The sequence below is a fragment of the Thunnus thynnus genome, chromosome 4 (genome assembly GCF_963924715.1).
Source record: "Thunnus thynnus chromosome 4, fThuThy2.1, whole genome shotgun sequence".
In the NCBI taxonomy this organism is placed as follows: Eukaryota; Metazoa; Chordata; class Actinopteri; order Scombriformes; family Scombridae; genus Thunnus; species Thunnus thynnus.
Genome location: NC_089520.1, coordinates 27,553,326 through 27,625,414, shown reverse-complemented (window position 1 = coordinate 27,625,414; position 72,089 = coordinate 27,553,326). Strand labels below are relative to the sequence as shown.

Below are 72,089 nucleotides of genomic sequence, written 5' to 3'. Positions count from 1 at the left end.
TTCCACATTCGACTGCAATTAAGACGGATTGTGTAGCATATCTGGGGTCCCATTCAGAATGGCTTCCCTCAGCATCCTTATGGCCGCGGAAAGCAGTGAGCCAACGCCTCACTTCACAGCCTAGTTTGAAGCCCCTGCATCAGCTATTTGGATGAATGCTCGCCTTGGAACACACACAGGTGGTGTATTGCCTCCTCAATTAGCACCTTGTCCAAATCCCCCCATGTCCCATTCCCTCCCACAGTACGGGTGTGAAATTTAAAATCCTCTACCAGCGTGATTGCTCTTCTCTGCTGAGGTAGCATAATGACAATCACCCCAATGGCCCAGGATAGCAGAACTACAATATAGGGATGTTTACAGGGGGAAGAACCACGAGCCAAAACTCAGCAAGGAGCGCAGACAGGACAGAGATTTTAACAATGGAATTAGAAGTGTCTTACTGCGACTCTCAGATGAGTCATCAGGTTTGCTCCGCCACGCTTCTCTGAGCCAGTCCTGACCGTCTGTTTGTTCCATGAAAGGATCCCTCATTCCCTTCCACTCTTTTCAGACTTCTCCTACCTCTCTGTGTCCCACAGCAGCTTGCCAGGCTGAGCAAAGTTGCGCCTGGCAATTACTGCCCACCCACCTGGGAGCGGGGTTAAACGTCTGGTTGGTTTGAGGAGGTGTGATTGGCTGCAGCTGTCCCTGCTGATGGATGGCTTTTTGGGCACCTGTCTCAGTGGAAGGAGTAGCAGATGATGGAAGGTGGGGTGAGATTTCTATTTTGGATGTTTTCTTTTAGAAAGGTACTTTTGTGTTTTTATTCAAACCTGGAGACGCTGTTACTGACTTGTTTCCTTCTTTCAGTCTTCAGATCTGTTTGGCTTTGTCTCTGGAGGATAAAAACAGCACATTTGATTGCTCAATTCATAATAGAGAAGTTACAGTATAATAACTCTTCTTACATATAATCACTAAGCCCCAATGTTTTCCTAATTAAGTTTCTGTGAACGACTGTGGATGTACAGAACGCAGGAATGTGACACCAGAGACAAGCGTTCACATCTGCGTCCCATGTGTGATTAGATTTAGACAACAAAAGCATCAGTGCTTCAGATCAGTGTGGATGTTTTTTTTCTGTATTAAACCAGGACTTTCTTAACCTTAAACAAAGAGAAGCCAGTGCCTAACATAACCTTTTGAAAGGAAGAAGGAAAAAAAGGAAGAAATATGTTGTCATTAAACATTTTACTGACACATTCGGTATAAACATTTTTGTGACTTGCTAAATATGTAAATTAACTCTTTTTTGAGAGAGAGAGAGAGAGAGAGAGAGAGAGATTAGCACTTTACAGCTACTCTTGTAATGACAACCAGACATTTTCATTTACTTACAACTTTGTAAATGGAAATGAAGCAGGTGAATCTTTTTCTGTGTTGGCAAACATCATATAACATTACAACAACAGAGCATGTACTATTTGTGTGTGTGTGTGTGTGTGTGTGTGTGTGTGTGTGTGTGTGTGTGTGTGTGTCCCGAACCATATGGATTATCTCATCTCTTCTGTGAACCCGATTTGGCCAGTACCTTCCCTCGCCCAGGTGAAGCCATTAATTCCTCCGCTGACACCTCCACTTATTCACCTTCAGATTCTTACGCAGCCCAGCCAAACATTTGTCACGTTGTTAGCATTTTTCTGACAGCCCACAGGAAGCGCAAGGCTCCTGTTTCCGGGCCCCTGGACCCCTGGGCTGCCGTGCAGAGTAGCAAATATTATTAAATCACAACCTGCAGCCAGACGAAGATGAGAAATAGGAGAAGGAGGAGAGGGGGAGGGAGGGAGGGAAGAAATGCTCTATTCCAGCCAAGCCCAGACACATTACTATGGCAGTCTTCCCAGTGTCCTGCCCATCAGAGCCCAATCAAATATTCTACTACATTATTCTCCAATTTCTGCCCCCTATCAGCCTCGGGGGCCCAGGGGCCTCGCTAGCACCGTCAGCTGAGAAAATGTTTCCTCTGCAGCCATCTGTGGTGATGGGAGGACATATTGGAAATCAAAGCAGGAACAGGAGGAGGGTGCAGAGGGCAGGTCCCCCGGCTCTGGACAGGCTCCTCTCTGGCCAGGAATTACCGCTCTATGGAAGGAAGGAGTACGGAGAGGCGAGCTTGTACACTGCATACACACACATCGCATACTGTACATACAGTACATGTGTCGATGCATATGGGTAAACCTTATGCATACAAGAGTAGAAATACAAGCCAGCACATTTTTCTTGCTTATTTATTTTTGCAATTTGAATTATGTGGTGTCATTACATTCCCAGAATCCCAATTTCCATAATTTGAAAATGGAGATAGAGATAGAAACACTGGGACTACAGTAGCTACACACTGACACACACATTCACACCACACACAATATAAACTTTCAGAAATCCAGACCAGGATCAGCAGAGACAAGTATCTTCAAGCTGAGGAATCAGACAGCGGTGGAGAGACAGAGGAATAAGAACGAGAACAAAACTGTGAGCAAAAGGCAAGGTCAGAAAAATAAACACTGCAAAACTGAAAAGTAAGAAAAACACTGACGGAGGGTGCCAAGACGTGAGAAAAGATACTCTTGAAAAGGCTGTAAAGACTGGCGAGGACACCCAGTGAGGACTCTCGCCAGCTAATCCGTCCTCTGGTCCTCTGCACAGGCTGCCCACTGCTTCCCTCTGAGCGGGGTTTACCAAGCACTCTGTAATCTTCCCCCAAAAAATCCCCCTTCAGGAGACACTTCCTAAGGCCTCGACTCCTATCTCTGCAATACAGTTGGTCGGCGTCGTGGTCCCGGCTTAGAGGCACAGCTGCCGAGATTCTGGCTGCACGCTGGATAAAATTAGAGGTGTCATTCACAGCAGAAAGAGACAGAATTTGTAAATCCGGCATCAGCAGGCAGCCCACTTCTAATAAGTTAATTCAATAAAGGTCTATATACGTATTTGTCGATCTGAGAATAGGTTGGTGTGAAAACTTGAGCTGCTTGTTGCAAATGGTCACATGTCAACATTTCCCTGAAGACAGCCTGTGGTAAAAACAAGAGAAGAGACAGCAGGAATTTGGCTCAGTGATTGGATGAGGAAGAAGAAAACATGTCAGGCACTTTGAGCAGAGGGAGTGTGAGGTGTGGTAGCCTTTCTCACCTCTGGAGCAAACACCGCCACTTCAGTCCTCCCCCTCCTGCCCCTCACTGCGCTGTCTCTCTTGCTCTAGTTGCTGCCAGTGGATAGTAGGCAATCACATGACCTGCCCAGCAGCTTTATGAATTATGCAGCCTGAACAAACATACAAGCCACCGGGTCACTCGAGGAGAAGGCTGTTGTCCTTTTTTTTTTCATAATCCTGCAGGTTTCATTTTGAGCTTTGGAAGGAGATAGATTGAACGGATGAAAGAGTGAAAGGAGGAGAAGTTGAAAAACAGGCAGACAGGGGGCAAGAGATCAGCTTACGGTCCACTGTGTCCTCTCTTCATCCAAAATTTTTGTGCACACACATACACAAACACACCATGCCCCCCCAACACTCAGCACCACCTCCCAGCTGCCCAGCAGGAGACCAGTGGTGATCTCAGAGAACTGTGACAGGACAGCAGGGGCCCCGAGGTGGGGGGTCAGAGGGACAACAAAGGTTAGTGTATGGCGTGGCATGATGAGAGAGAGTGTGTGTGTGTGTGTGTGTGTGGAGAGAGTGTGCTGTGTAGCCACTGTGTCCATTAACAGTGGCCAGGCCTGAAGATCAAGCCAAGGGCACTCCAGCCAGCCACTCCTCTAGCCAGCCTTGTCTCTGGTGGCTCAGTGTGTGTGTGTGTGTGTGTGTATTGTAGCACATAGATCTATGTCTGTATCTATCTATCTATTTATGTGTGTGTGTGTGTGCGTGTGACTCACCTATGACCGGTTCTGCTTGCTCGGAGGCAGCTCTTTGTCTTTGTGCTGACAGGGTGAAGATGATCGAACGCTCCTCCTCCAGTTTTACGCCACAGAGACCGAGAGCTTTTACACAAAGAACAAGTTTTACACTACAGTGTGTCCTGGAGCCTAACTCTGTTCCTACATATCATCACTTGTAACATATTAATTTCCAAATGTAATGGAAAAAAGCAAAATGTAAATATAGCCTGCTACTGTCAAACAATAGAAATCTACTGTAGCTGTTTCTTATCTGGGTGAGAGATTCTCCCAGCTCAGAGGGATTATATTAGACTATGGTTACTTTTATTCATCAGAAATCCAAACCATATCTATGTCTGTGAGACTTCATGCTTCAACACTTTATCACCCTTTTCTTTTGCTGAGATAAGTCTAAATGGGACATTTTAAATGAAAGAAAGTATGACTGGTGTGTGTGCTTGAGCAGGAGTGAAAGAACGCATTTAATGACTGTGTTACTGGCTGTCTGTAGTCATGTAGAATTATATATATATATATATATTTCTACATAATCTTTATTTGGTTTGTTTTATATTTGATAAGAAGTAATTTTCTGTGTGCTCCTTGCTGTCCGAGCAAATCGGCTGTTCACTGTGTGATTTGTCTTAATGAAGTAAATTAGTGTTCATGTTTAGAGTGGTGTCTTTTCAGTGTGATGTGGAAACCGGCCTCTAGTGCACATACACTGATAACAGACTTCTCTGTAACATAGGAGGAATGAAAAATATTTGTATATTCATGGATTCTATTTTTTTCAAGGAGGAGGAGGATGAAATATCATTTTAAGAATTTTTAACTTGGTAATTGACCATATTTGTGGAAAAAAACATATCGGACACAAATTATTATTCAAAGCATGTTTTTATATATTGCTAAACATGTCTGGAGGGGGTCTGTAACAATGTGGCCAAAGCAGTCTTATGGATTTATTTATAATAAAGGCTGATACAAGTCTATAGCTGAAAAAATTAATAGATTGGTCGATTGAGGGAAAATTAATCAACCACACTTTTGATTATCACTTAATCATTTAAGTCATTTTCCCCAAACATTCCATTGTCTTTTATTCCAGCTTCTAAATTTTGAGTATTTCCTGCTTTTCTTTCTTCTTATCTACAAAAAATATCTTGTTTGGAGGTTCTGGTTTTGGAATTTGTAATATGAAGATGAAACCTTGGATTGTAGTAAATTCTAATGGGTATTTTCTTCTATTTTCTGAAATTTTACAGATCAAAAAATGAATTGATTAATCAAGAAAATAATCTGCAGATTAATCGATAATGAAAATAATAGTTGCAGCCTTACATAAGTCAATAAAATTTCACAAAGACTGACTGAAGCACTAGACTAGCTTTGTTCTTAGCAGAAGCAGGAGATGACGGCAGGCAGCAGACTGCAGTGTTTGTCCCCCTCTCTCATAATATCATACTTCTAAGGCTGTTGATACCATTATGTTGACAAGTGTGTGCTGAAATATGGAGTTTGGCTTGGGTCCCTGGAGAACATGTGCTGTTGGAATGATTAGTAAAGCATGTAACCAGCCTGCATCTTGTTGAGCCAGAAAGACAGGGAACATATGCATGTGTGCTGGGCCTTGTAATCAACACATGGGATGCAATGCTGCCGTTACTGCCAAGGAATGAAGGCACTACTTCTCTCTGTGGTTTGAAGGAAATAAGGTAAACCACAACACAAGTATAGCCATATTACACACACGCACACACACAAACATACTCAGATATAGAAGCCAAGAAGCAATAAAAAACAAAGTTCATGGCTCCTTCTCCACTGAAAGAGATCAACAAAATCACATTAACAGTGTGTGAACAGCTGGGATTCAGTTTTTACAACCACACACACACAGCCACACACACACACACACACACACACACACACACCAATACACAGAGACACTCACATAAAAAACAAATCCAAACAGTTGTCATTTGAATACCACTGACCTAAACAGCATTATGAAGCTGACAGAGGCTAATTAATTTCATTGGCAACTCCATTTTCCCTCTCTCTCTCTCTCTCTCTCTGTCTGTCTGTCTCTCTCTCTCTCTCTCTCTCTCTCTCTCTCTCTCTCTCTCTCTCTGCCCCTCTGTTAAGCCTTCGGTGTGTAAGATGTCATCAGTATTCGTCTGTGGTCGTCAGTAAACTGAGAGAGCGGTGTGACAGTGACCCTCTGGGTGCACACAGAACCCACCCCCTCCTCACTCTGCCTGCCGTCACTCCCGTCCCGCCAAAGGCTGCCTGTAATTAAGGAGGAGGGTGTATGTGTGTGTGCATCTATCAGTGGAGCAATACAATGAGTGAGAATTATGGAAAAAAATAAAATAGAAAATCCATGTCTTTTTTTACAGCCTATATGGAAATATTAAGGCCACAGTATTCAATATTTTTCTTATTGTCAAATAATATGAAAAGACCAAAACCAATATTATATAACTTATTCTGCATGTACTCTGTCAGCAACGTGAAGTTTTTCCTGGTTGTTCTGATTTACATTACAGTACAGGATAGCCTGCCCTTTATTTAGTGAAGTGGAAACTAAGGGTGTGGAAGACAGGTTGTTGGATGGGTGTGCAGTGCATCTGACTTTTATTGCTTTTTTTCTTTACTGTAACCACAATTTTTCCCTAACCGTGAAGACAAAACATGTAACCTCCCCGCATTAAAATGTCTTAAAATGACTAGACCTATGTTATATATTTTGTTGAGTCATGTATTTACATTATCCCTGTGTGCTGATATCTTGCTCAATTCCTATCTTGATAGGTAATAGAAAAAGAATGGTGAGCCTGTTAAAAAAAGAGGAAGCACTCAACAGGTTCTGCAAATTTATCAAATTTAGCATCACTTCCTTGTCAGCCACAGCCTGTCACAAAAAATTGCTCAGATAATGCTTGTAAAACAATAAATCTAGCTTTATTAAACGTCAAGTCCTTGGCTGGAAAAACATTTTTAATCAATGATTTTATTGTCAAGCACATTCTCGATTTTATGTTTTTAACTGAAACTTAGTTAGACCAAGATAACAGTGCAGTTGTTCTCATCGAGTCAACCCCTCCCAACTTCTGTTTTATGAGTGAAGCTAGAGTGCATAAGAAAGCAGGTGGAGTTGCCATTTTATTTAATGATTCCCTCCAATGCAAGCAGATATCTTATGGAAATTTTGCCTCTTTTGAATATGTGACTCTTCAACTGAACTCCTCTTCTTGAGCTATGTTACTAAATAACTACAGGCCACCAAAATACTGTGCAACCTTTTTTGATGACTTTACTGAACTGCTGTCTGTAATTTGTAGTTATTGTTGGTGATTTTAACATTCATGTTGACAACCCCCAGGACAAAGAGGCTAAAGAACTGTGTTCTTGATAACTATGGACTGACTCATGTGACAGAGCCCACGCACAACAAGGGGCACAATCTAGACACAATCATCTCCAAGAGTCTGATCATTTCTAAGGTTGTGGTGACTGATGTTGCTCTCTCTGATCATTCCTGTGTTTTCTTTGAGAGTGCTATCTCTGTGCACACAAATGTTCAAGCAGAGGTAATCACAAAATGGTATATCACTGAAAACACCAGTTGTTATAATACTTGAAGGTCATCTCAGGTAAGAAAAGATCTCCATGGAGAAATGCCATGTTGGTCAAAACAGAAAAAAGTGTGTTGAAAAGCTGAATGCAGGTGGCCAAAAACAAATCTCCAGGTTCATTATGACATCTATAAAGAGAGACTTTGCATTTATAATTTGGAACTGAGAAATGCAAGGCGGTCCTTCTTCTCTGAAAGTATTGCCAAAAACAATAATAATGTACGTGCCCTGTTTGCTACTGTTGAAAGGCTAACAAACCCTCCTGTGTCAGTAGCCCTTAAACTTCTATCCAACAGAGCCTGCAATGAATTTGCCTCCTTCTTCACTGACAAAATTCAGTAAATTAGACAAGCAGTCAGTGCCTCCATACCAGGTACAGGATGTGTGTTGTCCCAGTGTCCACTTAAAATCAGTTCAAATACTATGACACAATTTTATCCAATCAACCATAAAAACCTGGAGGATATTATACAACATTTGAAATCCTCCTCCTGCTGCCTTGATATTCTGCCTACAGGCTTTTTCAAAAATGTTTCTGATTGGAGGGCCTCAAATCTTCTGCAAATTGTCAACATGTCTCCTCTCTCAGGTGTCTTCCCACAGGCCCTAAAAACTGCCCTCATCAAGCCACTCTTAAAAAAGAACAATCTATACACCTCACTAATCAACAATTGTAGGCCCATATAAAACCTCCCATTTTTAAGTAAAATCACTGAAAAAGCTGTTTTCAACAGCTGAACAACTTCTAGGCTCTAAACAACCATTTTGATGTCTTCTGGTCAGGATTTTGACCACACCACATTACTTACTGCTGTTGTTAAGGTCTTCAATGTCATCCACTTAAACACAGACAATGGCAGAATTTCAGTATTAGTATTACTGGATCTCAGTGCTGCATTCAACATGGTCGACCACAACATATTACTAGACTGACTGGAAAACTGGGTGGGACTTTCTGGTACATTACTAAATTGGTTTGAATCTTACTTAAAGGACAGGGACTACTTTGTGTCTATAGGTAATTACACGTCTGAGCAGACAGCAATGACCTGTGGAGTTCCCCAAGGCTCCATTCTGGCGCCTCTTCTGATCAACATCTACATGCTTCTACTGGCTCAGATTATGGAAAACAACAAAATATGTTACTATAATTATGCAGATACCCAAATTTACGTAACTATACCACCAGAGGACTATGGTCCAATACAAACACTGAATAAGTGCATTGAACAAATCAACAATTGAATGTGCCAGATTTTTCTTCAGTTAAACAAAGACAAAACTGAAGTAATTGTTTTGAACTCGAGGAGGAAAGATTAAAAGTCAGCGCTCAGTTTCAATCGGATGTTAAAAACCACAAACCAAGGCAAAGATCTTGGTGTAGTCACACTCAGACCTGAATTTCAACAGCCACATTAACAAAATTACAAAATCAGTCTTCTATCACCTTAAGAATATATCAATATTTTAAGGACTTATGTGTCAGCAGGATTTGGAAGAACCTGTCCATGCATTTATGACTACTGTAACAGTGTCTTTACAGGTGTCCCTAAAAAATTGATCAGAACGCTGCAGCTCAAGTCCTCACTAAGACCAAAACAGTCGATCACATCACTCCAGTTCTCAGATCTTTACACTGGCTTCCTGTCTGACAAAGAATTGATTTTAAAATACTGCTGTTGGTTTATAAAGCACTGAATGGTTTAGGACCAAAATACATTTCTGATCTGCTGCTACATTATGAACTATCCAGACCTCTCAGGTTGTCTGGAACAGGTCTGCTCTCTGTTCTCAGAGTCAAAACTAAACATGGAGAAGCAGTGCTTAGTTTTTGTGCACTACATACCTGAACAAACCCCCAGCAAACTGCAGGTCTGCTGCAACTCTCACTCTTTTTAAATCAAGGCTGAAGACTTCTCTCTTTGCCACTGCCTTTTAATAAATTAAACAATTATTCATTTCTTACACTACACTGTAACTTCTATTCTTGTATTTCATCAGTCTTGTATTTAAATATCCTTTATGGTGTGTTTCTTCTGCACTTTATCTCGATGCTTTTAATGTTTTATGTAAAGCACCTTGAATTGCCTTGTTGCAGAAATGTGCTATATAAATAAACTTGCCTTGCCTTGCCTTGCCTAGTTTATTTGCTGTGATCAGGATTTTTCCTTAAAGGGGACATATCATGCTTTTTGTGTTTTTCTTTTCTTTTTATACTGTTATGATGTTGGATTTCTATGTTATGTCAAAGTTCCAAAACATGAGGTGAACATATGTAAAAATGTTTCCCGAAAGAAACAGCTGTCTGTTCCATAGTCTTTGGTGCCAAAGTTGTTCCATGGATTGTTTGCGTTGTCCACTTGCATATTTTAGATTTGATTTTGGCTCAAACATGTACGAATGTATTTGAGAAGTTGACATTTTGACTAAAGAATGGGAAAAAGACACAAAATCTGACTGTTCTCCCAAGCCACTGGAAGTCTGCTGAAGGGCAGCTTCCAGGAGCTAGCCAATCAGATCAAAGTGGGGGTCTTAAAGAGACAGGAGCCAAGACGGCCTGTTTCAGTCAGAGGCTGAACTGAGGGGCTGCTTAAAGGGCCAGTATAAGATAAATAAGGTTTTTTTAACAGTAAATCATGCAAAGTTATTCCAGTAGAGCCCCAGAATAAAAATTATAGACCTGGAAATGTGCATAATATGTCCCCTTTAACATTAACCATATTGTAGTTGCCATGCACAAATATTTGTACAGAATATTGTGGGAGAAAAAATCAAACAATGCTTTTATTGAATGTAATCCAAGGTTTTTAGATTTATCATCAAAACTCACTAGTGCACCAAATAATACAAATAGTACCCATCAAATATAACTATTTAATCTTTTTTCAATAAACTTTGCTAAAGAAAGAGAGTATTTGCTGTTTTACAAAATCTGAGGGTAATTTTGTTTTTTTCATGGGATGTGTTGACAATAAGAAAAATACAGAATAACTGCAGCTTTATCTTTTAATTAAAGGCCAATACAGTAAACCATTGTATTGGCAATAATAATAATTTCAACACTAACTCTGCATCTAACTTTGTACAGTATACATACAGAAAAGTGAATCAGCCTACAGTTTATTGCCCAAATATTCTATCATATAACAATATAGTGAGACCTCTGCTTAGCCATAATTCATAATAGCAGCCTGCAGCATGCTGAGTATGCATGTTCATTGTATATTAACCAGAGTAAACAAAGGTTAAGTATCTGTCAGAGGTGAGCTGAGAGCATCTTTTATTCACATATTTCCCTCTCTGTCTCTTAACTCTGTATCCCTGATGTGGGAGTCAGGTGAGGTAAGAGAGGAAGATGATGGGCTTCCCTTCCTGCAAACACCCTCATCAGTGCGTTGCATCGATTGCATTAGTATCTACTCCTCAGCGATCAATGACTCACTGTGCCGTCCTGAGCTGTGCTCAAGATGCAGGATTTCACCACACATCAACACATCAACACATCAACATCATCTCTTTGGCTTCTCATCTGTCTCACTGCTGCGCCATCATATCTGACTGTTTTCTCTTTCTTTCTCTGAATATGACCTGTAATGAATGTGTACATAACATTTGTACAGAAAGCAACAAAAGTAATTCCTTTGATAATTCAAATAATATCTAGATTTATATTTACTTTCTGGCCTTTTTTTCTGTGCAGTCTTCATTCATCTTCATTATACAGGGAAAAGATCAGAAATTATTATTTGACCCTCAACTGAGAGATGATTCCTTTGTCTCTCTCATGCTGTGACAGGGAGCCAGGTGTTAGATGAAATAGAGGAGATGAGCTCAGTGGAAAGACCCATTAGAAGCCAGCAGTGGAGGTTCAATTGAGCAAATAGAAACACTGTTATCGTCTCGGTTTCCCATTGCCAACTGAATGCAATCCTATCAAAGGATAAATAGGAACATGCAAACACATGCACTCACATACTGTACAGGTATGGGGATGTCATCAGTAAATTAGCGTGGCTCAGTTGCAAGAATCCCAGAATATAACATTATTATGCTGAATTTTCTTTTTTTTTATTTAGATGTTAAATGACGTAAAAATGACTGAAATCTTTGCTCAAAAGATTTTCCCTAAAAATTACCTCTTCCTTAAGTTACTACAGACAATGTGTTCTATCTGTCCTGTTAACCATCACTTGTAAAATCACCATCCATAACAATCCTCACCTGCAGGTTACTGTAAATCATTTTTATCATGACCTCCTTTTGCTCTGTATCTCTAGCACCAACACAATACTTACTGGACCGTACTGTATGCTTTCTCTCCTCCTCCTCCTCTTCCTTTATCTGTCGACTTACTGTCACTGTCCCGCTCACCTTCTGGCGCTGGCATGTGTGCCGAAATCCTCAGAGCAACCTCACCCCTCCCTAACTCCCTCAAATTTATTAATATGATTTACATAAAGTTAAAGTTCTCCCGGCAGCCAAGGAGGCCGCTCTAAAATAAGCTGTGGTGGTGACAGAGCCAATGTGTTATGTGTGTCATAGGCCCAGGGGGCTCTGGGGGCTGCTGGGTTGGGAACGTGGAGGGTCCCCAGGGGCCCGCTGGCCTGGAAATGACACAGAGTGAGAGAAGAGCCCCCCATACCCCAGAATCAGTCATCTCATCTGCAGGGGAGAGGAGGAAGGACAAAGACGCATCACCCCACCGCCGGGCACACACACACACACTCACCATGGGAGATGCACGCACGCTCTATCTCACACACAGGCGCACACACACACACACACACACACACACACACACCAGAATGTAATATTTTATGTGTGATTTTTAAATATGGTTTTAGAGAAGGATTATGCTGGGGATGATGTGGGCCGATTATGGTTTCAGGACATTACGGGCACTTTATCTCTTCGGAGATGCCCAACACAGGAGTGTATTTATTCACACAGCACACTGATTTGCAAAAAAGATGTCACATTTTCAGCTTTTAAAGGGTCAGTTCAGCCAAATTATAAAATGTTTTTCACTTACATTGTGATTCAGGAGTGCCTTGGTAGCTGAATGGTTACTGTGCATGCCATATAACTGCAATGTTCCTGGTTTGATGAGACCTTCGTTGCATGTCACACCCATCTCTCTCCCCTTGTTCCCTGTCTGTCATTTCACTATCCAATAAAAAAAAATCCAAGGCAAAAATAATAAGGTTTTTGGATATTTGTGCAGGTTGGGATTTCTGCCTCCACCTCAACACAATGAGGTGTTTTGCATGCTGTATTTTTTTCATACATGTATATGAGTCAAAGGCTCAGAATCCTGTTTCAGTCACCACCGCACTGACACAAGAATGCAACAAATCAATTGTTAACATGGCCGGATAATCACCACATCTGCCCGTGATGGGCTGAAAATAGCAGTGTGCGGTGTAGCTTACCTACCACAAGGTCAATATCTGCCTCCACCTGATGACAGTCAACTGATCTCAAACTACACTGACAGCTTTTTGATGGGATGATTTTTGAGAAACCGCCATCAAAGCCCTAGAGGTTTGGGCCAATAGCACACGAGAAATACAATCCAGTGTCAAATGGGACAGTGGAGGTTTAAAAAGAAAAAGACCAAATCCCCCTAAAGGGACACGTAGCACTCCAAGCTGTCTAAAGGGAACTGAAACATGCGAAAATCAGCTGTGAAAAGTGTTTTGTGACAACCTACCATAAGCAGAAGGTCTTTTTTCGAGGCGCAATAAGTATGACTGCTAGAAATAAGTCAGCATGGCCTGTGTTACTCCTTTTCATTACCCTGCACAGCTGTGAAATTAGCCCAGTGTGTTTCCTCCAAGCTGCATGACGATGAAAAGGCAAAATGTCAACACCTAGTTTTCCCTGCAAATATTTAAGGAAACTGTGACTAAAGAGGACGTCCTCCGAGAGAGAAAGAAATACAGAGAGGGGGAATTAGCTGAAACATTCATGTAACATTTTCCCTGATGCTTCATCTTAATTACTGCCGTGCAAGCCATGCAAATCCGATTGGCCGTTTATGCCAGGAAATTCATAACCACAGTGCGATATTAATTACTCCGGTAGGATTCGTGCTGTATTTGATATGCACAAGGCATCGTGGCCATTACCAGACTTGTGTTTCAGCCTCAGCCCTGCATGTCAGCGGTAATCAAATCTAAACGATGACAACAACACATTCGCCAATCAATATAAGATGGGAGGGATCTTTTGATAGCGGAATTTTAATCTCTTTTCTCTCATGTGTGTGTCTTAATCTGTGTCAATATCCTGTTAGCATCTCTTACACACAACTCTATTAATTTCTCTCTAACATGGCTCATTGGATTTCCTCATGTAAAGAGCGTCTTTTATGTTCCATTGTTCGTAAAACCATTAGATTAAGTGGAGTCAAATGCAATCACAGCATGGTTGCTCAGCGAGAGCTAAGTATCTGCAGTGTTTGAGGAAAGTATGGGACAGAAAACGTAGATGCTCTTCTCTGATTATCCCATAATGTATACCCAGTATTCAGGTACTACTGCTAAAGCATGATCCAGAGAGACAGATTTAAAGAGAGTTAGATGGAAAGAGTAAGAAAACAGAATGAGACAGTAAAGAAATTAAGAATGAAGGCAGGATGATAGACAGAAAGATAACTGGCCTTTAACTTCATCAATGGAGCAACACTGACCTCTGCTGGTGTCCACGGCTTACTCGTCTGTTCATGTCAGTGATTCTCAAACTTTTTCATGTCAAGAACCCCTAAACGGACACGAATTAAGCCACAGTGCCCCATTTGGTAGGATTTTGTCCCAGAGTCCCCCATCTGATAACCCTGCTTTTAGATGTTTTATTACAGAAAGTGTATGAAACGCATGACCAACATAGTCATACATTGTATCATTGCGTTACTTATGGATGGAATTATAGTAAAAAATAAATTATTTCCCTTTTTGCTGGGGACCCCTTGGAACCCCCTCAAGGACCCCTTGGGGCTCCCGGACCCCACTTTGAGAACCAATGGTTTATGTCACACACTTAACTCCCTGCCAGTGTTAAAATTGCTTTCTTAAATCATCTGCAATGTGAGTGAAAGGGAACATAGATCAAGCAAGCTGAGGACTAGAAATAATAAGAAAAAAACACAAAGCACTGTGCCAATTACCAACTCAGGTTCTACATTGCTCTTATAAAAATGTAATCAATCATGAGTTCCAGCATAGGCTACCCACAATGCAGCCCACAGTTTAACACCCCACCACTAGAGAAAAAGGTCACCAGGGAAGAGGTAACAGTGCACTCCTGTTGATAACCTAGCCACTGAATGTGCACATCTTTCAGTGATCTTGGAAATGAGAGATACAGAGAGAAGATGATAGGCAGGATTTCACTCTCATCCATATCCATAAAACCATTCATCTTTCCCTTCAGGACCCCCTGGCAAGACTCCATTCTCCTCTAAAAGCTTTCAGACGGGCACTGAGGATGCCACCTCAAGCTGATAGCAGTTGGAGCATGTTGGGGAGGAGGGGGTGAAGAGAGGGGTTGCCCCAGGGGTCCTCACAAGCCCAGACTTGCTCATTAATATCTCCCGGCTTTGTGGGGGGCAACGGACAAGATAGTGTTGACACTCACGTTGATGTAAAGGCACGTATGATGTCATGATATACTCTCATACCGACTAGTTATTTATCCATGCACACATATGAATGCTTAAATATGCACATAAATGTAGATACAAGATCCACACACCTTCTGTTTTTCACCCCTCTGTTTAATTTGACTATCCACACACTGTGTGTTTGTTCAACTTGACGCAGAAACGATAAAAAAAAAATTTGCATCATGCGCAAACAGCTATCAGACACCATTTCAAAACACCCTCTGCGTGTCTGTGTGTGTGTGTTCCTGTCTCACAGTCATCCTCTGCCTCAGCTAATGATGTACTGGCACGCATGATGTAGCTGCGTAGCCATTCACAGGGCTGGCATGTGTTAATGGCCCTGGCACCCCACGCCCACAGTAAAGTGATACATCCAACTGGCTTAGTGGCGCACACAGTCAGGACTGAACAGATGCCACTCATTTCTGCTGGCCAAAGCGACCCAGCAATCAGCTGGCTAAGCACCTAAAAAATCTCAGCAAGCTAGTAATGAGAGGAATGAATGCTCTACTGGGTGACAACACAGCGTGGAGCCTCACCACAGTGGCCGCCTTTCTCTTTCCTACTTTCTGTTTGTCCTTTTTCTGCTCTTGCCAGTTTGGGGCTGATCCTTACTTAGCTGATATTTTGCTGACCCTCACTCAGTCTCTCCATTTCTTTCATTCTTTCTCTCTATCTCTGACCTCTTCCTCTTGCTCTTTTCTCATTTTTTCTCTCTCATTCCACCACTCGATCTCATTCACTTTTTCTGTCACACAAAACACTCCTTCAGTATTTTTTTTTCTTCCCTGCTATCTTCTTGCTGGGCAGCACTGATGTGTTTGTGTGTGTGTACATGCCTTCCTACATGCATATGTGTGTGTTTGGCTGTTAGCTGATGCACTCTATGACATATTGAGGTAATAAAAAGCTCCTCCGCAGGGATGGCTGTGGCCCACTAATTAAACACCTCCTATGCGACCTTATTGCAGGCGCCAGTTGCCATAGAACCAACTACGTCTTATGGGCCCTGCGTCAAACTCCATCTTCTCTCTCTGAATCATAGGAAAGAGGGAAAAAGGGGGAGAGGAAGAAGAGTTACAAGGTCATTACCTTAGAAAACCTAATTATATTGTACACAAAATAATCTCCTCACACAGAATGGAGGTATTGACTTGCACAACACAGACTTGACTTATTTTCACAGCTCTATAAAACTAGTCACTCTGACAAGTTTAGAACAATTTGCTCATGATGTGTTCACTTAAACAGCATCATTTTCAGATGGTAGGGCATTTCAGCTGTTGCCACCAACTCATCAGCAAAGAACAATTACTCATATAATGTTTGTGTAGCTATCTAATGCAGCACGTTCTTTTGAAAGTGTACTTAACTAATGAGATTATATTCATGGACATTCATTCAAGGACAGTACAGCAAGAAATGCAGCTCTCATATAATGACAGGTTTACCAAAGTTGAAACTGGTGTCACAAGCCTGGAATCAACCCTGTGTGATGACAGTGAAAGCAGCAGCTTTCTGAGATCTCTCCTGAATAGGTGTCAGTGACACCCGGACTATTACATGACAAAAGCAAGATAAAAGAAAATCAATATATAGAGGAAAAGAAAAAACAAGGGATGTTGTTTTACCCTCTAACATTAAGAATAATGTACTGGCTAAACCCAGAATCCAACAAAGTCATACTAAAGAACATCAGTTTCTCTTGCAGGGTTTTTTTTTTTTTGCCATATTATATCACAGCCAGAAGAAATGTTACAGCAAACTCCTTTCTGAGTTAGTTAACGAGAGACCGACTGTAGTGTCTCATTTGGTCTTTTATGCTTTTATGTTTATTCCTGATGAGAGACAAACTCTTTCCACTGCAACTTCAATAATTAGACGCAATGTAGCAGAGTATATGAGCAGAAGGGGAGCACGGTGGCTCAGCACAGCAAGGAGGTCCTGGTTTCGAACTCGACTCAGGCCTTTTTGTGTCAAATTTGCAGGTAAGGTAAGGTGTGAATGTGTTTGTCTGTCTTTGTTGACCATGCAGAGTGTTCCCCTGTCTTTCACCCAATGTGCAGCTACACAGAAGCAGAAGAAGAAAGATAAGGACGTGGATAGTAGTGCACATGTACACTACTATTTTCCATATGTTTCTATAATTGCAGATGTGGGTGTGAGCATGCTTCTCTACCAGCTTGGAGTAAACTCAACAAATAAACATAAAGCCAAGAGAGATTTGTGTGTGTGTGTGTGTGTGTGTGTGTGTGTGTGTGTGTGTGTGTGTGTGTGTGTGTGTGTGTGTGTGTGTGTGTGTGTGTGTGTGTTAGGGTCAGGATTGCTGAATGAAGGTGTCCTCTGATTTGGTCCGTTGTGGGGAGGGGTCAACGCGACAGACGACTCAGCACCTGTCAGCCGGTGAGTCCCACTCATCAGTCACCACCTCCATATGCTGCCCATTAAAATCAGACGTGTGGGCACTCGGCTGGCAAAGTCCACACACCTAGTGACCCTCTCCACATCTGTTGACAAAGCCTTAAACACATGCAGCACGGAGAAGGGGGAAAGGACAGTCGACAGGGGAAGGAAAGCAAAGAGGAACAGCGGCTACATTTACATGCACTGAGAATTCACGTTTCTCGTTGCTGAAGTAAACTGACTTTTAGTTCAAGGATCTAAACCTCATCACTCAGTCACTTCATACTACAATGCAAAACCTTAATATTTTTACTTTTGGCCGTCCACATCTGCAGAAATTCTCAGAGATTGTCAAGATAGAAAAGTATAATAGCCTTTAGGAAGTTGGCACAGATTACCACAGGGACTGCTGTTTCTTTCCCTTACTAGATGTAATTTACACTTACAGTCAAAGAGGGAGTGACAATGTCATGTTAAAGGGTCGGTTAAATTAAAAAGATGTTTTTTCACTCACCCCGAGTAGTAGTTTAGATTTTATTTGCTCAGGTTTTAAGATATCATTTTTGACATTTCTGTTTCCTTTCAAATTCAGTGAACGTGTTTGAAATTTGGTTTGGGGTGTCCACAGCATTAAAAGTATTACATTTGAAAAATGAGGTTTGTCCAGTACTTTAGTCTGACCAAATACCCTTAAAACTATTGACGTTCCCATTAGCTCCAGTTGTACTTTGTGTTTAGTGCTAAGTAGCAAATGTTAGCATGCTAAAATACTAAACAACGATGGTGAATATGATAAAGTTTATACACGCTAACCTCTGGCATGTTAGCATTGTCATTGTAAGCATGACAGCATGCTGATGTTTGCATTTAGCTCGAATTGCTGCTGTAAGTACAGCCGCAAAGAGCCACTAGCATGGCTATAGACTCTTAGTTCTGTTTAAGTGTAATTTTTCAATGTTGTGAGCACCATAAACAAAATTCCATTCACCTCCATTGTACTGGGGTGGAGGCAGCGATTGGCTGACTTTGACAAATAAAACCAGAACTTACAATGCAGGGCATGCATTGTAATTTGAGTGAACTAATTCTTTAACTGCTTTATTTGAAGCAATAACAAAAATACTCAGTTGTAAGGTATAAAAGATGTATGTAAGAAGTTTAACCTGATTTAGACCTTTACTGGAGAATGGCCAGTAGCCGGAGTAAGGTCATGCATATAAGTGTAGCCTGAGAGAGAAAGAGAGAGATCAAATGAGGGTGTTTGAGTTCAAAGTGGAAGAGAAATTCACTCTCTATTCCAATGACAGTGCTGGAATTTGATTTACGAGGTGTGTGTGCATACATGTGTATTTTAGTGTGTGAATGTGGGTATGTGTGTATGCGATTGCAAGAATATTTCTAAATATCTAACTGTGTGTTTGTGTGTGTGTGTGTGTGTGTGTGTGTGTAAAAGCAAGAGAGTGTGTGAGCGTGTTTGAGTGACGGTGTAAAAGAAATGCAGAGGGCATTCTCTTCAAACGGATGGTATTCAAAGAGCAGGGAGTTTCAAAAGGAGACAGCACTGAGGGCAGTCGGGTTTGAACTGTGTTTGTGGAAAGCCGTCTGCCTTTAAAAAAAAGAAAAAAAGGAATTCCTGAAGTGCATTCACTGGGTTTTCTTGGAGGAGGAGAGAATATTAGAAGAAATAAAGAGAAAGTGGTGGAGCCAGACATACAGGAAGAAAGAGAGTTTACTAACCGACCAGAGAGCAATAAGAGTGAAGAGGGAGTTGTGGACTGGAAGGCAAGAGAAAGAAAGACAGGGGGAGAGATAAAGAAAGAAAGAGAGAGAGAAAGAGCAGCACATTGAGGGAGAACATTGGCCCGGGGCGCTGCTACGTGCTGCGCCTTTTTCTCCCCTTTCTTCAGGAGACTCCGAGAGAAGGAGAGAAGAAGAGAGGAGACGAGAAAGAACAAAAACCCAATTTCCATCCGTCCCTATGGGAGCGCCGGAGCCGGCGGTGCCCCATATAGCTGCACCGATCTGACCTCGACGCTGCTGGAGTGATGGCTAGTGAATTACCATGTCAGTGGCCTGGTGCCCCATCATGCCAGCTCCCACACACACACATAATAAACACACTCCATCACCCATTCAGCCCAACCACACCGCCCAAAGAGAGCATATTAATTATAGATGTACGTTAAATTACTTTCATTACCTCCCCTGCTCAGTGGACGGGACAGAGACAGGGATGATGGATGCAAAGGAGTTCGCTATACCTCCCCAAGTGGTAAACGCCCCCTCTCTTACTTTCACTAACCCTTTTTCCCGCCCTTTTGTTCTTCATTTTGCACCAATTCCTAAACATTTTTGTGGCTTTCTTTCCCTGTTCTCTCTTTCCCATGCAAACATCCTTTATGCCCTCAAATTATACCAGCATGAACATTCAAAGCAGGGACCCTTTTTTCCAATTGCAACAAGCACCAGGCTAGAATGGCACCTTAGTGTGTTTTGTGGGAGAAAAGTGGGTGGAGTATTAGAGGTGAAGAACAAAAACAAACTCCTCATTGCTGAGGTAGTTAGAGGAATATTAAACTGAAAACCTATCTGTGATTATAAAATACTACTGTAGGCTTGAGAGTTGGTTCTAAAAAGTCTATATGTTTGAGGAAAGGAAAACTGAACATGGATCAACAGCAGAGAACAGATTATGATGCAGGAGAGGTTTGAGAAGTTTCTATGGAGCTTTTTCAGAACTGACTACAATAAATCCAATCTGTCCTCTGCAAAGGAACAAACTCTATACTTGTATTTCATACTCCAAAGACAGATTTTCGGTGGAGTATCCCTCTAAAGCAATAATTCAACATTTCTGAATCTGAAACTTAGCTCCTTTACTCGGGTTGGGAGAAGGCAGAGGAGAAAAGAAAGAGAACTGAAATATAAAGAGGGGCAACAGTCAACCACACATTTTAAGAATGTCATTTTCTGTCCTTGCCTTTGTGTATTCATTTGTGTGAGTTGCTTTGTATTCAAAAGGAAATCAGAAAAAAAGGACATGGTGTAACCTAACACAGTTGAGCTGTAATCTTGTGAAGAAGCAACTGAATGATCCAGTATGTCATCAGACACTCCAAAGGGCCTCTAGAGGGCAGATGGGCTGACTGTGAATGAATTAATGAACATGTCAGCAGGTTACCGTCTAGGTCTATTAGTCGCTGCTTTGAATCTAAAGATATTTATATACCTCAAATAGTTATTTACAGTAAAGTCAAAGTTTTGAAGTCTGATGTGTACATTTAAATACCTCTGAACATGTGACATTTCAAATGATGCTTTATGAAACCTACTATATAATCCCTTTTTGATTAATCTTTTGCATGAATGTTAATACTTACACTCCAGTGGGAATCACATGGTAGCTGACATCAACAAGTTCTAATGAAGATGTGACTAATGTGGAAATAGCACATCTAGTGTTATCTAGTATTATTCCTTAGTGTACTCCCTGAGCAAATAACAAAACATCACATATCCACTACAAACCTAAAGGCCACAGTGGGATGCTGTGTGTGTGTGTGTGTGTGTGTGTGTTTGTGTGTGTGTGTGTGTGCGCGCATTTGTCCTTGCTCCACTATGTTCTGTAAGTTTGATCTCACTCCGACGAGGGAAGCATTACATCGGTAGCCTGTGCTTGCTCAACACTCTGGGCCTATCTAATCTCTGCTGCTCTGAAACATCCCATTCAATTTCTTCTGTTGATAGATGCCAGTGCTCTTTGAGCCCTCTGGGAGCACATTCTTTCCTTTCCACTTGTCTGAAACTCTTCGCTTGTGTAAGACCAATCCAGATTCATCAGGTCAGCCCCGCTATTGTAAACAACCGAGATCTGATTCACAGATCCAAAGGTCAGGAGAAGGGCTGATAATCAACATCCTGACACAAGTCTCTCGTCCACATTCGCCCCATTTATGTAGGTAGATGCTGATGTACACAAAATCGCATTATGTTTGGCGCAAGCAGGCAGGATGTTTTCATGAAGAGTGATACTCAATTACAATGACGCACACCCAAGTTGGCTACTTGTTAAAAAAGAACTGACAGTTAACTGAGAGCTGTCAATTAGCGCTAGAACACAATACATTCTAATTGTCTTCATTAAGAGATGAGTGAGAAACATGCACTCAATCACAGCATCTCCTCCTGTTTATGAACTCACTTTTTCAATTTACAGACATGGATGCCATCAAACGGGCTTCATGCTATTTTGCAGCACAATCAGCAGACCACCTCTCAACCAAGCAGGCATGTGCCAATAAGACACTGAAGACCAAACTCCTAGCTGTCTGAACACCAAAGGAAGTCTCATATTAACCTCAAAGATTAAAAATAAGAGTATAAATGACTTATGAGCAGAATAACCACATTACATTGAAAAAAACTAGGAAAATACCACACAATAAAGCAAAATATCCAACCACCAAAGAAGATTTTTTTTTTCAGAATCCTTGATTTTTTTTTTTTCTCCTCTGTACCTTCCAACAAGCATTCCTAGTCACCCGACCACCACGAAGACCCTCTGGAGACCTAGAAGTCTTTTTTACCATTGAGCATTGAGGACAACAGTCATGAGGCTCAGCGAGAACACACATTGTGGTGAGGTCGAGCTGTAGAGGAGGGTCAGCAGGCCAGAGGGGAACAGGAGGTTAGAGGAAATATAATAATGACAAACAGATTGCCGGCTGCAGCGGTCATCGCCTCGTCTCTGGGGTACCTTTCCACCTTGTCATGTCCAAGACCTTGCATAATACTCGGGGACAGGAGACAGGGAAGAAGCATGTGTGTGTGTGTGTTTGCGCGTGCATTTCTAATTTATTGGCCCGCTGATTTGCTGATGTGTGTGAAGGCTGCATGCAGCTCAGAGCACTAGCCTGGAACTTCCAGGCCTTGCTTCATTAGGTGCTCACGCCCTTAAGCTGCTGACATTTCTAAACTTGTTTCCCAGTCTTCTAATTGTCGTGAAAAATTGGACACAGCCACCAACACTGAAAAGCTGCACGGTAGATCTTGATTCGACTACATTTCTCTTGTGCCTGAGTGTCATTTACCTCGCTGCTTGAAGATGTGAATATGGAATGCAAAAACATGCTTTCATTGGTCGTGATTCTGCAATAAGTGATGAAGGAAGAGACATCGGGCTATTCATTGTTCTCATTTGCAGGACAAAATCATCAAACACAACAAACAGATGTGTCTGTACTGGTGCAAGACAAATTTCTGATAGGAGAAAATACTTCCAAAATATAAAGGAATAGAAAGAAGAAGAATGAAATTCATATGAATTTTAATATGGTTGACAATTCAGTGTTATTCGTAGCAATAATAGTACATTGTATAACCCCATGTGTATGTATAAGATGTCTCAAGTAGAAATACAGCAATAACAATTAAACTTCTGTCATTCAAGTAAACTTAAGACTTTCATTAAATCCAGACACAGACTTCAAAAAGCTGCCATCACCTTCAAATATAAAGTTTATATTAGCCAGATTTAGAATAATGTGTGATTCATATTCTCTTTTTCACTCACTTGCACTCCGACAAACACATCCGCTACTCACATGCACAAATACACTAAAACACAGCATTAAACCAATTAACAGGGCATGCAAATCCATTCTCACACAAATAACAAATGTCACTGCTAAATGTCAGCACAAAATGATTACATATTACTGTAGCACACATATCAGTTTATGTGTCTCAGCATAAAAGTTCAAATCTAATAAACACTGACTAAAAACATACTATTATTATTTACTATAAGTCAGAGAATGATCATAAGTTGATATCACATTTCAGTTAAGACTGTATGTTCATTACAGACTTTAGTACTTAATTTAAAATGAATTAAACTAAAAAGGGTTTAAAACTTCTTTAACATTTCTGTGTTTTTACTGGCAGCTTCAGTATTTGATCTGTGAAACCTATTGCCAGTTTTATAATGTAAACAGTGCAAAATATCTCATGGCAGTCGAGAGATTATGCACATTACCACACGAACGATTAATATTTTCATAGGGAATGCCCTACAGAGCCCATGTTCGTTGTAATAAAGGAACACGTCACCCACTCATCCTTCAAATTACTACAGCAAACATTAAACTCTCAAATATTAAGACTGTGTGCCTTTCAGCATTGTCTGTGACTTTCTGAAAGGTGACAGAGCCAAAGTCAAGGTAATACAGTCATATCACATCACAGGTTTAAAGCAACATACACAGCAGTACTGAAGAGTATATGTAAGTAATTCATCCCTGTTCAGTGTGTCATCTGCAACACTTCCATGTATCCTAGGGGACAAAACACAAACTGGGTAGATGAATGAATGAACTGGGGCTACAACAAATACTTTTTTTATATAACTGATTAATTTGTCAGTTATTTCTTCTGTTAATTGATTCAACATTTCATCTATAAAGTCAGAAAAAAGTGAAAAATAACAGTCATAATTTTCCAGAGTCCATTGTGACATCTTAAAAGTGGTTGTTTGTTAAACCCACAGTCTAAAACCAAAATGTATTTAATCTACAATCATATAAAAGTGAGCAAAGCAGCACATTTCAGAGGTTGGAACTGGCAAATGTTTGGCATTTTCAGGAATAGCTTTGTTAGACTGTGTCTGTCGTTCCACCACACTGCGTTACCACCCATATACACCTACCATACACACATGTCGCTAACATGCAAACTTAGTAGAGAGGTGACATTTAATTTGGCCCTTGTGTTGAGTTTGCTCCATTGCTGCCATTAGAGGTCTGTTGCATCTCTGGCACTGAGATGCTCTCCTGGTCCTGGTTCTCTAAGTTTTGTGGGTTCTGCTGTCTGTCCTTTGCAGCCTTCTCTTTTTCCAGCATGTGATAGTTGTAGATGTTCATGACAAAGAGGAAGAGCCCACCAGTGACGATCACTGCGCCACACATGAGGTAAAGGTACTTGTAGTCATTAAAGATGTCCACCAGTGACCCTGCGTGGAGACAAGAGGGTGAACGGTTAAATAATGAACTTGTGAATAAAGATACTCACTCACCATACAAAGAAATTCAACTATTATATGACTTTTCCAACCAAGAGATGGTCAGTTCAACCCATTTTACACCATGTCATGTCTATATAAACAAAAACACACTTGACTGTTGTACACCATGACAACAAAACACAATATGTACCTGCATAGTATCTTCATTTGACCACTTGACAAGTTTGAAGGTGAAGAGCAAGACCGAACTCACATTTGGCTGTATGTGTGTATTTGAGAGAGTCAGAGCACAGGCCAATTTGAGCCATGTCGGAAATGACAGAGGGCCATTACACCCTTCCTGGCTCTCCCTGCATCTCTGGAAAGGCAATTTGGACGGCTGCTACCAAAACGAATCAGAAGAGAGACCCATACTCAGAGCCATAAATATCGAGCCCAAGTCTGCAGAAAAGTGACAAATGTGGTTTAGATCAGATTTAAGCCTGCGGGTTTTCAGAGTCTTAACCGCACCCCACCCCAACCCACCCCCCCCACCCCCTCGCCTCCAGACACGGATCGATTGGCAAGTGTCGCTATCTCTCTCACTCTCAGCATGTATGATGGCCTGTCTGCCTGTCCATCTCACTGTATTACAATCTCTCCTTTATACTATTTTGAGCCTTATTGAATCAGTGGTAGAGTGTTTCAACAGTTGGATTATTTGGAGCAGGAATATGTTCTCCTTATGGTCCAGAAAGTCCTTCTTTTCTTTTCCTGCCTTGAAAAAGTGATTTTTGATCTGTTTGTTCATTTTGTTTATTATCACAAAACTCAGGAGCTGCTTTTTAAAATTCAGAGTAAACTGATTTTCCTCCAAACTCCAAGAAATCTTTGGTTCTGACTTTTGTGACAGACTGGGAGGCCCATGTATTACACAGTATGTTTTTACAGGCTACGGTTACAGTATCTCAATTTATTAGAGCGGATGTTAAATTTAAGTGCACTTTCCGTGGTAGTTGTCCTTAATTACACCAATTACCATCTTTACGACGAATAATATGATAATGATGTTTGTGTGTGTGTGTGTGCGTGTACTTTACTGTACTGCACTAGGAGGGGTCACTTTGCATTTGGATCATTTTCAACCATCTCAATGCAGGCTGCATCATCTGATTGATAGCACTCATCTGGTGAGTGTACGCCAATGACCATCACCCTCATTAAGACAGTCCTTGATTGGCTAAGCAGTAATTAAGTCCATCTGGCATAGTCACCTCTTTTTTAATGTATTCACAGCTTAATTATGGCCCAGGTACAGGACTTTAATGACGAGAGTTTGAACTGAGTGTCATTAAACATCCAAAGCAAAAAGCTAATTACACCCACTTACCTCACTTCCACCTAATTGGATTGACCTGAAGGTTTTGGGGAGCAGTAACAAGCAGACGAGTTAGGGGAGCCATAAAGATTGTGCCCTCTGGAGGAGAATGTTAGATGTGCAGGGAGGCATTTGTTTACCCTGTTAAATAAGCACCCCAGAACAGGGTCGCACTAGACAAACTGGGGGGCCTATAAATTTCCACCTCATTAAAACTCAGATCGGAGGAAAAGTTTGTCAGTGGGGGTGATATGCATGGCTGATTAAGTCATGTACAGCTACAGCGCTTCTTCAACGTATTTGTCTAGGACACACTAAACAGATCTCTGTAAATGAACCTTAAAGTTGACATATAGACTGGTGCACAGTCTGAGCATTTCAATTTCCGTCCTTGCTCTGTGGTGGCAAAGTTACTCTTCATGCCATTCACTGAATTTAAATTCCAATTCTGTGGTGCACATTTGGACAGGGACTTTATGAGGTGCACTGTTATGGAGGGGGTGGAACCAACAACTGTGCATGTAATTAATGTAATGGCTGACATAATTCACCAGATGGGTTAAGTAGAAGCTGTTGGAAGTTCAGTGGTTCCACAAAATAAGTACATACTCATTTAAAAAGGCATCACAAACATAAAGGTTGGGAACCACTGATATAAACCTTCTTGTGTGCAATAAACCTTGATTGTTTTTTCCATATTTGACTCAGGGATCAATTCAAGAGGTTTTTTATGTTGTACAGATTGTAAAGCTATCTGAGGCATATTAGTGATTTTGGCTTACTTGATTAAACTTGCCTAATAAGTAGTAAGTTTCCTACTTATTGTGCCACACCTTCATTAACAAATCAAAATGCCATTCTATAATATCTACCGTTAACTTAGAATGTGTGAATAATCATCATTTAGGCTGCCAAATAGTCTCCACAAGGCCCTGCAAACTCTAGTGGCTCCTGACTTTTAAATTTAACAAAACAGAGGCCCCTTCTTTTGTTGTTTTCGCTATCAGTATGGACCTTTTAATAGCTGCTTTTTGTGTAGTTTGCTACACAGCATCTGTCCAGCACAGTGACAAATTTCTTTAAGATTATTTCACAACAAATTATCTCCCTCAGCAGTCAGCATTAACTCATCTACAGTACATGCTGGAGGCACTGGGAAGAAATTCTTTGCTGTTACTGGCTGAGATTTCAACTACAATGTCTAAATTCAAAGTGCTTTTATTCCACTGATGACAAATTGTGACTCAAAACAATTTTCCTCAGTGGCTCCTTTTTTAGAGCCAGTTACTGTCATTAGATCACATTCTGTTTTTACTAGATCAAGGGAAGAATGTTTTATAGTGGGCCTTTCAAAAGTGCACCAATCCTGAAAATGGCAAGGAAGCAGTGACTGTAAACAATATCCTTCTGATTACACAGTTATTTAGACCATGAAGGTAGCTGTCCAACACTTCAATCTAAAGCACCATCAGAGACAAAAGAATGCTGGAGATATAAGGCTTCAGATGACAATGTTTTTTATCCTTTTTGATGTGCTGGTAAGCAGAAATTCAGCCTGTGGGTTGATGCTGAATAAAAAATAAACTGAGTCTGACCCACTACAAAAATCCCCACTAACAGCATACTCACTTAATTTATGACACAATATTGTCTTAATTATTAACATCATCCATTGAATATTGAATACTTGAGATTTCACCAGACAACATATCTGATCTCACCTTACCTTGATGATCTAATCAAGGTAAACTGACCTCTGGAGCACTCATGAGAACTGTCTGGGATTAAGGGTGTGCTTTTGTACTTTTTTGTTCAGAACTGTTTACAATACCACAGGTTAAAGCTCATTTAGCTATAAAAACAGAGAGCAGCTTTAGGCTTTATTGTACATGTTCGTGATATCATCATGATATTATGTTTTAATGCTTTGACCTCTGCCAAGAAATACTGACTGGGAGAAATATGCTACGCACTTCATCCACATCCAGGGGGGTTCGTCTGGGGCAACGACATAATCAAACAATCACAGATGCAGCTGCAACACAGAGATGAAGTGGGGGACCAAGAGCTTTAGAGAGCTACCTGCTGTTAGCCTACAGTACAAGGCAAATATGATGCACAGTTTTCCACAGCCATTTACTGCAGATGTGGACCATCTTTACTTATTTGGCAGCTGCCTCCAAAAAACTTTTTTGTTTCGTTTTGAAATCAAAACCTTAAAGATGTTCCAGGAAAAAGGGGCAGACGCACATTTTCATACAGCAAAGACCATGTGTTAAATGTGCTATAGCAGACTGTAACCTAGTTTTGTGACTAAGAAAACTTAAATGCTGTCAAGATCTCTCAGATTCAAAAGACACAGATCAACAAATGACAGATTGATGGGTCAGTTCGCTACGGGAATGAAGTGAAGTGAAGCACACACAATTAACCATGGGATATGTGAGGAACACATAGGAGGCACTAGAGTGAAGTTAAATTTAAGTTTGATGGCTGGACACACCTAGATATAATATCAACAGTCTGAATGGAGAAATATTAGTAAAATCAATATTTTTTCTGTTTTCATAAGCAAAATAAAGGTTTCACAAATCTGAAAGTGTGTTTAAACAGACTTTTGCGATTTCTAACACTTTTTCATAATTGTAGGTAGTGACAAAACGGATAATAGGCTGCTAAATATCATTATTTAAAGTCTCAAAAGTCAACTTGACAAGCAAGTGAGCGCTGAGCAGTCGCAAGTGCATAGAGAGGGTTGCATGCACGCACCTGGTTTTTATGTGTGCAGGTTTTGAGACTAATCAAACGTCATATATGAGTACATTATTTACTTCCTCTCGGCCCTTCAGTTACAGAAACAGAATAAGGCAATCTGAAATGAGCTGAAAGTAAATATTTGTGCCCATGTAAGAGAGAGATATGTACACATGATTGGATTGTTTGTGCAACTGCTTATCAGATTCAACAATCCATAGGTAGGTAGACATAGAAATAGGGCTGCCCCTTAAGCTGCAACGATTCAAATCATCTAACTAATCGGGTGTGGTCTCAAAATCTAACCTAATTACAAAACTACCTGTAATCAAAACATAAAAGGATGATAGAAATGGAGGGCAGAGACCAAGACAGACGCAACTCCTTTCTGTTCACTTCTCCGATGCCCTCTATCCAGTACTCAGTGTTAGTGAAGTCTGCTAAACTACTTCTGAACCAGATGTTGGTGCAACCTCTCCTCTAAAAACCTGTATGATTGACTCTTTTGCTGACGGCGCTGTCAGCAGCAGGAGAGACGCTTCTGCATTGTGCTTGGATTTTTTTCACTTAACTATGACCAGGACGCACTCTTTTTATTTCTCACATCATGATGAACAAAGTTATTAAAATTCTTAGAGGAAACACATGAGACTTTACATGTAGACTGTTTAGTGTGAAATTTAGTGTGAGGCGGTGAGCTGGGCAGAGGATGTATGAATGTATTTCTCATAATCATGGGGATAAAACAACAGTAATAATGCATACTGTATATGAGTATTTATAAAAATTAAAAATACTGATTTATAAGTACAAGCATGAACCACAAGCACATGACAAATTAAAATACTGAGTACTGGATATCCTGATTTGGGCCCTGAGTGGAGAAGTGCTTTTTTTAAATGAGTCACACTGATTCTGTCATGCCTGTAAATGGATAGTTTTATGTTCTTTGTGCACAGTTACCTGCAGCAGGTGGTCCCAGTAGCATGGGTAAACACTCGATGATGGTGACCAGTCCAACAGCACTGGAGAAGCGTTCATTTCCCATTAGGTCCATCAGGCATTCAAAAATCAGGGCGAAAACCATGCCGAAACCCACACCAAACATTACTGTGTAGACCAGCAGGAAGGTATAACTCTTGATGAGTGCACACAGCAAGTGGCACGTGCCGTTGAATATCATGGCAAAACTGAAAAAGTACTGAATTCTGGGCCTGATCCACTTGCTGTTGGCTACCAGGCCGGTGGCAGGCCGAACAAACATGTCCACAAAGCCCATAATGGAGAGCAGATAGGCTGCAGAGTACTCCTCTACACCCAAACTAATAGCATAGGATGACAGGAACACAATGGGTGCATAGGCACCAAAGATGAACATCATATTCCCAATGAGGTAAATGATGAAGCTTCTATCCTTGAAGAAGGACAAATCCAAGAACTTCTTAGGAGTTTTTTTACAGTTTCCTTTCAGCTTACTGTTGCAGTCATTTGGCTGTTCCTCCACTTTCTTCTGTGGTGCAGAGGATGAGTTACGAGGTGGAACAACAGGTCTCATCAGGGCCCCAGCAACACAACAGTTGAGCATCAGACCCCCCAGAATAAGGAGACTTCCTCTCCAGCCAAAGTTGTCCAGTAAATATTGGTTGAAAGGAGCCAGAACACACAGAAATACTGGGCTCCCTGCCATGGCCAGTCCATTGGCTAAAGGACGCCTTGCCAGGAAATACTTGCTGATGATGGTGAGAGATGCATTCAGGTTTAAGGAGAGTCCAGAACCTGTGTATAAACATGAGAGAACACAGTCACATTCCAAAAATCTTAAGTAAGAAAACCCTCCTGAACCTAAACTCCAAAGGGAACATAAATTAAATTAAGGGCTGATTCTTGCTTGGTGCTCATTAAGGTTCCATCTCATTTCACTTTTGCCAGCTCAAATCTCATTTGAGAACGCTGGAATTATTTCAGAAATAATTTCTTCATTTAAGTAGAAATAAATTAGAGAGCCTAGGTAATACATTCACTCTCTTGCCGCTTTACCCCAAAAAAATCAATTTAATAGATTTTTTTTTTTTTTCAGAAAATGACCATTTTCCATGAAGATGAAGAGCTACAGGTAGCTGGTTAGGATGCTATATTCTCTCTTTCTAATGTCAACTGAAACTTCTTCTCTTGTCCCACAAGAAAGTGCAAGGAAAAAGGGTTTTGTTTTTTGTGAATATCTCTATTCAAATATACTATATATTATACATACATACATGCAGTATATATCAGAGTTTAAAACAACAATAATTCATATGTTCACAAAGAATGTGGCATTCATTAGTCATTGAATTACTACTGTAAGTCAGGATTACATAACAAGTTACTCAAAGCACTGGAGAAGATACAATGTGTGGTGAACATCTTATCATATTTGTGGGGGTCAGGATAACAATTCAGATTAATCAACAGTTTAGGAAAACTTCGGTCTTCCAAAGATCACTTATCAATCTTATCTTATTGGCAGGTAACAGATAATTTCTTGAGAATTTCTTGATTAGGGGGTTTGCAGGAATATTCAAGACAAATTAAATGAATATAGAAATAGCAACATATGATGAAATAAAATACTGTAAATATAATGTTATAAATAGATATAGTATTAAAGACATGTTTACAAAATTATTTACAAAATTTATTTTTTGTACAAAATGTATTTATTTTATAAATTGTTCATTTAAATTGTTAATTGTGATTTACCCTTAAAGGAATATTCCACTGTTTTTTTAACCTTATCTCAGTGTCTTTACTGGTGGGCTACTGATCAATACACAGTGTAAAGTCCATCAACATTCTTTGTATTGTCAAGGCAGCCAACAAGAGGACCCCAGATTGTCCAAATGTGAGTGTACTGTAGGCATGTGGACATTAAAAACTACAGTAAATCTCCAGCTGCACTCGAGTCTAACTCCACTGTTGACCTGGGGTGCGAGTGATAAGACATGTGCCTCCTGTGTGAAACCTTTCACCAGTGAGCTTCAACAGGAGGGCGTAACACATGGGAGGTTCACCCCCCTCCATCCAAGTGCCCCAACCAACCTCGCTAGTGCAGTGACAAGGACATGATCCCTCACCATGATCCCACATGCAAACACTGCCTATTATGTTGGAACACACAAGCAAGCCAGAGGTATCAGCACCTGAGAATTGAACCCCAGGTTTCTGTGGTAACAAAAAAGAAATGAAAGATTTCCTATAATTCCCTATCCCTGCACATTATCATTTTAATATTACAGTTTTTCACTAACTCGCTACTGCCACTACTATGTTTTTGTTCTATACAGCAGATTTCTGTAACAATTAATCAGTTTAACGCCTTTTGTTGCCCCAAATAATCTAAAATGTGGACCTTTCAGATCTTGAACATCTGATGTTCAGGCCGTGTGTGTCCACCACAGCTTCTCTGCATCTTTGTGTAATGACAGTAAAGCTAACCTTGATTTTTCATGCCTACTTCAAAATAACACTCCTATAAAAGGATAATTACTTACCAAAAGCCATTCACTGAGTCTGTGAAGTTTTTTGACAAACTAGTTTGCATATGCGTGTGTATTCATGTATGCATGTGTGTAAGCATATCTGCATGTCTGCTAGGTGAAACCGCCAATGCCTATGTGTCAGTGTGCCAGGGCACAGGGGAGCAGAACAGGGCACACACATGCCCCCGGCACCACACATGGCCCAGCCACTTGCTGGGCCTATTAATCCTTCACAGCAGTCCTTGGCAAGGTAATGAGCCTCGCAGGGTGGCAGGGAGCCCCCATGTGACGACCATGATAGGAGCCTACGGGAGAGTGCAGAGGGCCACGGAAGACCATGCTCTGTGGGATCAGGGACAGTTCTGTCTTAATTACCGTCCTGGTCCTCGTCCCCTTGGCGCTCTAACTGCACCCAAGGAGCCGGGGCAAATGCCCTGGGCCCTGACAGACAGCACGGCAGAGCAGCCAGGGAAAGCAGATCTGGAAACTCAGAGATTTTTAGCGGATGTGAAAAGATGAAGACTGCCATCCTCCCATCCCCAGAGGAGCTTAACCAGGGCTGATGGGAATAGTGAGTAAAGTGGTAAACAAGGCAGGGATCCATATCATGAAACCTGCTGGCTCATTCACTTTATTACAAATACGCTAGTACTCATGTCTGAGTTTTGGGCTGTGATCTCATGGACATCTAACTGTTTATGGAAAGAAACTCGATGCTTTGGATTCCCAACACAGGTATGCAAATGAATTCTTTTTTTAAAAAAGAGAAAATAAATATCCAAGTACTGTACCTCCAATGATGCCAATGCAAAAGTAGAGGTATATGATGGAGCTCCCAAAAGAGGCAGTTACCATGGAGACCCCACACATCAGTCCACCCAGCATGACTACTGGCCGGCTTCCAAAGCGACTGACCAACAAACTGCTGACTGGTCCTGCAAAGACGTGAAGAAAGACAGAGAAAGAGAGCGAGAGATTTATTTAGATTTATGTTAAATCTGAATGTAAAAAGACTTCATAAATAACTTACCTGCTTTTAGTGATCCAGGATTGGGAGATGTGCAAACAACAGCACCAGTTCTCACTCTAGGTCTAAACCAAGGGCAAAAGGACATCACAGCGGAGGATGGAACACCACCACACTTTTGCGTCCATTACGAAGCAACTTGGCGACTCATTATACTCTCCCCTGATGATGTAAAATACTTCACTCAGTGATCAATCAGCAATTAAACAGCCTTTTATATGCTGTCACTCATCCCTTCATTCATAACCTTGCCTGAAAGAGTGACATTGCACCACCAGTCCATCTGCAGCAAACTATAATGAAAACTTCTTTCTTCTCCTTGCTATAAAAACCCATCGTCCGAAAATATATTCATCTTACTCATTTCATATAGAGAAATACAGAGAGCATCAATCAAACTAATATATAGGCTGCCATGATTATTGAAAACTTAACATGCTGCAGCTTTTCAAGTCATTGGTGCGAAGGGCCTGTGTGTGGATGGTGATAATTGAAAACTGCCCAGTGAGCAGTAAGAGGATTACATATTTGGCAAACACCTACTGTCTTCAAGAGCATGTTTACCATGGCTGATGATTAATTTCTCAGTACATGGGGGAAAAAATACCATGAAGGAAAGCCTGTTGTCTTAAAATGATTCCTTCAAAAGGTGACTATATTTATGATTATTACAAGTGCACATCAAGGATTTGTGCATGTCCGTAAACACATTCTTTATATAATTCTCTTAATTAAATGTCTATATGCCATGTGCCTCTCTAGATATAACTACTAATAAAAGGCATAGTTCTGGCTTGACATTTTCTGATACCAGGAACAATATAATACCTGAGTTTCAATACAATACAAAAGTAGCACTACTGAGTTTTTTTGGCCACTTGGGAGGCAGAATTCTACAACAAGCTAACCATTGCAATGTTTGACTTTATCACTTTATACAGGTGATAACACCAACATGTTAGCAAACACTTGCCTATTTACACATCCAGCAGAATACACAGAGCAACATTAGCATTCATTTGGAGTTGGAGTTTCTGCCCATCTGACAGATGTAAGTTGACTATTCACTCACCTTTTTGGTCTCCATAAACTGCTGAGATAAAGAACTATGTCTTTAGCTGCTAAATACTCTAAAATGTGCTGAAAACAGCTGCCAGCTACGACAGGAAAAAGTGTTGATGTGGGCAGTGAGACTGAACCACATCAGTAAAGTTGAGGGCTGTAAAAAATACCCTAAAACACTCCATAGAGATGATGTGAACTGCTGAGTTGGGTGATATTTCTATGTGGGGTTTTCACTATAAGTGACCTCTTTCACATTACACACAGCCATTTGAGCCATTGTTTATACAAAAATATTGATTAGTGCAGCTTTAACAAAAATAATCTTAACTTCTCAAAAGCATCTGTTTTTAATTTTATCTTACTATGAGTAATATACAGTGGAAAATAAAGAAAAATTAAGCATCTGATTAGATATTCGGTACTGGATGCTACACACACATTTTGGTTGGTATGGGAAAGCATTGAGGTTCGATACCCAGCCCTTGTTGTGACATGAATGCATGGACTTTTCCAGAAGTTTGCTGCGAACTAGCAGGCAGCAGCTTGTCAAAAGCAGGAATACAAGGGCCAAGCTGAAAAAAAAACAATATAAGACCACAATAAACTGCAGTTTTCACCATGAATAACAGAATCATCTTACTTCTTTTCCTCAGGCCTCTGTATATCTTGAAGCTACTGCAGTGCATTGTAGTACAATGAAGTCCATTAGCATGTCACGCTACCTACAAGCTATTTGTGATATCAAGCAGCAGTGTGTGGTAAACCTGTTCTTCCTTAAACAGAATACTTCAGCTCCAGCATACAGAATGAAAGGTTTGAGAGGAGAATAAAACGGCTGCTAAACTTTTCTGCAGCTGCTCATTCCTGTCTGACAAGCTCCTAACCTGCCAGGAATCTTCATGTTCAGGACTTGCTTACACAATTCATTAACGCTTAGGGCCATTTACCCATGTGCATGTACAAAATAAGTGAAAATCAGTCACAACTGACACGCGATGAGAAGTTTTCAGTTGTTTATTCTTTTAATCTTTCTTTCTCGCTTAATGCTGAGCTTGAAAGAACTGTCCTCAACAACTGTACCTGCTGTACCACTGTACTGTACATGGAATAAAAACATCCATCCCGCTGTTTATACAGTTAACCAGGTGCCTGCGGGGGTCAAAGATAGATCATCTCTCTCACTGTACTTGTGTCACAATAGGGCATCTCCCACACTACCACCATTTCCACTTTCATCATAACTTTATCATTTGGACTCCTTGAGTCAGAGGTTTTCTGAAAAGGCTGTCATGTCTCTCCCATGGGGACTTGGTGTCAGATCCCAGTGTGCTGAACCTTCCTCTGATATATTCCCCCTGTCTCTCTCCTCCACTAGGTGACATTGCTGAAGCTTTGCCAAGGACAATATGATAAAGCCCTGTGCCGGAGCCACAGTGGAGGGGAATATTTCACCAGTTAGGCCTCTCTGACTCGAGTGCAGGTGAGTTACACACCCCGTTGTCCTGTAACCTTGAAAGCAGCTACTGATGAATTCATGTAAAGCCTCATAAAGACTTTTATTGTCATCTAATGAGTCACTCAAACACAGCATTACCTGCAACATGACATGAGACAATACACACAGTCATTTCCGTTTTTCTGACTGACGAGTGAGTAAAAGTCTTTTGCAATTCCTTTGTGGCTGATAAAAATGTTGTCAATAATCCAACAATCATAATTATGATTAAAACGACAGGACATCTTCAGACTAGCCCCATGAGTTACAAAATGCAATGTGTATCCAGCAACTCAGTGGTTTAGAGTTGTCAGCTGTTTCACACACATTTGATATCTAATCCAGCAACCAGTAACTGTGGATCTAGCCAATGCAAGCTGGAGGAAACAGGAAAGTAGAGACAATGCCAGCAGGAACTAATAAAGATTAGATTGAGTAATGGCACCTATGAAACAAAAATTTAAAAAGTACTGTAATACATTTGTTTTGGGACCTTACCAATTCAATTAAATTTTTATTTGATTATTGTTGAACAAATGATCACTGGAGCCAGTATTTCCTGTTTGAGGCCGGTGAAATTGTGGAGAAGGACCAAATATTTTTTGGATATTTCAAACACAGATTATCACAACCAGACATGGGTGGCGTGAACTACAAGATCCAGAGGAAATCTAGTGGTTCACAACCTGAGTGTTGAGGAAGAGGGACTGCAAGATTATCAACTAAATAGGAAAGAAGAAGATGATAAATGTTTATTTACCTCTTCAAGACTCTAAAACCTATTAAACAATCGGAGAAAGGAGTAACACTGTTTGGCTGAACTACTCACACCTCTGACATCTTCAACCAGTGATGAGTGCTTAACAAAGATGGGTCAGAAGCTAAAAAGGCTGGAGACCACTATTCAAGTAGTTCAGGGATGGCGACTGTCAACTAAACTAAACTGTCGTTTAGCCTGTTTAGTCTGACAGTGCTATTATGGGTCAGAGTGTAGGGAAAAGCATCAGTGGCATCAAACCATATTCTTATCAAGTCAAAACTATTTCTTTCAGATCTTTTCGCATCAAATTACTGTATGTATGTATCTGAATGTTGAAGAAGAAAACAGTAACGACTAATACATGGCTCAGAGTAATCAGTGTCAGTGTGGATAGATAAATTTAAGTCAGATGAGTAGTACTTGCTAACAACATTCCCCTTATTAGGCAGCCTAACACTATTTCAGTGGGTGCAGTCAGTCATGTGAAGCCAATTTATCAATTACATATGTGGTCCAAGTGAACGTACAGCACAACAGTTGTTTTCTTCAGATGCCCAATAATTAAGGGTTTTTTTCCCCATTTGCAATAAAACTGAGATTTACTTCTCTGATTTTTGCCATGATGCTGATTGATTAGTACAAATACATACCACTAACAACTCATTCCCTCTCACACAGGCATGCAAGTCTGCAGTCAGCTGTCCATTTAGCTGTACCTACTGTGGTGTGTTCAAGTGCAGCTTAAAATAGTGTTTGATCAGTAGACTTTTGTCAGTGCCACTTCTTGGAGGTGAGCTTGTTGTGTCAGAGCACTAAGGTAACACAAGACAATACAACCCAAAGAGATAAAAAAGAGCTCAGCCTAGTTAACCTGTAGGTTGTTATTTGCAGGCTCATATATAGATACATTCACAACTTACACCACACTGACTTCCTAACATCTCTGCTGAAACTCTGTTATTTGAAGTTATTTAATTTATGGTGACCAGCTGTTTTTTTATGTAGAAAATATCTGCTGATATTTGCTTATCAGCATAAGTAACAAGAAACTGCAGCACAACAATGCCAAATACAGTATGTCTGAGGTAGATTAGAAACAGTGATACCATTACATCATTTTTCAAATGTAAAATATCCCACTCAGTAAATATCTTGGTCGCAATTTTGATTGATTTGATTGATTTTTTTCCATCAGAAATGAACCTGGGTTTATTTCACATTAAGAAAAAAGGAAAGAAAAAATCTAAAAAAGACAAAAAATACTAATTGCAGTGCAAATCATTCATCATATCATTCAATCATTTGTGAACTACTTTGAGGGGCTCTGCACACTTTGAGCAGCATTTTGCATCTCATTTTTCTCAAGTGAGGCCTATTTTTAGCTGTGCTCTCCACAAGAGGACCTCATTTACTATGAACTGCAATAATGAGTGTATTCTCGGAAAATGCAACAAACTGTTGATGTACGGGGGCATAAAATATATCTGAAAATCAGTTAGAATGAAAGTCTTTTTGCAGTGAATTTCCAGTTCAGCATTGTAGGCCTGCTTAACAAAGACAGACAATGCAAGAACAGCATATGCTTGCTGTATATTGATATAGGCTAAGGCAACACACCCAACAAATAAATGCATTGAAATTAAGTGGACTTTTGAATGACATGTTCCTAGACTAGGATGTTACCAAGCACCAACATGGAACGAACACAACTCAGATCTTTAGAAAGGTAAGGCTACCACAACCAACATGTAACAAATACTGACTGACTCACCTCCTGCATACATGGCAGCCAGCATGATAGAGGAAATCCACGCTATATCACTGGAGCTGGCCTGCAAATCCTCTTGTATCTCCTTGAAGAAAATGGAGAGGACTTTGGGCATGGCGTAGGCAAATCCAATGGAAATATGGGCCCCAAAGACCACCATCCAACCCCAACCACCATCCAGGGGTTTGCAGTGCAACTCATCTGTTGCTGCTGGGGACATTTTCTTGTTCAGAGAGAGAGAAACATACATTATCAAAATGAATGTTAAAAAACTGAGACCATAAAGTGCACATTAAAAATGCTTCATTATGTACAACAGATCATATTTACATGCAGAATTGATACTTCAGCTTAAATATACAGTCTGTGTACTTCTTGTCAGCAAATGAGTAGATGAATTTCAAAAGTGAACATTTCACTGCCAAATTAATTCAAAGGCAGTTTAATACATAGACTTACACAAGATGACAACTATACCAAAGATTTCACTGTTTTCTGTGACAGATTTGCTTACAGAAGTCATGTTTGTGAACATAAGGTTGATTCATCATGAATAAGAAACACAAAATGCTAATTACATCATAAAATCATGCTCTTCAGTTAAATAGCAACTATATGTGAACATACATCATTTATATAGCCAAAAATTACTTTTTTTTGGCCTTTAAATAAAGAAGTTTAGTACCTCTTCCGCCTCTAACACCAAATGCAGAGATTATGTGACAGGTTGTTTAATTAATCAGGCTTACAACGTTGCGCAAAGGCTCCTGTTAATGCTGTACGAACAGCTGAAGTTGTCTCGACTGTATTTGCTGAGTTGTCAGCCAGGCTGAAAGCGTCCTTAGTAATTTGTCACATATGTGTCTCCATTCACAAATAAATGCATCCATTCATTCCAGCGAGGGATGCTGAAACTTCCACTTCTTGATTAAACCCGAACTGCTTTTTTTCTCCTCCAAAACTAGTGTAAACTGTTACTAGTTGTACTGTTACACCAGAAGTGTTGACGTAATTCTTAAGAAATGTTTTCAGTGAAAAGAAGAAGATTCCTGCTCGTCTTCTTCTTCTTCTTCTCTTCCACTCGGAGCCGAACGGAAATCATTCACACGTGGACCGCTCTAGATACCAGCCATACAAAGAAACTACGTTATCAAATCTGTAGCTTTTCACGCTTTAAAGAGAAGTAGGCTCATATATAAATGTTTTACAAAGTAAACCTTACCTATTATTGAGTGTCCTCGCAGCCCGTTTTTCTCTTCCAGCAAACTTTCAGCCTGCTGCTTTATTGAATGTGTGGTCACGTGTCACATCGGTGGCCTGGGGGCTTCTGAGTTCTGACGAGTTCTCTATATACATCATGGGAGTTTCAGGTTCACAAGTACCAAAGCTTTATCGCCTCTGCATCATTTTCAGCCGATAGGTCACATCCCACTCTACTGTGTTATGACTTGACTTAAAGTTACGTCAGCTCATAGTGGGTTTATGTGGGTTTCACTCCTGTCAGTGTATCTATATCTGACCGTGACCACCGCCTCCATTACAAAAAATGTGACAAAAACACAAGCCTACCCGTTAAAAATATAGAATAAATGAACAAATTTCACTTTTAATAGTTTTATTTTCAAATTATGTGCAATGTGAATTTCACAGTTGAACTCAACCACCACTATAACCCGCAACCCAAAACAGACAAACCAGCAAAGTAAAAGTGAGGAAAGAAATGCAATGAAGAACTCAATGAAATAGCACCCATGAGTGATGCATATAGATGTCCAGAAATTAGCAATGTTTTGCAGCCGACGGCCACTAACTCTTGAACACAGAAAGCTGTTTGTTAGCTTGTTGTATTACATGACTGGTGTTTGAAAGTTGATCTGTAATGCTTAGTTTCGGTGAGATGTTACAAAGAAATACTACTGTACTACAGAGGGAGGGAGGGAGGGAACAAAATCTATCACTCGTGCGGGTAATCATTTTTTCTCAACAGAGCAGGATTACTCTACCATAACTAAATAGGTAATTACATAAAGAAAAAAAAAACAGCCACTGGAGACAACAAAAAGAAATCACATCTATTTTTCAAGTTATAAAAGAAAATGAAGATAAGTTTAAAAAACTGTGCAAGTACAGCAAACCTATAGTACAGTATATTACACATAACAAAAACATTTAAATACAGTACTGTATCAGTAGAAATCCTGAGAGTTCTCCGTTCCTGGTTCTCAAATGGCCGTCTGTAGACATGTGGATGAAGCTCAAACCTTCTCTCACCCTTGATGAGGGCTGTTTTGAGGGCATTGTTCAAGCCAGGTCGATTTAAAACCAGCTCAAAGTCAGTCAAAGGTGGATCTTCTCTTGGAGAAGTTATATTATGTTCACAAGTCCTTAATAAATGTGACTCTTCTGGTATTCAATTCCATGTGAATCTCTTAGATGATTGCTATATGGTTACTAAAACATATCTTTTTTTTCTGAATAGAGGGGCACTCTTCGTTAAGATAAAATACAAGGGAAATGTGTAGTGCAAAGATGACACAGGAACCTGCATGAGGAAATTGACGGCACTGAAAATGTCACACGCTGACAGGGAACGCCACTCAGTGGTGGTATTACTCCTTCTATACAAGATTGTCAAAAAAAAAAAAAAAAAAAAGCAGCACCAACAGTTTGTGTCCTCTGAAGGCGGATTCATGGCTGTTAGATGAATTAGCACACAACCCAGGCCACCCTCACTAGTTTATATTGTCTGCTTTTTCAGGAGGGTGCTTCATAAAGTTTGCAGTTAAGGACCGTTGAAGTGGAGAGTGATTCAGTGCAACGCCGAGTTAAGACTTTTCAGATATTCTTCATCAGGAGAAAGTTTTTGATTCTGATGCCCCTTTTTTCTAGCCACAGGCACATTGGCATCTCAAAATGATCTGCACTAAATTACGCATCACTTCAAGCCTACACCCATGCAACAGCCAAACAATCATTATTGGAACTAAGGTGATTTTCACTAGCAGAGACAAGCACACAAAACAATGAATGCACTTTTACTAAAGTAATATATAGCCTAATCACAGTTCCATGAGTTATTGCTACCACAAAATTCTTTTCAATGTCCAGATCAGCTATAACAAGACCTCAAATGCTTTTTTGGCATTGAAGAGGAAGGCTCTTTCAACCTTTTTCAAATGATTATAACCAGATGTCGAAAAACAACCTCAACAGAGCTCAATGCTCAATTGAGCTTTTCACACAGTTGCTTAATCAACACAATGGCCTGAAATGTCCCTTTTCTCCTAATCAAATATCTCTGAAGTTTCTGAGGTAAGCCTGTTAGTTGGTCTGAACTTTCCACTTAGTGTTGCCACAGATTTGACTCCGTCCTTATTTCTCCAATGTGGAGAGTGAGTATTCTTAACATTTCACTTAAGTTGTCTTCGCATGTGACACAAAATGGATGCCAACTCAAAAGAGTGGGAGGTATGAGCCCCCATGCAACTGGAATCTCAAACAAAACTTAAAAATAGCTCGGAAGCCAAACATAGTGTATTGTTTGACACACTGACGCTTGTGAAGGAGGAGAGGGCCATAAAAGTATCACACAAGCTTCAAGCTTCAAAAACACGACGGTAATGTAAATCACAAGCACACTTCAAATTATAACTCATCTAAAAAAAAAAAAAAAGCTGCAGAGACTTGAGCACAGACTAGGAAAAAAAAACACACACACACACACACACAAACCTCAGAGCCAGCAACCTACTAATGAGCTATGGTACTCATCTTACCCGTATGAATATATAGTTTATATAGTTATTTATATATATATACATACATATATATATATATGTATATGTATATATATATACATAGATTTTAACTTTATGCTGACACGTAGCATCCATATCTCCAGAGGGCACTTTTATCTTGTCAATACCCTCATACACATGCTTATCATTTGTAAAAATCCTTACCTATATACGTATCTAAAACAAAAATAGAACAGCATGGCTCAACAACAAGCAAAAAAAAAAAAAAATAGTATAATTGCACTTATGATTCATTGTACGGTTTTCTTAAACAAGCATCAGTGTGGGTAGTTGGTGCTGTCTGGAAAAAAAATACTGCAATCTTTAAAAGCACCCCCGTTTTGATCATGTTAAACCAAAGTTTGAACGACTTAAGACTTAACCAAAAATGGTCCTTGTGGTGCAAACCCAAGGTAACACCAGGCACAAGGCAGGCAGGACCACACTACTCTCCCTCTGCCTCATAGATTGGGTTCACAAAATGAGCTACCTCAAAGCACTTTCTGTAGACATTGTGGGTAAAGTTTGGCCACCACACATTCAAAATGGCGGCCCAAATCCCAGAGGCGGTCGGGTGTCTCATAGATTTTGGTCCATAAATCTGCCTCGTCGTCGTACTGGTAAAGGGAGTTCTTGCGGCTGGTGCGAAACACGTGCTCCTCCACCATGACCTGTGTGGCTCGTACAAACAGGTGTAGCTGGCCTTGCAGCAGCATGGCCTTTATGTACGGGCTCGTGGCTTGGTCGAAGGGCAGATCTCTCTTGCGGCTCCACGAGTTCTTCTCGATATCGTAGACCTCCACAGTGAAGGTGCGCTGGTGATTCCTGCAGATGCCGGCAATGTAATAAATGCAGTTCTTATACAGGGCGGCCAGACCCTGGCTCCGAGGAACACTCATAGGGGCAAGATGACTCCAATAGTCCTTACGGGGATCAAAGCAGAAGAAATATTCACCTGCAAAAAACAAAAAGGAATGTTATTTAGAGCTGAGATCAACTGCTTTCACATATACTTTATAATGTGTGTCATCGAAATGTCTTTTCATGAATGTACTTTCAGATCATTTTGAATTCATGACATTAACACTGACATCTTAAGCAATTTTATAGATGCACATTTTATAAGTTAATTTCAATATGTGTACATTGAAGAAGTTTCTGGTCGGTGTAATTGTTCCTCCTGTCCATACTAGCTGTCAAGAGATCCTTTCTAAAATGCAGTTCCAATGTAAGAGATAGGGAACAAAATACAAAATCCACAGTCTTGAAGTCTTTTTCTTGCAAAATTCCCTTTTTGTGTTTCCCCCGGCAGTGTTTTCTGGTTGAGCTGCTGTGGCATTAAACACAAGAAGGGAGTTATGTATGAAGACTGTAACTTTTATCGACTACTAAAGTCTCATACTAGCCTCAGCTGAAGCGTTGATTTTTTTTTTTTTCCCCAAGGAACGAGGACTGTGGATTGTGTCCCCCATCTCTTACATTGGTGTTAGGAAGAGGTCTCTTCAAAGCCAGTACAGACAGGAGGAACAATAGCAGCAACCAAAAGTGGTTTCAATGGACATATGGACATGTGAGTATTGTATTAAGACAGCCGTAAAAAAATGTACATCTATCCTTTGGGAAGTCTACACTTACCTTGGAGGACATAGATGCGGTCTCTGTACTCCACAGCACTGTGAAACTCCATGGCCACTGGCATGGGACTAACTGCTGTCCAGCAGTTGTCCCTGGCATCATAGCACTCTACTGACTTTAATGCGTTTCGCCCATCACCTTCGTATACTCGGCCTCCCAGTGCATAAAGCTTCCCACAGCAGTGCACAAGTCTGCAGCCAATCCTCGCTCTCAGCAGAGGTGCACGTGGAAGCCATCTGTTGCCTGCGTGTTCGTACTGCCAGAAGTCACTCTCTGCTCGATGGTCAATGGACACCTCACTGTTGCTCGGTCGGTAGCCGCCAGCGATGTAGATGTCATTCTCTGAGGACACCAAAATACCGACCTCTCGGAGATCATTGGGTGGTTTGCAGAGCTTGAACACCTTTCCTGTGGCTGTGTCCAGGCAAGGCACCGTCTGCTTCTTCCCTGAGTGTTTGTGAGCGGCGTCAAAGCAGATGACCATCTCAGAAGCAGTCATTCCCAGGCGCTGTGGGCAACCATTGGTGCCAGTGAGGCGGGTTTTGGCCTCAGCAGGGTCTTTAGACAGGGACAGGGCACCAGCAAAGGGAGCGGGTATCCGACTGAGAAAGGCCTCATCCAGCAAAGGCAGACGGATGCATTGGGAAAAAACCTCGGCAAGGTGGGCCTCACGGCCAGGCAGGTCATGCTCCAGCCAGCGGACTATGCTCTCATAGACATGCTCTTCCTTTTCCACATTGAGGTCATCATTGTTCAAAATGCTGACCAGCTGCTCCTTGGTCATCTGGAGGAACTCTTGCTCCCATGAAACACATAAGAACTACCACAAAGACACAAAAATGTCAGTTTTTAGCAGCCAAACACTAATCACAAACAAAGCGCTGGTCACACACATAAGACCAGAGCAATATATGTATTTGAAAAAAAAAAGTTACAAAAAATGCAGCAGCTGGCATAATCATTAAATCAAAATGCAAATAACTAATCCCATGCTCATGCTCAACTGACCTTCTTGCGAATGTAGTCCTGTGAGCGTTCCCTCAGCTCTTGGTGCCCATAGGCATCAGCGAACATGTAGACCCCAATACAGTTCTGGGGGTCAAGCCTGCTGATCATGAACTGGGCACACTGGTCCTGCAGGGCAGGAATCTGGAAAATGCTGGCTGCTGTGAACAGGGCCTGGACGTTGGACTCAGAGAGTGTAACCCTGGACGTGTAGGCATAGTCTAGGACTAGGTGCATGGATTCAGATTCCACCCCAACAATTCTGACCTCACGCTGGCTGCTCTCTGTAAGGCCACTGGTGAACATGGACCTGGTGGTGATGGTGGAGAAAACACAACCGTGATTAACTAATAATTGATTCTCCGCAACAACTGCATTTTGATTCAAACGTGCTAAAACTTGACAAGGAAGTTTTATCTGAGTTGTATAACCTTTATCAGTTACCTAGTAACCAAGCTGACAATACAACCAGGTAAGGTTTTAACATTTCCACTTAGTGAGTTGTGCAAATACAAACATTTGTACACATCCAACATTTCCTACCTAAAATATGGGCTGATTGCTGCAAGGACATTTCGGTGACATGAGAAAGTCTTGCCATGGTCCACTTCTACGACGATGTCTGTGAGCTGTGCTTCATCATACAAAGCTTTGAGCTGCTGAAGGATGTTACAGGCATGAACAGCATCTACCCCGTTATAGTTGGTGCTTGGAGGTGTCCCATTTTGTACTTGTAACAGCTTCCCTACCTCTGAACAACACAGCACACAGAGAGAGAAAATCACAAGATCAGCACATTAAGTTAGGGTGTACACAACATCGAAAGACTTGATCAGACTCCTATTTCAAAAAGCAAGTGATGCCATAGCGGGTTATAAAATTCTAATTGGTAAACAGTAATTCCTGTTTGCGCTTTGAGACCCTTCATTCAATCACTTTTATATAGTTGTGCAGTCTAATGTAAATACAAAAATAAACATAGTATGATGACAGCACATGTACTGTGTTACACACAACAGAGCACAAGACGAGACAGATGGCAGAGTCATGATGACATAAAGGTGACTACTTAAAATGCTGGCATAACGACTATGAATCTTTAATATATTAAGATAAAAAACAAAATAAATGATATTTGTCTGAAGCGTTTACTGTAAATGAATACTGCAAGCATGTTTTCGATTGAGAAAGGTACAGTATGTGTTATGATTTACAGTAGGTATGGGCCAAGAGTATAAGGGTGTATGCAAAAGTTTGGGCACACCTTGACAAATAATATATTTTGGTGATTTTTTTAATTGAAAAGATGTTAACACAGCCTCGCTAGGATATGGAATATAAGACACAATATTTTCAGCAATCATTAATGCATGGTTACTTTTTCTGTAATACATTTAACAAAAAAAAATTTAAACACTGGCATGTGCAAAAGTTTGGGCACCCTACAGAGTCAGCACTTAGGAACACCCCCTCTGGCAGATATCACGGCTCGCAAAAGCTTTTTGTAGCCAGCTCAACATCTTTCAATGCTTGTATTTGGGATTTTCACCCATTCTCCCTTGCAAAAGGTTTCTAGTTCTGCTATATTCTTGGGCCATCTTGCATGCACAGCTCTTTTAAGATCTACCCATTATGTTTAAGTCAGGGGACTGTGAGGGCCATTCCAAAACCTTCAGCTTGGATCTCTTGAGTTGGTCCATGGTAGATTTCAAGGTGTGTTTAGGATCATCATCCTGTTGTAGAAGCCATCCTCTTTTCAGCTTCAGCTTTGTTACAGACGGTGTGATGTTTGCTTGTAGAACTTGCTGATATTTAGTGTAATCCTTTCTTCCCTCCACCTGTGCAATGTTTCTTGTGCCACAGGCTGCAACACAACCCCAAAGCATGATAGATCCACCCCCATACTAAACAGTTGACAAGGTGGTCTTTTCATGAAATGCTGCTCTTTTTTTCTCCAAACATACCCTTTGCTGATTGTAGCCAAAGAGTTCTATTTTAATTTCATCAGTCCACAGCACTTGTTTCCAAAATGCATCAGGCTTCTCTGTTACATACTTATGACATTGGATTTTATTATGAGGACTCTCTGACTCTTCCATGAAGGTTTTGTTTGTGCAAGCATTGCTGCACGGTGGAACGGTGCACCGCCAATCCTGAGTCTGCTAAATCTTCCTGCAGGTTTTTTGCAGTCAAATGGGGCTTCTGATTTGCCTTTCTAACCAGCATACGAGCAGTTCTCTCTTGAGTTTTTTTGGTCTTCCAGATCTCATCTCAACCTCCACAGTTCTCCCAAACTGCCATCTCCTAATTACATTTCACACTGTGGAAACTGCAAGTTGTCAACACTTTGCTATCTTCTTGTAGCCTTCCCCTGCATTGTGGGCATCAATAACTTTCATTTTCAGAGTCTTACACAGCTGCTTAGAGAAACCCATGGTTGCTGAGTGTTCGCACAAGGTTTGAAGAGTCAGAATATTTGTAAAGCTTTGAAATTGGCACCACCTGACATTTCTTAATGACAACTGCTGACATGCCTCAGACCTAACGGACTGCTTAAAGTCTGAGACTTTGTAAAAAGAATCTGAGACTTGAGAACTCTTTAGATGCCCAAACTTTTGCACATGCCACAATGATGTTTTTATTTTTGATCAGTTTATAACATAAAAGTAACTATGCACTAATATTTGTTGAAAACATTGTGTTTTATGTTCAATATCCCAGAGGCCGTATTTACATCTTTTCAATTAAAAAACCACCACAATATGTTAATTGTCAAAGGGTGCCCAAACTCTTGCATACAACTGTATGTGACCCGGTTATAATAATGACTGTGACAACTGCAAAAACTTATCTCCTTTCATCGTTTTGTTCTACATCTGCTTGTTTCTCACTTTGGGCTAAAGTTGTCATGTTCCCACTTCCCAACACAAGACATACGGATAACATCTGGGCCTATAAAGTCGCGGGTTCAGTGCTGTTCTGCGAAGTAAACATGTTTCTTATCACATGTGTCGTGGTTAAGTTTATACAAGTGGAACTGAAACCTTGTGCCTTCAGTAATGTTTCAATATAGTCGTGTGTCCTCAGCTACTGAGAACAGAAAACTTTTCCAAACAAAATACCTCGTGTTGTGCAACGCTTACTCCCTGACAGGACAAAGACTCGCGATGAGTGAACAGAAAACTACTGTCTCGCCAGGTGGTAGCTAGCCTGCTAACAGCTCACATCAGTGCCCGGCGTCTGCCGTAAACTGTGCAGGCAGCTAACTACGCTGCAAGGCAACTTCAAGAGTATTTAACAACGAATAGCCCGATTGTGATCTGCCAAAATGTTTGTTTATTTCGAGGAACAGCAGTGCTCGCGGCTAAATTAGCTGGCTGACATGCAAGCTTAACTTTTAGCAGGCAGCTAGTCACCAAGCTAATGTTAGCAAGCTTTCTTTGACACAACATTGCGAGATATAAAAGAGCGATAAAGACCTCAGATGTTTTTAGTCCTGTCGTCCCTGCCTTAGAGAAACATAACAGTATTTCACACGACGTCTAGTGCGTCAGTACCGAAAACAGTAGCTGTAACTACAACTTCTCTAATCTTTGTCCCTTGTCATAAACAAGTGTTTACACAATCAGCTGTGTGGGTAGCGAGCTAACCGGCCGAAAGTTAGCCACACAGCTAACGTTAGCTGCTTAGCCGGAGCTAACAGAGCCAACACTTTTGAGGAGTCAATAAGAGCTTGACCCCTTTTACCGAGAATGCAACATGTCACGACTCTTTCCACTAGTCTGTACTACTATAATCCACGAACATACAAACACACACATTATAACTTTAAAAGGCGTTATTTAAGTCTGATTAGTACACAAAACAATGCAGATTTTCGCTAACCTCCACTGGCAGCCATTCTCTCCAGTCTGTCTCGGGGCAGACCGAGAAAACGTCAGTGAGCGCACAGCGGAGCCCCGGAAACAAGGAACAGCCAATCATCACAGGAGCACGGATCTAACAGCCAATCACAATCCTGTTTATCTGAACTCGGAATAAAAGTTGATCGCTGTATGAACGAATTGTACACAGTAACAGAATTACAGATGACACTCAATATAATCAAACCCCCCTTCTCCCAAAAAAGCCAAAAATCAATCCAGCCCATCTAAACGAGCGGACACAGAGTAGCCAAAAGCGTAGAGGAAGCACTCTGAGTGCAACAGTGACCTGAATGTTTGGTATCATAAATATGACACTGGAAGCAGCAACATAATTCCCCTTGCTCTTTGCAGAGGAATACATGCTCTTTCTGTCTTCCAATCACACACAGAACTGCATTAAATATTAAATAGATTGCATTAAATAGCATTTGGTTTCTAGGGTTGAAATTAAAGCCATTTTCACTTCATATGAAATTAATACATTTCATATCAAGGTAAAAACTATTGTTTGTTGTGACAATGTATTAAAAATGGAAAGATATTCTTTAAAATGAGTTGCACTGTGATTTCACCAATGTCGTTTGTAGATCTTGAAATCAACTGAGGTGATTTTAGCCTATAAACAGGGATTCTGATAAACATCCCTTTTTTGCATAGTGAATGTACAAAAGAGCACTCAAAGTCTTATAAAAGAAAGTTTCAGATCAGTAGACATTTCAAATTCTTGGTCAATCGATACTGCTTTATAGTGGAATACAGTAAAGACCATAATCAAGAAGTTGTGAATTGTGGCACCACTAACATGGCCAGTAATCTAGGCCCACATTTCCTCTGAAAGTTAAAAGCCGATGCAGATTTGTAGAGACATATTTTAAGACAGGTTTGCGTCGGTAAATGTAGGTGATGAAGTTTAAGTTTTAAAAGCCAATGTCAATCTTAGATAACTCAGTTATAAGTTGTTTCTTTTAGTAAAGGATATGGTCATGTGAATCCCACCTAAAACTTAAAGTAACCCTCCAAGTACTTTTATATACTTGGTATTAGGTTCACCAATTTTTTAACTGAACAAAATGTCAAAATGAAAACTTTACATATGGCAAGTTATTTATAGTTTTGAGCTTAACTACAGAACAGAAAGCTGACAGTGGTGCAGGAAATTCTTTTCCTGCAGCTGCATAACTGTACAATACTAATATACTAATACTAATATACTAATACTCAGGATTTACCATCTTGGAAAATGCAACAGTATGGATGTAAGCCAGAGGAACTTGCACAACACAGACATGCTTGCAAAAAGACGTTTGAAAAAGGTTGTGTAAAAGCATATTTATTTTAATCAGCCACAAAATGTGAAAAATACCTCTACTAAAGTGGCACATTGGTGAGTCTATGTTGATGTTTGAAATTACAAGCATTGCTATTACTTGTCATCATTTGGAGGTGTGAAATTAGACAGCTTTTCGCCATTTAATAGGAAAAGGCTGTTGCCATGTGTCCTAATTGGTTGCATTTTGTGATTTTGAAGAGGAGGAGGTACTTGAGGGAAAAAAGTATTATTTTGTAACCATTCGAAACACGTGTACTGTAGCTGTTAAAATCTCTATCTCCTGATTTTGCCTGTTTGTTATGAGTCAAAGCTGCGGATCTCTTTTGAGTTGAAAGATTTCAAATTCTTTTTGCATGAAGTGACGTAGACTGCAGTAAATCTGTTTTCCTTGTAGATGTCTGTAAAGTATTCCAACACAAAATGTGTAAGTATCTATGTACAAGAATGTTTGAAATATTTTAAAAGTCAGAGAATATGTATTACCTTCATGTACAGTTATGTCACCACTTTATTTTGCAATTGTGTGTCAGGATTATACCTGGAACCTACTTTACTGGAAGATAAGTTAAATAACTCTTTTGTTCTACTTTTTCTTTGGCTTATATGCTGCTTCATGACCTTGCTCAGGTATTACCAACCACAACTGTTAGCGTAGTGTGTTTGCGTGGCATAACTGGCAAGAGCACATTATCACCACTAGAGTTCATTACCCGCTACGGATCAATGAATTAAAAATTTCACATAAAATGAAGTGGGTTGCTGTGTTCCAAGGACAGATTTAAAAGACTGCATTTTTCTCATTTTTCCACATTAAGAACATCTTCAGAAGAGCGTAGCCTTGTTTATACTTTGCTTGTTAAATCTGCGTATTAAGATGAAACTGGAAAAAATTTAAATGTGATTAAATAGTTTTTTATTGCATACCTCAAAGGCAGTACAAACCAGAACTTTAAATACATTTTTAACTTTGGCACTCTTTCTCCAACATGTTTTCATATTTTTGTTCAATATATCAAACATTGCTTATCACACCTCTCCCTAACCACATTGCAGCTCATGAATTTTAGATCACAAAAGATTATGTTGGCTTGAAAGGCCGGGTATATTAGGCTGTATTTCACATTTCAAGTTGAATAAATTGAGTTTACGTGGGGTTTTTTCACACTGGCATCCTAACCCTTACCTTTGAGAAGCAGATGAATTTTTGAATAGATGAACAGGGGCAGCTGTTACAGAAAATGCCTTCTGGCCATACCAAGCAAATTAGTATTTTTTTATGACCTTTTTTAATTATTAATTTTACATTCATTCATGTGTACAATTTATTGTGTGTTTGTCAGAATTGGCTGTTACACTTGTGTTACAGGTTGCATTTATAGGCTTATTTAATACAATTATTATTAAAATGGTAATGATAATCTTCACTGGATGTCTGAAAATAATGACTATGTTGCCCTGCTCTTAGAATCTCTACTGAAACTAGTTTAATCCAACCAGAAAAACTCCAGGATTTCTGTTTACATGTCATTCTCTAGTCTAATGGAACTGTACTGCATGACCCCCTGTCATATGTGCCACAACAGTTTTTTTAATTAGATAAATGAGGCTTGATGACGGCAAAAATCGAACAATACTGACAGTCATTTCCCCTCACTGACAATCATTACACCCCACAAAAACTACATTTAGTTAATGTTATGTCAAAGGCATGTTCAAATACTCTGAGACCACTCAGGAGTTCACAGACATATCAAGAGAAGAAATCATAAAATCATGTTGTAAGTCTGTCTCACACTGTATATTATCATTTGTGATCAACAGGTCAAAAATATACAGTAACATTTCACACTTCAGTATGTTTTAACAGAAACTAACAAGCGACAAATAAGTTATTAAATTTCTCAATCTAAAGGGAATTTTTAAGATTAAATATTAATCATTGCCACAGGAAACATGCATTTTTCATCTACCAAATAAGTCAAACTTGAATATTTCATTCAAATTCTCCATTATTATGTTGATAGCATATTTCAGGCTGTTCACACAACCTGTCAACAATAATGAAGCAATGCCCTTTGTGGCAATGGTGGTTGATAATTCATTGTAATTCGAGCTCTCTATCAGAGGTGAATAGGGAGTTGGCTGCTGTGGGTCTTTTGACATTCACAACACGAGGCAACACCTGCAACCTCATGCTGTCAAGAGAAATAGACTAATTGTTGTTTATTGAATACTGTGATTGCCATGTAATTCCCACGTATTAACGTGCTGTCATTTAATTTCTATTGCTTTTAATTAGAATTAATTTATTAATGAATCTAAGAATCAATCAATAACTTTATTTGCCCAGTAGGGCAATTGATTATGCAGATGTGGGATGCATACATTTAGCACATATAAAACACAGGGCACATAAATACAACAGTAAGACCAAAAAATATGAATACACAGTAAAAATACTCAGTCAATTAAAAATATAAAAAAACAGAAAGTTAAAACATTATGCAAATAACTAATTTTTCCTCCAAGAGTTTAGAGGAGAGATGGCAGAGGGTATAAAGGAGTGTTTGTATCTGTTGGTTTTTAGCTAGTGGAAGTCTGAGGAGGGTACCAGATGGCAGAAACTGATAGGGATGTGCAGAGAGCCCAGTATTTGTATTTGTATTTGAATAAAAGTTGAAATAGGCGTAACAATCCTGTTTTTGTTTTCATCACACTTCTAATTTTAGGATATTAATGTGTTAAAATAAGTGTTCTTCACTAAACTATTGTAGCAAAGAAGGGTTCCCACACCAGGTCTCAAACCCTGATCTCCCAGACCACAGACAACTGTGCTGACCCCTCAGCCAAAGCTCAGCTCCACCAGACACACTGACCTGTAGCTATTTATACATCCATGACACAGAGACAGACAGTAGAGCAGAGGAGAGAGACGGAGACAGCGATGTAACCTCGCTATGCTACAAGTCCCGACCTGGGCACTGTTATTTGACATGTTTTTTTCTTCTTGAAAGCAAAATTTTAAAATAATTATATGAAGTAAATATTCATAAAAAAACCACTATTTGTGCTTTTCTAAATACCGGATTCAGATTCGGCTCCACCCCTAGAAAGTGAAACTGTTGATGTAAAGGATGGGAACAATCAGACAGGATGGATTCTTCTTTCTTACATTACTGTTTGTTGTAAAGATCCTTCAGATTTTCCTGTGCAGTGCCGGTTGCAGACATTAACCACCTTATTGAGAACATCTTTGTTTTTTACCTTGAGAGATAGATACCAGCAGAAAAAGGAGAGTGTGAGCACAGACTAAATAAAAGATCGATAAAACAGTGTCATCAGGGTCCTGTCAACCTGGAACTTAGAGGCATTGTAAAGAATATTTACATAAGCCTGTCTGATGATGTTATTGTTAAGCACCACACATTGTCTATTCAATTTTCAAAAAATTGACTTGCTACTGATAATGTGACATTTGTGTTGCTCATTCACATATGTAAGATTGATTAAAGCAATTATTTCATAATTAATTATGTCTTTGTTAAGCTTGTTAGGAAGCAGCACCTGAAAAATATAACTGATTTATTTTCTTTACCTACTTGTCAACTTACAGTTTCCACTACTTTCAGCAATTACAGACACTTCAACTCCATTCAATGCATACACTTCAGCTGACACTTAAAATCCTTTCACGTCTTCACATTCCAATCTGAAAAACTTCCTCAGCTTGTGAAAGTCACACGTCCAATGTTTATACACTGTTTACCTCAATGGCTTTCAGTGCTTATACTCCAGGCAGCATCTTTCAGATTTGGAATTTATTTCTTTCAAGACGTCTACTTCAACTGACAGCTCAATTTATCATTTACATACCATTTCAGCTCCTTTCAGTGCTTTAATTTCAACTTCACTCAGCACCTACACATAAATTGACACTTCAACTTCATTCACCAGTAATTGTGTTCCAACTGCCACCTCAACTCCATATCAGCTTTTTTTTAATGTTCCGACTGCAAATTTTCAGCAGTAAACACATGTAAACATTTTGTATAAATGCCATTTATGATTATAAATATCTTATATTAGTAGTTATGGCACATTAGAATACTGCTGGCAGCACCAAAGCAACTATAATCATTATAAGCATCGTCCATAAGAATCTTATGACTTTGATGATGTTGTTGATGTTAGCTTTATTCATGTTTTAGATGTGTTTTCTATAAAGATATTTCAATACATATAATTTGACAAAAAGTGTACATGCATGTAGTCAAAGCCGACACTAGGAGCTGACATTAGGCCTACATTTATATCTGGATTATTTTTAGCAGTATTTGGTGTTCGCAGAAGGAGACTGTTATAAACCTAAAGGTAGTGCCTTCACTGCAGTGCCATTATCAGTGCTGTGCAGGCTGGAAATGCACTCTAACACTGTAAAATGACAGAAAGGGAGACAAATAAAAGTACAACTGCAATCTAAGCAATCGATTTCACATTTTTTTCCCAATTTCTTCCCATTCAGCCACAGTGCGGCCTGTGAAATTGGGCCTAGCTACTGTTGAATGAGAGAAAAAGGCTTCCTGGGGTCGCTGTTATTTGATGATAGCTCTGGTTTCTGTTTACCCCTCCACAGATGTCCCTTTTTGATACATTGAAACTGATCACCTGATATTTGCACTTTCTACTTTCTCCCTATCTCGCACAGAATTTTCTGGTCACAGCACTGTGAATGAGAGATTTATTATTATAGTGTGCAATCACAATATATTGTTTCAGTCTGAAAAACTGCAAGAAGGGCTGCAACCAATGAAATTAGAAGAGGTATCTTCAGAGAATATATAGGAATAGATGGGATCATCTTTTGCTGCTTATGCTCAGATCCAGAAACATAACTGCTGTTCTGTTTTTCTTAGAACCCAATGATGAAATCCTTCATCATTGGGTTCAAAAATGTGTATATTCATGTTTTATCTGTAATATATCTTAGCAATTAATTGTATTTGTGTGCGTTTGTGTTCTTTATATATACGCAATGAAGGGGTTTACATTTGTAATACGTGCTCTCATCTTCACTGCAAGGCCCCTCTTCAGTTGTGAGACTGCCTTTTGCAATCTCTTGGGAAGATGAGAGAAAAACAGTGCGGGGGGTTAAATGGTGGAGTCCCAGGTTGGTAACGATTGAATTGCAGAACAGAAGAAGAAGAGGAGACAAGATGGAATGCATGAGGAAGAGGAGGCAGGGGGTGTAATTGTAGTTTAAATGTGTGTTTTTGTCAGAGATAGAGGTAATGGGTTATTATATGCCTCCGGAGGCCTGTGGAAGAATGCCTGCAGATGTTGTAAAGAGCCCCATCCCGTCACTCAGGAGGAGACAAATAGGAGCACTATGGGAGGCTGCTGTAAATACAGACCTGGAGGTCTTTCTCAATGTTTAAAAAATCCCTCTCTCACTCTTATCCCCTGATTTTCTTTCTCAGTAACCCCACGTGAGGAGCTGATGAACAGATGGTCTGAGTCTCCCCAAAAGCACCTTAATTTCCAATCCCACCATAACGGCTCAAAGTGCTGACAAAGTTGTTTGCTAATGGTTGTTGTTTAGCTGTGACACTCTGGGTTTGGGAGTTTTTCTGGTTTTGTTGTGGCCTTTTAAAAACTAATCCTTTTTTTAAAGGAATAGTTAGACAGTTTGGGAAATACACTCTTTTGGAGCCAGCAGCCGCTTAGCTTAGAACAAAGACTGGAAACAGGAGGAAACAGCAAGCCTTGTTATGTCCAGAGGTAACATTTCCAGCACATGTAAAGATGTCTAATTAACAGACTATATTTCTTTTGTTTAATTCATACAAAAATCTACAATTTGTTGTTTTACAGGGGGTTTTGTGCCAGACTATTTCTTGGCCAGGATAAGTGAATTCCTGGAGTCACTGCTGGATGCCTGGCCACTGGTCCTAGCCAAAAAAGAGTCATAGCATTTAAACCCGATGTAGTTTTTACATGTCAGATTTTGTAAGGATTAAACAAACAAGTTATAACATGTTCATTGATGAGTTTTGGAGGTGCTGGGAGGTGGATTTTATTACTTTTGCACAGAGCAAGACAAGCTGTTTCCACCTGTTTCAGTCTTGCTAAGCTACGCAAATGAGATGAATGGTATGAGATGAAATTTACAATTTGATACTCCTGGATAGACATTACCAAAAATTCCTCAAGACTGAGTTTATTTGAGGGAAGATAAGATTGCATGAATATCACTCTGTTGGAAACTGCCTGAATACTAACTAGTTGCAATCACGGCGGGTGGTCCTATCCTGTGGTGATATCAACCATTCATGCTGTCATAGCTATGAGATGGACTCCCGGTTTAGCGGAGATGAGCCCAAAAAGGAAATGTCCTCTTTTCTTGTGTTGAAACTGAGCCGATAACACTGGATCAAAGCTCATGTGTTTTTGATCTGCCTGCCAAAGACCACAGTGACTAGTAGGAAGCCGAGGTTCACACTCGCTGCAACTTTGGGGACAATTTCAGTAGGCTGCTGGGTGACCGTGCATCGTGTGCCCTTCAAGTTGTAAAAGCAAACAAATAAGGCTGTGGTGCCTCCTGCTGTGAGGTCGACTCATTTGTTCCACTTGTCCAGCTGATGGATTTGGTTTTATAAAATTTGGCTTTTTTTAGCCTCCCGCTAATTAGTTAAGGGAGGAAAAAAACATGCACTCCACACATTTTGTCCAATTTGACTAGCCTCTTTTTTTCTCCTTCTAAATCGTCCTCCAGGGGTCTTCTTCACAGACCTGTGCGTCCACAGCAGGGTTGAGCTCTCTCTGTGTCAGGGTGAGCCAGAGTGGCCAGGAGGCTCAAGACACCCAGCAGGGAGGTCTGCAACTCTAATAGCAGAATCGGATTATAGGACTCCCCTGGTGTGTGCTGCCATGCGCCCGTGTGCGAATGCTCTGCCTGTCATCAATATTGAGGCGGTAGCGCGGGGAGATCTATCAGCAAATCCGATTGCACGCAGAGAATTCTGAGGTCCCGGCAGAAAGGGCTGGGATGGGCTTTTTTCTCCCTCTCTCCCACTTTCCTTTTACATTATTTCAGGCCCCAGGAGAGTATTCTCCATCATGTCAATGTAATGTAGCACACAGAGGCAATCATGCAGCCTCTCTGGCCTCAGGGCTGCCTGCTCGGAGGAGAAAATGCAACTTTAGCACTTAATCATCTCACCCAAAGCTGCCACACCAGTCTATGGGAAGGTTTTCCACACAATATGAAACCAGATCCCTCATGGTGGGCATGCTCTTGTGTCTCTCCCTAGGTTGGGGGCTTTTTCTCCTCCATTTCCCTCTTCCCATTCGGAAATCAGCGAATATGCAGCCCCAGAACTGTGCTTATGTGTCAATTCAGCCCATGCAGAAAAAGACCTCAGTTGGATGTGATGTTACCTGCCGACACCTGCTGAAACATTTGGATTCATGAATCCCATCTCCTCACTGAGGAGTGCACAGCAATCAGAGTCATTCTAGTGTGATCAATGCCGCACTGCTGAGGAAGACCATACATGCCGAAGAGGAGTGATGTGGAGATTTGTTGATATTGGCTTACATGCATACCAGACATTACTGTTTCATGTTTCAAGGCCGCAGAGTTCACATTTGATAGGAAAGAGATACAATACAGCCCTAATGTGTTTGTCTAAGGAAAAAAAGTGTGTGAGGAAAGCAAGAGACAGAAAAAAGCAGTATACTGTGTGTGTGTGTGTGTGTGTGTGTGTGCATAGAAATGAGTGGGAGGTGTGTGTATTATCAGGTGATTGATCGGCTGCACGTATGGCTCCAAGGGAAGACATAGGGAGAGGTCAAACAAGACTGTTCCAAATAGACCTGTCGGAATCAGCCTCGGGGAGGCCTAACTGGTTAGACAAGGGCGATACTTTTTTACTACAAGTGCCCTTGCTTTACTGTGCGTGGACCGGACAAGCCCATGTATTATTCACTGGTCTCACTGGGTGATAAATGGGAGACCCTTATTCCAGAAGCAATACAATATTCACCAGTGCTTATCTCTTTTAATCCCATGACCGCAGGCCAAGTCACTGAATTAGTGGGCAAGGCATAACAGTGCTGCTTAAACTGCAGGGGCAAGGTTGTTTAACCAGGAGATTTATCCAAAAGCTATTTGATAAATAAGTGTGTGGATGTAAGCTGACAGTGTTTTTAGGACATATTTAAAAGGAAACATGTAGGATTTATGCTAAATATGAATTGTAGCCAGGACTGTATACTATATATTTCCTGAAAACAGTTTTTTGAAAACTGTGCCTTCATTTTATTCCCCCTCCCAGCTGCATTTGATGTACAATATGGTTGGTGTATGGTTGTATTTTTAAACTGCGCCATCACAACAAATGTCACGGCAATATGTTAATGAATAAGTCATGCATAAGTCACGGTTCTCTCAGTGATTTGTTTTTAAATAAGATTTCTTTTATTCGGGTCTATAAAAAGCTAAACTCCACACTGTCAAGTGTGTGTCACTGAGCTGACTTACTGCCTGTGTTGCATCCGTGCATATGTGTCTGTGTAAACATGCATGTGTCATGCATTATACAATGAACACTACCCCATATTTGTACAGCTTTGTATGATTCCTAGCATGTGTTGTTGTATGCTTTTTTTCTCCATACACTTTATTGATGTGATTGTCTTTATGTTTTGACCAGTGGTGGAAGAGGCACTTATATATTTTACTTAAAGAATAAGACTGACAGTATTCTATGTTTTTCCTGATGTCAGCAAATTCCATGAAAACACCTAAACCAATAATGCATTAGTCTGTCTCTCTCAATACTCTCTTACTTCTTTATCCTGGCTGTAGCTGTCAGCCCTATGTCCATAACAGCTTTCAAGTTTCATTTCTAAAATTTTAAATAATTTCCTAAAAAAAGCTGTGCACTGTAGTTTTTAGCAAACATCACTTAAACAGGAGTAAAAAGGGTATTTGTTGTGAACTATTCGCAGCCATGGATTTGGTGCTCTAGTTAGCATTTACTGCAGCAAGATGGTGTGTGTGGGATTAATTCAAAATAAACTACAGTGCAAATGTTCATCATAATGAAAAAAACATCTCACCCAGTGCAACAGTGTGGCTCATGGATGTAATTTAAAATAGTTTTTGGACTATAATATGGCACAGAGGAATAAGCTCTATCAGGCTTTGCCTACACAGGCAATACTTGTTAGTGGATAAAGTCATTTTTGGTTAATGAGATATGTTGACAATAAGAAAAATATCTTCAGATTTATCCTTTAAAGAGAAATAGCAACACTACAATGTAAAAATACTGCATTCTGTGTCAGCAAAATGTATGTAAAAGTATCAAAAATTAAACTAATCATTATGCAGAGAAATGGCCTGTTTGAGTGTTAAATTATTATACATTGTTTTATTATTGGATTATTTATTTATTATTACTGATGCAGTAATATGTAAGGGGCTTTTTAATGTTGTACCTGGTCATGCTGGAGATTTAATGTTGGAATCTTAACTACTTCATGAGATCATCACTAAAATGAGAATAGCTGGTCCACTTTAAAGGTCAGTCCACCTTAAGTGAGCCTGGTCAGGTTAGGCTAACCCATTGTTACTAACTTCAGGGCTAACTTCCTTCACTTTAATCAGCAGGTGGCAAGCAAGGCATGGGAACTTGGCTTGGGTCTTGAGGAGTTGTGGCATTTATTCACTGACAAATATCCTAAACTGTACACACACTGCACTGCTACGTTCACAGCTATACTGCTAACCTCATATTCTCTGCTCTGGTCACCAGTCGAGTTATTTTTTTTCCCACCTGCATTCTGCAAAGACCTGCCCCTACTCTGCCTCTGACTGGATATGACCCTAATATTCTTACCCTAACCCTAACCATCTCACTCCTCATGCCTAAACGTAACCAACGAAGGCAACAAGCACTAGCCAATCAGAGGCAGAGTAGGACAGGTCTTCGCAGAATGCAGGTGGGGAAAAAAATAAGACATTCAGTACACACTGCTAAAAGAATGTGGCCATATGCAGTACAGACCACCTCCAAATGTGATCTAAGCGCACAGATCTCAATGCGTCCGCAATGCATCTTGGGTGCATTGTACTTAGAGCTGTCCACTTGTGATTGGATCGCCTAACATGCATTTTAATGTCAGGTGTGAACAGGGCCTATTTCAGCATTGGAGACGATTCCCCATTCTCCTCAGCACTTCTCCCTCCATCCTCAGCACCGCTCACAGCCATGTCACAGCAATTTGGAAAAAGCTGAATCCTACAGTACAACTGCATCACCAGCCTTTGTTTTCCCACACAGAAATTGGATGTCTGCCACATAGCTTTCTAGAATACTAATGAGGGTGGTTAGCGAGTCAAAGTTACTGACCTGAGGTGTCGAGACAGAGCACAAACTAAGGAGTGGTGGGGTTGAGTGCAGCCAGACATCGTCTGCCACAATAAGACTGGAAATGTCAGAGTTTATTACCTATGGCCTGGCTTGCCCTCCACCGGTCAGGCCTGATAGCAAACTACAGTCATGCCTCATTTGTCCCATTATATGGGGATTTTTGGGATTGTGGAGGGAAGCACAGAGATTTTGCTGCACTTCAATCTGTAACACAAGAATAAGATGTTTTGCATTATATCTAATCTATTGGACATTTTTTAAATTCCTTGAAAGGCATACTGTAGTTTCTCTAGTTCACAACAATTTCCCTGTATGTGTGTGTGTGTGTGTGTGTGTGTGTGTGTGTGTGTGTGTGTGTGTGTGTGTTTGTGTGTGCGTGTGTGTGTGTGTGTGTGTGTGTGTGTGTGTGTGTGTGTGTGTGTGTGAGTGCTCTATAATTAGGTGTTCAACCTCAGGAGAAGCCCCCCTCCACATCAGGGATGAGCGGTAGAGAGGGAGGATTTGAACAGCCTGTGGAAACCATGTCATGTCTCTCTCCGTCTTTGCTCATCTCTCCCTTTACTTGCCCTCCTCTCTCTTGGTTTTTGTTTCATTTTGATGCTGATTATGTGTCTGTCAGCTTGTATCTCCCATTTTCTCTGCCTATCATCTCACACTCTCCCAACTTTTCTAACTTCATTTTCATTGTTCCACCTCCCTCCCCCCTCTCCTTCTCCCCTCGTCTCTCCACAGGTGGTGAGGCCAGGGGAAAAAAAAAAAACAACAACAGAAAGAAATAGAAGAAAGGGAGTGATCCCGCTTTTCTGCTGCTCATGCCTTTCCATGAACATGGTATGGGTTAGGCTTGTCAGGCAATTAATGTAGCTCCTTGTGGCTATGAAGAGCCTCTCCATTATGAACAAAGCCTATTCATGAGCTGGGACGTAACCCCCATGCCTTCATTTGTATCAGGGGAAGAATAATTACCCCCCATGCAACTAATCTATCTCTGCAGCCACTGATTCCTTTTCTATGTGGCAGTCTGTTTCAGTAGGCATCCTCCTATTTTTCTCATTCTTTAATTCACATTTCAATGGAACATTATAGATTACAGTGAGAAAATATCAGCTTTCCATGAGTGTAAATTTGTATCATTCTGGCAGAGGCCTGGTCTCTGCCACTTATTGTATATGCAGGGTTTCATGCATAGATGCAATTTTGCAAAAACATAATTTAGTATGACATGTTATGGATAAAAGTGGTTGGATGAAGAAATATAGAAAAGTCCCAAATATTGCACTTTTTAAAGACTTAAAAGTTCCATTTTTTCTTATGTGAACAAGAACAAAGACCGCACATATTAATTGAAAGAACCCTGGAGAGAATGACACAATTATGTATCAGATACATGTACATAGCAAATGAATAGGTTTTGCATTTTTTCATTTTCATTTCTTTTCATTTCTTTTTTGTTTTTGTTTTTGTATGTGACTGCTCAAGTATAAAATTAAATAAACATATTTGGAATTATAGTTGCATCTGAGATTTATTGCATCCACTACTTTTTTTTCCCCCAGTCTAGAAGTCTTACAACTTCATAATACATGTTTCCTACCTTCATAACCTCAAGTGTTTCCTTCATTTGTGTTTCCATATAACAGTATATTTGCCAAAAGTGAATTCTGATGGACTTAAATTGAACAATTACTTTGTAAAAATGTTTTGCGAGAACCAGCTTTTTGAAAATACCCAAACTATCCAGTGTAGCTGAACGGTTTTCTATGGAAGAGCAACATTGCCATCTATCATCTAGAAACAGAAATGCAGATACACTAAAAAATAAATAAATAAATAAGTCAATAAAACTTCGGTCTGACATTAAGCTGCTGGAATCAGATGTTTTACATGTGTACAGATGAAGTAAAAACCAGAATCGTAATTATAAACACAGGGATTTTTTGTTAGAATGCCAAAATCTAATATCTAACTTACTAAAACTGTACATGATACAATAGCAAAAAAGTTTGAATTTCTTTATTTAGACAATTTGAGTCAACCAGTAACCCAGTAAGAGCAAGCAGGTTATTAGTCATAGATTAGCCCAAATCACAAGGATTTTGAAAGTTGATCCTAAGCAAGCTAAACATGATCCCTCCCTCACTGCTCTGCCCTAGCTTTCATCCTGAGGGCCTACTGACTGACATTCCTCATGCATACAGTGCTGCCAGTATGGCCTTGGATGGGAATACTCCACTGTCACCCTGAGATTTATTCCTTGGGCCTGCGCTCAGGTAGTGTATTTGCATGGGATGCGGTGATGCTGCCACATTGTCAAATGATAATCCAGCCGGTCAAAAAGTCCCAACGGTGCCTTGTGTGAATGTGATTTAATTTCTCCTGCCTAATTTAGTGAAGAGTGTTTATCGAGTGGCCCGCCTGTCTGTGTGAGAGATTACAAGTGAAGGTGGTGCGGGTGATTAAACACGGGACTGACACGGCAGTGTGTTTGCTCTGTTGCTGGGATAGCAGCAGCGGTGACACCAGAGAGCATGATGCATGACCTTTCTTTTTATTAGCACACATGCAAACATATAATGTGCATCCAGGGTTGCACACGCTCAGAAATGCACTCAGTGAGTGCCACAGGAGTATGTCATCATGATTGAGAAAGATGGCTTCTTCCTTAACCATAATTTCATGCATAATGTCACAGATCTGGATGCTCCGCAGCCCGACTGTTCTCCCCTGAATCCTAATTCCGCATTCAGATTGGTTTATTTCTGAGACGCCTCAGCAAATCATGCCCCTAATTAATCGGAATGATGCATCGATTCCAACTTCCTTCTTCCCTTTCCTCCGCAATTTTCAAGGGCTTATGAGGAATGCATGAGGAAATAGAAACACAATCAAAGCAGAGAAACTCCTCAGAATAAGAGTATTTCAGATGTAGCATTTGATTACACCAGTGTGCACAACTCGCAATCATTTCTGCTGTGATATAAATCTGCAAAGTAGATATTTGAAACAGAGAAGGTAAAACTATTCAAGACTAATCCAAACAGGTGTATGTAAATGTATGTTACATCTCAAACATAAAACTACCAGCAAGCTTTATCACCTTTTTTCCATTCTTTTTTTTATCAGCTCCGACTACCTCTCCTGCTCTCCTTTCCCCTCCCTCCATCCTTTGCTCTTCAGCTCTAACAGCCCATGACAGCTGGAGATGAAATAGAAATTTTGATATCAAACACCTACACAAAGGAGGGCTGACCTTTGATCAACGCGCCGTTTGATGTTGTGACATGAAATTTGCATCATGGGAGCCCAGGCAGCGGACGCTACCGCAAAGGGCTAATGCCAGAGCCCTGTCAGGGAGCTGCGAAGGTCAAGGATCTATTAGGAAGGAACAAGCCCTCTAATCCCACACCAGGGCCCTGCACAGCATTTGATGTTCAATACACAGAAATAGAATAGAAAATTGAGCCCCGAGAACAGAGCAATGACAGTAAGAGTATTCATTAGGTATTAGCTCATGAGTGAACAGGGAGGAAGGGCATTATGGAATTATTAGATATGATACTGTGTTTATACCATGACATCCATAACCTCGGCTGGTCAAACAAGATGATACTAGTCAGAAATAACAGGCCTCGAATTTGTTAAACTATCTATAAAGCATTTCATAACAGTTTCTTTCTCCTTGCCAGAAATAAAATGGACATCCACTCTGGTGGTGTGGGCCGCTTTGGAACATATGGCACGCTCCATCTGAATGTTGTCTATTGATCTGTGGACAGGTGGATCAGTGGAGCTCCGACGCTGTTTAATTATTCAAGCTGGCACGTCATTTTTCATGCCTGGTGCTGTTTCAGAAGACCAAAATAAACCCGTCACTCCCACTGTCCATCTTTCATCTGGCCATCAGCTTGCAGCCTCATTAGCTACACAACACAGGTGAAGGGAGAGGAGGGAAGGAAAGGAAAAAGAGGTGCACACTCATATATGGCTGTGATATATACAGTATATATGCTTTCACACACACACACACACACACACACCAACACACTAAGTAAAGGGTCTGCAGCAATATGTCAGACAATCATTTGATCTCATTTCAGGCAATATCATCATCTTCCCTCTGTCCTGTAATCAATATTTCAGTTTCATTTTTGGTCCCACTTTCAAAGAGCAGTGCAAAAAATTGCAAAGAGTTTTGTAATACAGTGAAGATAGTGGTTTGTTTGGTTAATTTATGACCGTTAACTGATATGAGCATTGACGATTTTGGATGTGCATTCTTAAACCATTCTTATATCTTCTCTGTGTTACAGGTTCTCCCAGTCATTCCTGTAAATCGTTGGTATGCATGTTTGTGAGATGACAAACTGCTGAGATATCACAGCCCACTGTGCAACATTATAGGAACAGATGTTTTATGTAAGTGAACATGCCATGAGACTGAGACAGCGTCACCTGAATAATGTTCCATAATATAATACTGGGGTAAAAGTGCTGAGCCAAACTCAACATCACAACATGATGTTTCATGGTTAGATTTACATTATAGTAACTTTGGTTAAAAATTCAACTTTACATACTTGTAGGGGGAATGTTGGCCTCCTGATCGTACTGACTGCTAAATCAAAAAGATATATCAAATTAATTAAATCAATGAGAAGAAGAGCAAGCATTGACAAGCATCATATACTCACTAATCTATCCTTTTCATGCTTGAGGTGAGTGAAAGAAAATGCTGTCAAATTCCTCAACAAGCAGCTCCCCAAGTGCCTCAATGTTTAAAGCAACAGGTTTAATACCAAACAAGACAAATAGTCTAAAAAAAAGCTGACATGGTGATGCATAGCAGGTATAACCATGTTCACCATCTTGGTTTTGTGTGTTAGTCAAGTCTAGTCAATTTTATTTGTACAGCCCAATATCACAAATCACAAATTTGCCTCAGGGGGCTTTACAATATGTACAGCAATACAACATCTTCTATCCTTAGACCCTCAATTCGGATAAAAAAAAAAAAACTCCCTTGAAAAACCCTTTAATGGGGAAAAAAGGAAGAAACCTCAGGAAGAGAAACAGAGGAGGGATCCCTCTCCCAGGATGGACAGATGTGCAACAGATGTTCTGTGTACAGAATAGAACAAGAAAGACAAATTATAGAAATACAGCATGCAACAGGATAACAAAATTATAAAGGATTTATAATATATATGAAGAATGGTGAAAAATGTTGGCCTGCTAGCATTTGCTAATTAGCCTACTAAACACAAAGTACAGCTGAGGCTGGTGCACATGTCATTAGTTTTGCGGGTATTTGATCTTAAACCATAAGTATTGGAAAAAGTATAAAATTTTGACCTGGTTAAGGAATCACCAAAGTGATTACATTACTTCTTTAGGGGGACATGAATGTTTATATGAAATTTCATGGCAATCGCTCCAATATTTTACTAAAAACCACAAATGTCAACCCCATGGCAGCTCTAGAGGAATTGTCAGGGGATTGCCAAAGTCAATAGGATAAATGGTCTGGGAACTATGAATGTCTGTATAAAATTTCACGGCAATCTATCCAATGGTTGCTGAGATATTTCAGTTTAGACCAAAGTGGTGGACCAACCCAGTGACCAATCACCAGTTTACAACCAGAACCAGAACCACAACACTTCACTCAGTTTGGATGCCAGACACCAGTGAACTGTTGATAAGCTGAAGCCCGGAGAGGCTGCACTATTAAAGATGTTATGCAGACATGTTCTTAAAGTCATACTTATTTACATTCTGCTTGGATAGTGTTTCATTACTCATCTATTAATACACCAAGCACATATTATGGACAATTACTGAATGATTTAATCATATACTTTTCCATAAGCAATCAATTTTATTATGAATTATTACTGCACTGGACCAACACCACAAATAATTTCTAGATAACCTTTGGCATTTTTTTGTATTAATAATAATACTTATTCCTTCACTGAAAACAGCAATGATTCTACCTAGGACAGGTAACCATTCCTGATTAAACAAATAAAGTCAGATTTCAACAACCTTGCTCACATCAAGATATTTGCATGCATCTCACTAATCTCCCAGAACTGATGAAAAAGGACCAGATATCGTCCACTGTATTGCATTACCTCACTCACCATATTTCCTGACACCAGTATGAGGTAAGACTTTTCAGGTCAGACGTTTTTAAGACTCAGGAGTTTGCTGGCCTGATCAATAATTTTGTTCTCTGTAATTATCTCACCATTGCACTCATTAATTACACTTTCAAGGCTCATTTCCAGTGTTGGCCACAGATGCTCATTCTGTGGGAGCATCCAGTGAGGTGAGGGTGAGAGGGGAGGAGGGTGTGGTGTGGAGTGGCAGTGGCAGAGGAGAGGACTGATTAATACTCTGTCTCTCTGTCTAAGGTTGGCTGCCACTTGCGGGGGGTAAAATGCAAGTGCTCTGTCATCTGAGACTTCACCAAGTGGGAGACAAACGAGGTCTTTGGCGGCCAAATCGATAAGTTCCTCTGATGAGCCAAATTTAGAGAGTGCTGCTCCACTCTGAAGTAATCCTCCAACATCCCGGTGTAAGACTTTTCCAGAGAACATCCTGTGTAGCCGTTTCTGACTGCAGGATACATAATATATGGATTGAGAAATTGAGAGATAGCTCGCTTGGGCCAATCCCTACTGTATTGATGCATCAGTTATTCAGTGAAAAATGAGACATTATACAGATTGGTAAACTCAACCAATAGGTTGCAGGCAGATTAGCTGCTGTTGATTTTTGCAATGACTAAATTACAGCAATGAATTTAGAAATCTATACTCAACCACATCTATGAAATAAATCATTTTTGAGCCAGAGAGAGGCAAAGAGATTTAGTCAGTCCATCTTGTTGGTCTTTGATTGAATCCCATCCTCTGTCTGCTCATTTGTCTTCTTTTCCATTCTATATATGAAACACTGCCAATCCTCCTCTTTGTAGATTAAAAAAAAAACATGACATGAGTTTGGCTGATAGCAAATCCAGAGTGATGTGTGACGTTGCTAAATGTGCTCACTACCTTGCCAACCTCTCCATCTGTCCAGGAGGAGGAGTTGCCAGATTGGCTGAATAATTTTCACTGGACCCAAACAGCTGTCAGCTCCAATCTACGGTATGTTCCCATGACAACACCTGGATACACTGGGTGGAGGAGTGAAGGAAGCTGAAATGATCATCACAAGATTAGAAAATTGGGTTACAGTGCTTGTGCAGTGATCATTTTTGATTAGTGTTGTTAATTTGTGAATTATAATATTAACAGTGGTTGACTCCCTTCCCTTGATGACGCTGTTTATCTCTGTTGAGTGCACTCTGTGGGATACACGTCCCATATTGCTCAGTTTTGAGAGTGCAGTGTCAGCCCCATTTTTTTTTTTTTTTTTTTTTGCTGACACTGCTCTGACTTGCTCATCTCATGCTAATTATCATATTATGATAATTAGTGTTTAGGTTAGAATCCACCAGAGGGCAGACAGAGGTCACAATTAGTTATACATTCAGCACCTAATGCCCTTCTCTGAACAACCTGAGCAAAAGGTCTACTGGTCAGCTGAAAACACACTCCGAAGTCTGGCACACTGATGCCATCTACTGTCTGTGACCATAAAACTGGATTTTAATGAAACCTTACAAGCAATATTCATTTTGTTTAGTCAATGCAATGTTGGGTATTCTCACATTTTCAAACATGACAACAAATACTGATAAAAAGTCTGCATTGGTAAGCAAGTGTTGTCTGTCCACACGATGTATGGGCAACTATATCTAGATGTATATTGGTTTAAAAACTGCTTTTCAACAGTTTCAGGTTTTGTATGATGCTTCACCAACCATGGTTTTGTGTTGTTAAAATAACTTTCTCTAACTCGTTCAGTCTTTGCAAGTCCTTGGAAGTGCTAGTCAAACCTTTCGTTAGTAAGCGTGGCATACATATGACTGCATTCTGAAAACCATATAATCATTTTGCAGTGGAGAGGCTATTAAACCGCCAAGATATAGGTGGTTTGACATGTGGATGGAGGGAGGTGCAAAGCAGCAACTGAGAGAAGAGAAATAGAATAAGAGGAGGAAAAGGGAGGGTTGGAGAGAAGAACCAGCTGGGGTTGTACCTCGAGTCAGGATACAGCTGCAAGCACAGTGGCGTGTATGGAGGCTTAGGCCAGGCCAGGCCTAAACATGGAGCAGTTTCACGCCTCAGCTGCAGAGAAGTCAACTGGGAAACAAGGGGCTAATAAAGGGACTGGGGGCAGATGAATTTCTTTCGCAGAGCTTGTTCCCAACACAAGCCTGCTTTAAGGGTGCTGGTGTGTGTCTGTATGTATTGTATGAATCTGTGTATTCTCAATGTGTGTGGCTGCCTATGTGTTTTTCAGCACACACAACACATTATACAAGACCATATGGCAAAAGACAAGAGCCTGATCCTGACCATGACAACAGAAAACAGATGTCTCTCTGTCAGCCAGCAGCACAGCACAGACAGGTACAGCTCTTCCAACCTGAAAGGTCCAATAAAAGCAGACAGCCTTTGGCAAACATTACTTGTTGTGACTGTTTTGAGATTATCTGAGGAAATTCATGTCATATTAAATAGATTTTACATTGCACAAGTGATTATTATTCTGTCCGATTTTGCAGACATTCTGGCGTGGTTCGCTCATGAGGCATGTGAAGTTCCGTTTTCCTCCACAAGGGGGCAAACTCTCTCCAATATTTGCATGTGTGTCCATGTGGACCTGCTGTAACTAGAGTCATGGATGCAGCACTTTGCAGTTACTCAGACAACAAGCTCTTTTAAGTATGACAAAAGTGGCATAATTATTTGGCTCAAGTATTTGAGTTTGAGTGCAGCCTGCAGTTGAGTCTATTATTCAAACAAGGCTTTACAGCAGAGCAGCACCTTTTTTTCTTCAAAGGCATGCGTGCCTTTCCTTTCACCTCAGAAATTAATGTCCCACCCTGATATACAAACTTGGCCGTTTCATCCCCTTTTCAGTGATTTTTTTTTTTCGCTCCAGGCAGGAAACGAACACAGGAGGTTTTGTCCTCCGCTGTTGTGGGGGTTGAGACCCCCCACCCCTCCCGGCGAGTCAACTTGATGTTGGGAGATGAGACGGGAAACAGGTGTCACCCATGACCTTCAGTGTTCAAACACTACAGGCCTCACAATCAGGGGCGCTTCAAGGGGGGGCTGGTCTCCTCAGAAGCTACTTTACCATTTCTCCCCTCATCATCTCTCCTTCTCCCAAATATTAGGCACCAAATATTAAGTAACCCCACACTCCCATGTTTGTCATTGAAGATTATTTCCATTGGAGTGTGTGTTTAGCATCAATGCTGCATTACCCGGTTACACTGCGTTTCTCTTGTGTTCACCCCGATCTCACCTCAGCGCAGAAAGATGACCCCCTTAGACAAAGAAGGGAATACAAAGTAATAACCTCTAAATCCCAACCACTGGCTTATGTGAAGCCGGAGACGATTGGGAAGTCTGCTGTTGAGAAGGATAGATGTGGGAGCCGGCGGTGTCTGTGTCCTCAGTGTGTCTGTCAGCGCCGCTCCTATCACCCACTCTGTTTTCCTCATAAGAAAAAGATTAATTCTGCAGATTATCAAGCTTCAATAAAGTACTTTCTGTTAACCAGTAATTGGGAGAAGTTGATGCCTTGTCCAGACGTGCACAATGGGCGGTCAAACAGAGTTAAAGGACACCAATACACCTTTGATAAATTTGCAAAGCATACTATATTACACTTGCAAACACAAAAGCATGCGGTATCTGAGAGAGAAGACAAAGGGAAATTACATGTAGAGCCATAAAACAAATGTAGTGACCATCAGACCAAGGAAGGAATGTATCCAAATATCAAGTTCAGCAGTTAGCTGAAATAGCTGCAACTTGTGGGGTCCAAGCACCATGAGACCTGTGGATTTCTTAGAACTGCCATCCAATTTATAGTTAATCAAATCTTAACTATAACTATGTAAGATATACATAAGGAAGTTGAAATGTACAAAAGATAATGTTTGGATCACTTTTTGGACAATTCATGTATTTGCTATTGCCTGAGTAACAAGCAACATCCTATTTTTTATAGGTTTGAATGCTGTTGACCACCCAGTTCCCTGGAAAATGGCTTCCCAAACGCATCACATAGTTCTTCCAGATAGAGGAAGAATATTCAACTACTTGCTCTGACTCCTCCTAAATGTTACTGCAAATTAAATCAAATATAATCTTGCAGATATCCCTAGAGAGAAGACAATGAAAATATTCCAGGGATTTCTGGTGAGGGAAAATCACCACAAAAGCCTGTGCTGTTGGCAGAAAGAGGAAGCCACACCATCTTATCCCCTATGATCCCCAATAAGTCACCCAGTTATTCTTTGACACATAAACAAACCACTGTCTTTCAAGGCATTTTTTTTTCTTGATTCTAGTTACATTTAGCCTGTATTTCACGTGAACAGCTGTATGTCATAGCTTTATGGCCATTATCTCACCACAGACATGACCATAGAAATCCCTTACCATTTGTCTATAGAAGGGCGCCTGTTTATGGACTAATGGTTATCCTGGTTGTGTGTCTATGGCATGAGCCTGACAGCCAACTGTTTGACACTGAGGCCACAGAGACAGATGGCAACCAAATGCCTTTTATTGCCTGCCTTTACCACTTGTGTGTCCCGATCACATCAGTCATGAACACTGCAGGGACTACATGACATGAAGCTCTCTCTCTCTCTCTCTCTCTCTCTCTCTCTCTCTCTCTCTCTCTCTCTCTCTCTCTCTCTCTCTCTCAAAGCTCCTTGGGCCCTCAGCCTATCAGATCAAAATGATTGCTGTGATACTATCAGTGATTTATGATTTCATATTTAAACATGCAGCCTGCATGCATATCTGCATACATCATCTCTACTGTATGCCTATATATGTATTTCTGTGTACATAGCCTATACTGAGCGTACATATGGTAAATGTATGTGTGTGTGTGTCTTTGTGTGTATGTGTGTGTGTGTGTGAGTGAGTGTCATATTGCCACGCTATGTGCTGACACAGCGCCTAGAGCTACAGGTCGCACCTGGTGTGTGAGAGCAGTTCACCAGCTGCTGATGCTTGAGTGTCAGATGCAGACACACACACATACACACACATATACATACACATACTGTATGTATGCACGCAACTGTATATTGGTTCATTCCATTCCTTACACATGTGTGCATGTATACATACAGCCTTGCATTGACATATGCTCCTTCGTGTCACGCACTGCCCATAATGCATGAATGCATATTTCTATATTCACAAGTGCAACAAAGAGTGACAGGCATTGCATTGAGATATTGAATGCTGATACTCTTGGGACACAACCTGAAAATACATTCAAACAGGATGCAGCTGAATTCTGTAAAAAGATGCTTTTAAAACTCATTTAGTGTATTTTAAAAGCAATATATTAAATACGTCAATGAATATTAAATATACAGAAATATACAAATTGGCAAA

At 40.4% G+C, this 72,089-nt stretch overlaps 2 protein-coding genes across 2 annotated transcripts; both read right to left on the bottom strand.

Moving 5' to 3' along the window:
* Nucleotides 1-23,491: 23,491 nt before the first annotated feature.
* Nucleotides 23,492-39,540, bottom strand: LOC137181926 (monocarboxylate transporter 2-like). The gene is made up of 5 exons (XM_067588053.1): nt 39,088-39,540; nt 38,406-38,625; nt 33,079-33,222; nt 29,733-30,545; nt 23,492-24,646 (listed from the first exon to the last, which is right to left on the bottom strand). The coding sequence occupies exons 2-5, from the start codon at nt 38,620-38,622 to the stop codon at nt 24,390-24,392; spliced, it is 1,431 nt and encodes a 476-aa protein (XP_067444154.1). The 5' UTR covers nt 38,623-38,625; nt 39,088-39,540; the 3' UTR covers nt 23,492-24,389.
* A 460-nt stretch (nt 39,541-40,000) lies between these two features.
* kbtbd8 (kelch repeat and BTB (POZ) domain containing 8) lies at nt 40,001-48,812 on the bottom strand. Its single transcript, XM_067588052.1, has 5 exons — nt 48,725-48,812; nt 45,383-45,590; nt 44,843-45,149; nt 43,835-44,654; nt 40,001-43,154 (listed from the first exon to the last, which is right to left on the bottom strand). The coding sequence occupies exons 1-5, from the start codon at nt 48,738-48,740 to the stop codon at nt 42,691-42,693; spliced, it is 1,815 nt and encodes a 604-aa protein (XP_067444153.1). The 5' UTR covers nt 48,741-48,812; the 3' UTR covers nt 40,001-42,690.
* Between the last annotated feature and the right edge of the window lie 23,277 nt (nt 48,813-72,089).

What these genes read in the sequence shown, in the direction of transcription:
- LOC137181926 (XM_067588053.1), bottom strand. Translation starts at nt 38,622, where the DNA reads ATGTCCCCAGCAGCAACAGATGAGTTGCACTGCAAACCCCTGGATGGT. An exon ending in TTGCATTGGCATCATTGGAG is followed by an intron (nt 30,546 to 33,078) that starts GTACAGTACTTG and finishes GTTTATACACAG; the next exon opens with GTTCTGGACTCTCCTTAAAC. An exon ending in ACTGGGACCACCTGCTGCAG is followed by an intron (nt 24,647 to 29,732) that starts GTAACTGTGCAC and finishes GTCTCCACGCAG; the next exon opens with GGTCACTGGTGGACATCTTT.
- kbtbd8 (XM_067588052.1), bottom strand. An exon ending in GCAATCAGCCCATATTTTAG is followed by an intron (nt 45,150 to 45,382) that starts GTAGGAAATGTT and finishes CATCACCACCAG; the next exon opens with GTCCATGTTCACCAGTGGCC. An exon ending in CCGCATCTATGTCCTCCAAG is followed by an intron (nt 43,155 to 43,834) that starts GTAAGTGTAGAC and finishes TGTTTTTTGCAG; the next exon opens with GTGAATATTTCTTCTGCTTT.